Here is a 67,118-nt window from a genome sequence, read left to right on the forward strand (position 1 = left end):
CACAGCCATTGATCTCAAACTGACATTTGTAAAGTCTGCATTTCGTATTTTATTTTTAACTGTGGACTCAAATGAGAGACAGCTGGCTCGCAAAACAGTGTTTGAAAGGATAACTGAACTTTTACAAACCCTTGGCAAGCTTATAAACAACTGTTTAAACAAGTTGTATTTGAAGATTGTGTGGCAGCTGATTTGGAGCTGGTGGCAGGAGTGTACAAATGCATCTTTTGGCGGCAACACAAAGTTGCTTCGTCTATGGACCACAGATGAGTTGTCATATGACTGAGACCTTGTTGCCTGCAACAACTGTATGATTGTTTCTCCGGTAAGTGAACGACTTGGAGCTGGGAACAAGTTAAAGAAAGAGAGTGTGAGAAGTGTTCAGTTCTTCCCCAGCTTAGGAGGCGGTCTCTGTTCTCTGCAGTCAAAACTCAATGTAAACCTGAAGAAACTGGTTTGTGTTTCCTAAAACAATTGTTGTCGCCTGTGATTTTGAACTGTAATTCAAAGATCTTTTACAAGGGAACTGGCCACCTTATATCTCACAAACCAGTGGTAGAAACCAGAGAAAGAAGATCAAAGCAACACCCTGGCCCCCAGAAGAATCACCAAGATCAAATCAACAACATACCTGGGAACAAAGGCGATGGAACTGTCTTTTCCCTCTGTTCATAACCTATTTTTCCCTGTCTGTTTATCTGCTTGTGCATGTATGTGTGTTTGTAAAGGGGTACTTATAGGGATATTAGAGTTTTAATTAGTAATATTATATGCTGACAGTTTATAACTGATTGTGTATAACCAAAGTAAGGTCAACCTAGCTCCAGAGGGCAACATTGGAAAGAAACAATCGGTAGTGATTTTAACCTGGGGGTCACTATGCCTCATGCAAGGAGCAAGGTTTACAAAGTTGGACTTTCATGGTAATATCAGCCTATGCAGAAATCGAACACACACAGTTGACATCACTCTGCATGGCAAACCAGTCATTCAGCCAACTCAGCGAACCAACCCCTGCAGCTACAGACGAGTTATTTATAATAATGACAACGATTCTTGTTCAGTACAGAAACTGTGTCAATGTTTTCTGTCAGTGTGGATCTGAAAGTGAAGTAAAATGGGAAACTTTGTGTACTTAATAAAATATTCAACATTTGTGATGACTTCATGAGGTGCGAGCTCAATTTGTGACATGCGACCCGAGTAAGTCACAACACATATTCCATTAATTAAAGTAGAACCAGGTAAGTTATGGATAGATAACTGTCAGAGAACAGATGGGAAAATATTGTACAAATGCAATGCCAAAAATATGAAAATGCACACTTTTATCCAAATTTAATGGTGGCACCAATGTAATTGGCAAAGTAACAATTGCAGATTGGCACATACTTGCACATGGATTGTCAAAAATTAATTGAATTAATAGCACAATGCCAAATAGAGCTCATTGAGCAGGTGTGTGAAGTGATACACTTTGCAACTAAGTTTGATTGATCAAAGTATTTATTAAATGGAAGGCTGAGTAAGTGATCCAAAAATCATTAAAAATCAATGAGCAGTTGGAAAAAATGCTGAGAGTGATATAGACGTGTAGCTGCAGGGTTCTCTTATAGTCTATTGCTTGTAGCATGTGAAATTGAAATGACCATGCACTGCACTATATGCAGCAAGATTTGGTTTCTTCACAGAAATTTATATCTTTGGACAGGTAAAGTCCTTTTAAGAGGTTCAGCATTTCATTGTAAAAGGAAATTGACCAGCAAAATTACATGGTCATGATTTTTTTAATAAAATGCATGCTTTTTAAATATAAGTATATTTATTCCTCCAAAACTGAGACACATATTAGCATTGTCCACCTGCAATTATATGTCATCATTAAGATATGTTTTATATTCACAATTGACAGCAGTTTCATCATTGGACTCAATTCCAAATTTTATTGAATGCAATTTCAACTGAATTCCATAAGTTACTGTGGTTGGATTTAAACCCGGGTCCCCAGAACTCTACCTGAGTTGCTGACTTCATAGCCTAGCATCAGTTGAATGTGAACAGCCTCTGACAGAACCAGGACTTTTAGTTTTAGCTTTGTGCAGTTGCTGGAGTCTTGAAGTTGGCTGTGGAAACTCTTTTTCATCTCTCTGTGACAGCTAAATGTTGGGATTCTCTTCCAGCTGCTAGATTTACATGTGTAATATTCTATTTTACTGAATTTACCTTTGCCAAGTACATGATTATGGGATATTTCCATATTGGAACAGTTAATTGGGAATAGTTAGTTTGTATATTATTTTGTTATCACGAAAGTTAAAGATGTGATCAGACTAGCTTTCTGGACTGAAAAATAACTGATTTTTTATTGCAAATAAATAGATTCTCACTGCAGAAAAACAATTATGAACTGTCAACATGCAACTCTACTCATGAAACTCAGACCTCTTGAAGAAACCCCTGCTGCACACAGCCAGACAAATACAATAAAGAAATGTCTGTTATTATCAGTTTGCTGAGATGACTCTGTTGTCTTGCCAGGACTTACTGCCCCTCGTCTACTTTCTCTAAGTACTTTCGCTGGCTTGCAGGAAGCTCAAGTGACTGGCTCACAACTTATGAAGTTTCTGACATTAGGCATGACCTTATAGAAATTGGAGAGGGGAAATAAGTTGGCTTTCTTCAGATTTTAGATGTTTTTCACTGCAAGAGAAAAGGACACCACTTTCCCTTTTGTTCATTTTTTGTGGGATGTGAATCTCTGGCAAGGCTTGTATTTATTCTGTATCTCTAAATTGACTGATGTCCATCAAGTTATGAGGATCCTTGTGCTTGTGAGTAGGAGGATCTCCTTCCTATGGCAGGTATGTCAATAACTAATGTGATGAAGCATTTCTAATGTGTATTATACAAAATTAATTTTACAGCATGGAATTTGAACTAATAATATATTTTGGTCTGTGTGTAATGATGTGTTCAATTATAAAACTGTCAGATTTTTTCTGGAGCCATGGTTGTTTTAAAACAGCAAGTGGGTGAGTGAGTGATAGAGCAAGAGAGAGAGAGAGACAGAGAGCGTGTGTGTCCTGATAGTGAGAGTGGGAATTTGTTTGCATTGTGAGAGGTTTATGACAGTACTTGATAAGGCTTAATCATTCATTTAGTCCAGACGTATCCACCAACCAGCTCAGTTCAAAGCAGATTATTTGTGATCTGCTCATATCAGAGCAATAATGATACAAATTAAGATGCCCTTGATTGATCGGAAAATGTCTTGGGGAATCCTGCAATTGTGAAGTTTCTTTAAGGATGTAATTTTATTTTTCCTCTTGCTGAAGCACTGACTGAAACAATTGGACAATATGGCTCAACCAAAACATCTACCAGATCCTTATAGATTATTTTCACCACAGTGATGCTTTGATTATCAGATGACAATAGTATTTCATTACAGTTTTATTTTTTCATGCATAAACATTTACAACAATATTATCAGTTCATCAGATAATGATATTATCCTTAACATAAATTGGACTACACAACTGATTCTGTTCTTATGTTCAATGCTTGTGATGAGTTGATGTTTCAAATTAAAATTGAGTTCTTTATTTTCCATTCAAACCCTGTACCAAGATAAAGCAGAATGGACTAATGCCAAGTGCCTTCTTTTGCTGTTTTGGAGATTCTCCTACATTAAACTAACATTGCTTTTGGTAATGTTTGACATCTGACAGTTGTGGTCCTCAATTATTACGAATTATTAGAAAATATTCAGTTATAATTTGCTTACAAATCTATCTCTGAGCCAGACAGTCTAAATTCAAGTCCCACATGGTGTATTATGACATATCTAAATCTGTAGATTGAAAGGTATGGACAAATTAACGTGCGTTCCAAATTTTGAACAAATATTTATTTAATTTCCATGCAATACATAACATAAGAACATAAGAACTAGGAGCAGGAGTAGGCCATCTGGCCCCTCGAGCCTGCTCCGGCATTTAATAAGATCATGGCTGATCTTTTTGAGACTCAGCTCCACTTACCCACCCACTCACCATAACCCTTAATTCCTTTACTATTCAAAAATTTACCTGGCCTTGCCTTAAAAACATTCAGTGAGGTAGCTTCAACCGCTTCACTGGGCAGGGAATTCCACAGATTCACAACCCTTTGGGTGAAGAAGTTCCTCCTGACCTCAGTCCTACATCTGCTTCCCTTTATTTTGAGGTGATGCCCTCTAGTCCTAGTTTCACCTGCTAGTGGAAACAACCTCCCTGCCTCCACGTTATCTGTTCCCTTCATAATCTTATATGTTTCTATAAGATCTCCCCTCATTCTTCTGAATTCCAATGAGTCTACTCAGTCTCTCCTCATAGTCCAACCCTCTCAACATGTGGCAACATCACAACGCAAACCCAAAAAAGTACTTACAACTGAATTAGTACTGCTGGACTGTTTGAGCAATAGAAATATATATATTTGTATTTCTACATTGGATCTTTATAAATGCAAATGCTAACTACAAAAGGCAGATTTATACCTTTCACTTACTGTTGAATCTCCCCATGCAAACCATTTCCATTGATATAACTATAACAATGATAAATCATAGCTTCATGTGTAATAATTTTATTGATTATTAAAATCAGTAACCTTGGTTCATTTACTGAACAAACTCCATTTGCCACATATTTCATTTGTGATCTCATGCTTGTTTGATGGAACTGCATTTCTACAACTAACATTTTAATTACGTTTGTCATCCGTTCAAGTTCATTCCAAAGTATCATTATATTGCATTTTCACAATTGGCAGTTGTAAATGTGTTGTCAAAATTGAGACTGATATTTTACTCACTAAAAGTTGCTTTGCCGGAAAATGCTGTAAAATGAATTCAGCTATCAAATGTTTTAGATACGTATTTCTTTCAGAAATGAGTAAGTATTAAGAATAGATTCTTTAACAAGTAGAGTTCAAGTTTGTTGACAATTTTAAAAGCCAACAATTCACATATTTGCAAGAAAAGCTTGAAACACTACTCTACAGTATAGGACTGAATGATATTTATTATGCTCAGTATGAAAGATCACATTTCATACACGATTTCATTCATTTAGCTTTTTACAACAGGCTGCATGAGTCATTACAATATCATTGCACATTTACTTCAATAATGAAACATAACTGACCAATGTGAGATATATTGTCACAAGTTTTTTTCCTCTGGAACACAAGTGGTGAATGCCATCACAGCTCGTCAAATTATTGTACGTCCTCATATTCTGTTCCAAATTCAGCATCGAATGAAGTAAATGAGTCTGAAAAAGGAGAAATGGGCTGGTGAAATGAACTTATACTATTCAAGTTAAGCCCCAAAATAATCAGCATAGTTTGCTTACATTTTATGAATCCAGTGCATTGCCAGTTGGTTTATTATCAATTAATATTACTCCATTTATTCATTCAGCCATCACCAACTCAACAAAGGTTATAACTGTTTTAATCATGAACCTAACTGCTATGTATTTTTGATTCCTCTGAAACCTATTTAACACTTCAAAATAAAAATGTTTTACATTTAAAAATGGAAATAGCTTAATGGAAAATGCATGGCATAAGGACTTGTCAGTTGATTTGAAAATAATGCTTAATTTCGATTTCTAATTGCTGAGGACATGTTAGCAATTTGTGTCTTTTCTATTCGCGATACTTCGAACGGCTTTAATATGTATCATGTAAATGTACAGAATTTGTTTATGGAGCCAATCTTTATATTTCTTCTGTCTCTTCTGAACACTGAACAGAAGGATACTTGGAACATTTATACTTAAATGAACGATATGGCAGATCTTTGTATTTCTTTGGATGTCCAGAAGGTGTTTCTGAATTCTTTTATTCAAAGAAAATACGCAATTTCAAGTATTTTGTCCAAAAGTTACCAAATGAATTATCAAACAGTGAAGTTGACTGATGTTCATCGACAATGCATACAGACATCTGAGTAAAATCATTCTATTAACTGCTGAGGGTGACGAATAACGAGGCAAGTTTACTTCAGTTAGAAGCTGCAATTTGAGTTAACATTCATACGTTACATAGTATCCACATTAACGAATGACTCCAAACTTAAAAGAAAGTCATCTATTGTTAATATGGTAACTTGACTATGAGGCGATTATTTTATCTTGTCTTGCTCTCTGCAGCAGGGTCGAGATAGAATGTTGTGAGAGAGCCGCAAACTGGCTTACTTTGCATACGTGTATGATCACCTTCATGTAACTCGAGGTCAGTAAAACATTCCAGCTGGTTCAGTGAGCTGTCAGAGTGCAAATCTACAAATGAAAAACATTGGAATCTTAAAATTCACATTTGATTGAAATATAAAGGTATTGTGTGCATATTTCTTAAAGATAATTACCTGGGCTCACACCAAGGTTGTGAATCTCAATCTCTTCGTAAGCAGGGTCAGAAAAGCGGCTAGTAGAATATTGTGTCCGTCTGTTGTCTGTGGAAACAAAACATGCCAGATTTTACAGGAACAAATGTCAAAGGTTATATTAATCTCTAATACCCGCTTTCCACCTTCCATCCTTCTTTATTGCTTCTTGGAAACTATCTGTTTTTGTGCTCTTGTGCAACCTTTTAAATTACATTCACTGAACCCGGAAGGATGCTAGGCCGGCAAGAAACTTATGCGCCCGTATGTCAATATGCATTTGTTTTGGCAATCAAGCATAATTGTTCATGAAATCCATGGTCATATTGAGGACAGCAACGTAGCTAAACCTGATTAGAACCACAACTGTAGCGATTGTAGGCCCTGGCTCCGTTACGAATGGTCTTAAAATTACAATGCAAGGCTCTGAATTTTGAATATGATATTAAATGACTTCAAACCTTTTCAATACGAATCATTAAACAACAACTTTTTTTTTGCTCTATGCATAAAAATATAGATCCTTTCAGATTGCAGATAATCTGGCTTCAATCTAACATCGAGTCAGGAGTGAAACAGAATAATCCCGATTTGCTTGAAAGGACACATCCAAAAACACTCAAGAAGAATGTTGTTGGTAATAGACAGGAAAGAGTATCTCAACTTCACATTGAGGACACACACCGTTGCATTATTTGGCTCGAGCATCGTGGTAAATGGGACTGGCAACTGAGGACAAGACATCCATGACGCACTCCAGGCCATTAGCAACAACGGACTGCACTTCAGTAAAATCTGCAATCTCATTGCCCAGTATATCCAACATTACGCTAAAGGCAAATGATAAAGCCTGGTTTAATGATGACATGCCAGGAGCAAGACCATGAATTGTCAACCTGCTGAAGCTACAAAACAAGATAACAGTTGTCAAAAAGCAAAGGCAGGTAGGGATAAACAGGCCCATGCTATTCTAAGCTGTCAGCACTGATTCAAGCTTATCTATGTACTGCCATGTTCAGTGGTGATTAATGGTCGAAAATTTTAAAAAATGCACTGGAGTTTAAGGCTCCATAAATATTCCCATGTTCAATCGTGGGAGACTCTGGAACATCTGTACACAGGTTGAAGCATTTGCAACAATTTTCAGCCAGAAGCACTGAATGAATGATCCAGCTTGACATCCTGCAGCGCTCAACACAGTTACAAATGCCAGTCTTCAGCCAATTTGATTCACTTCATGTGATATTAAAAAAATAAACTAGAGGGACTGGACACTCTGAAGCCTAAGGGCCTTGAGAAAATGCCAGAAATAGTATTGAAATTACATGCTCCAGAACTTGCCACACCCCTAGTCAAGATAAGACCATAAGACCATAAGACATAGGAGCAGAAATTAGGCCATTCGGCCCATCAAGTCTGCTCCACCATTCAATCGTGGCTGATAAGTTCCTCAATCCCATTCTCCTGCTTTCTCCCCATAACCCTTGATCCCCTTGATAATCAAGAACCTATCTATCTCAGTCTTAAGTGTACTCAATGACCTGGCCTCCACAGCCTTCTGTGGCAGTAAATTCCATAGATTCACCACTCTCTGGCTGAAGAAGTTTCTCCTTATCTCCATTCTGAAAGGTCTGCCCTTTACTCTAAGGCTGTTCCCTTGGGTCCTAGACTCTCCTACCAATGGAAGCATCTTCCCAACATCTACTTTGTCCAGGCCAGTATTCTGAAAGTTTCAATTAGATTCCCGCTCATCCTTCTGAACTCCAATGAGTATAGTCCCAGAGTCCTCAAACGTTCCTCATATGTTAAGCTTTTCATTCCTGGGACCATTCTTGTGAACCTCCTCTGAACCCGCTCCAGGGCCAATGCATCCTTCCTGAGATATGGGGCCCAAGACTGCACGCAATACTCCAAATGTGGCCTGACCAGAGCCTTATAAAGCCTCAGTAGTACATCCCTGCTTTTATATTCAAGTCCTCTCAAAATAAATGCCAACATTACATTTGCCTTTCTGACTACTGACTCAAACTGCAAGTTTACCTTGAGACAATCCTGAACTCGAACTCTCAAGTTTCTTTGCACTTCAGACTTTTGAATTTTCTCCCCATTTAGAACATAGTGCATGCTTTTAGTCTTCTTACCAAAGCGCATGACCTCACACTTCCCCATGTTGTACTCCATCTGACATTTCTTTGCCCACTCTCCTAACCTGTCCAAGTCCTTCTGCAGCCTCCCCACCTCCTCAATACTACCTGTCCCTCCACCTATCTTTGTACTATCTGCAAACTTAGCCGGAATGCCCACAGTTCCTTCATCTAGATCATTAATGTACAAAGTGAAAAGTTGCGGTCCCAGCACTGACCCTTGCGGAACACCACTTGTCACCAGCTGCCATCCTGAGAAAGACCCTTTTATCCCTATTTTCTTCTTTCTGCCAGACAGCCAATCTTCTATCCATGCTAGCACCTTGCCTCCAACACTGTGGGCCCTTATCTTACTCAGCAGCCTCCTTTGTGGCACCTTATCAAAGGCCTTCTTGAAGTCCAGGTAGATAACATCCATTGGCTATCCTTGGTCTACCCTGCTCTTTACTTCCTCAAAGAATTCTAGCAGATTTGTCAGGCATGACCTCTCCTTGATGAAACCATGCTGACTTTGCCCTATTTTACTATACACTTCCAAATATTCAGAAATCTCATCCTTTAAAATGGACTCCAAAATCTTACCCATGACCAAAGCGAGGCTAAGCGGCCTGTAATTTTCCATCTTTTGCCTTACTCCCTTTTTAAACAGGGGTGTCACATCAGCAGCTTTCTTGTCCTCTGGGACCCTCCCTGACTCTAGTGATTCCGGAAAGATCACCACTAATGCTTCCACTGTCTCCTCAGCTATCTCCTTCAGAACTCTGGGGTGTAGTACATCTGGCCCAGGTGATTTGTCCACATTCAGGCCAATCAGTTTTACTAGCACCTTTTCATTGGTGATGGCCACCATACTCTGGCTCTGCCCCCTGAATCTCTTGAATTTTTGGGTGATTAATCATGTCTTTCACTGTGAAGACTGATGCAAAGAAATTATTCAGTTCCTCAGCCATTTCCTTGTTCCCCACCACTATCTCTCCACCATCATTTTCCAGTGGACCATTGTCCACGTTTGCCTCTCTTTGCCCTTTATATACCTAAAGAAACTCTTACAGTCTTCATTTATATTACTCGCTAGCTTACCCTCATATTTAATCTTCTCCCTCCTTATTTCTTCTTTTGTTGCCCTCTGTTAGTCTGTGTAATCTTCCCAGTCCTCTGGTTTCCCACTGCCCTTCGCCACATTATATGCTTTCTCTTTTGCTTTCATGCTATCCCTGACTTCTTTAGTCAGCCATGATTGCCTCATCCTCTCTGTACCATGCTTCTTTTTCTGAGGGATGAATTTTTGCTGCGTCTCCTGAATTACTCCCAGAAACTCCTCCCATTTCTGTTCCACTATCTTTCCTGCTAAGCTCTTCTTCCAGTCAATTCTGCCCAGCTCGTCCCTCATACCTCTGTAGTCATCTTTATTCAGCTGTAATATCGTTACCTCTGATTCTATCTTCTCCCTCTCAAATTACAGAGTAAATTCTATCATCTTATGATCACTGCCTCCTAAGGGTTCCTTTACCTTAAGCTCCCCTATCAAGTCTGCCTCATTGTACAACACTAAATCCAGCATTGCCTGTTCCCTTGTGGGCTCCACTATGAGCTGCTCCAAAGAGCCATCTCATAGGCATTCCGCAAACTCCTTTTCTTGCAATCCACTACCAACACAATTTTCCCAGTCCACCTGCACATTGAAATCCCTCATGATCACTGTGACTTTGCCTTTCTTACACACCTTTTCAATCTCCTGGCGTATTTTGTGCCCCCGCTCTTGACTACTGTTTGGGGGCCGGTACACAACCCCACCTATGTTTGTTTTTCACCTTAGCAGTTTATCAATTCTACCCACACAGATTCTACACCTTCTGACCCTACTTTGTTTCTTCCTGTTGATTTAATTTCATTTCTCACTAATAAGGCAACCCCACCTTCTCGGCCCATCTGCCTATCTTTTCAATAGGATGTATACCCTTGGATATTCAGTTCCCAATCCTGATCCCCTTGCAGCCACGTCTCTGTGATGCCTACCATGTCATACCTGTCAGTTTTGATCTGTGCCACAAGCTCATTCACCTTATTCCTTTTACTGCATGCATTAAGATATAACACCTTCAGTCCTGTATTAACCCTCCCTCTTCTCATTTTCATTCATGTTTCCAGTGTTTGATTGCTAGCCTTTTCCAAACACTCTGTCCTATTTGTGTCTGTGCTGGAGACTTTAAGGGCCTCTCCTGAATTTTCCTTCCCTGTCATTTCTTTCATATTTTTCCACTCAGTTGAATCACCACTACAGATTTTAACCTGCTGCTTTGTTTCCTGTCAGGGCAAGTTTCACCATTCCTTCCCCCCCCGACTTTCTCGTTTAAAATTCTGTTGACCAGTCTATTTACCCTATTCATGAGAACATTGGTCCCAGCTCGATTCAGGCGGAGATCGTCCCAATGGTACAAATCCTTCCTGTTCCAATACTGATGCCAGTGCCCCATGAAAAGGAACCCCACCTTCCCACATCACTCTTTTAGCCACATATTTACTTCCCTTATTCTCATGTCCCTATGCCAATTAGTACGTGGCTGAGGCAATAATATGGAGATTATAATCCTTGAGGACCTGTTCTTTAATTTGGCTCCTAGCTCCTGATAATCTCTGAACAGGTCCTCTTTCCTAGTCTTGCCTATGTTGTTTGTTCCTGCGTGGACCACAACAACTGGATCCTCCCGCTCCCACTCCAATATCCTTTCAAGCCGGTCAGAGATATCCCTTACCCTGGCACTGGGCAGGCAACACACCATGTGGGACTCTCAATCCTGTTTACAAAGGATATTATCTATCCTCCTAATTATAGAATCCCCAACAACTACCATCTGTCTTTTTGCTCCCCCCTCTTGAATGGCCTCCCGTACCACAGTGCAGTGGTCAGTTGGCTCATCATCCCTGCAGCCCTTTTCGTCATCCACACAGGGAGCAAATAACTCGTACCTTTTGGACAAGGTCAAGAGCTGAGGCTCCTGACTGCAGGATCCCTCTACCTGCCTCGCTTACAGTCACACCTTGCTGTCCCTGGCCACTGACCAAATTTGAATTACTTAATCTACCAGGTGTGACTGAAACAAATCGTCCAGGTACTTCTCCCCCTCCCGGATGTGCCACAGTGTTTGAAGCTCTGATTCCAGCTCAACAACTCAGAGTTGAATTTCCTTGAGCAACCAACACTTGCTGCAGATGTGATCACTGCAGCTCGCAATGGGATCAGCCAGCTCCTACTTATTCCAGATATTCCAGAACAGTTACAACGCTGGCAAGTGGCAAATTGCCCAAGGTTGTCATGTGCAAAAAAAAAGCAGGCCAAGTCCAACCTGACCAATTACCACTACATCAGTCTTCTCTTGATCATCAGAAAAATGATGGAGGGTGTCATCAACAGTGCAATCAAGCAGCACTTTTTTTAGCAATAACCCGCTCACTGACACAGAGCTTGGGTCCCACCAGATTTAGATCCTGACCTCATTACGATCTTTGTTCAAACATCAAACACATATTTGACTGAATGTGGTATGAAGGAGCCTGAACAAAACAAGATTCAATCGGAATCAGGAAGGAAACTGTCCATTGGTTATATTCATATCTTGTTCAGTCATAGGAAGATAGTTGTTGTTGCTTGAAGTCAGTTATCTCAGCAGGAATTCTCCAGGGTGATGTCCTTGGACCAATAATTTTCATCTGCTTCATCAATGACTTACCCTCTGAAAATCATCACACGCAGACCCATCAGCCACCCCACCCCATCCCAGTAACCCCACATTAACCATGTCTAATCCACCGAGCCTCTACATCTCTGGAAACTACAGGGCAATTTAGCAAGGTCAATTTACCTAACCTAAACATCTTTGGACAGTGGGAGGAAAGCAGAGCACCCGGATGAAACCCACGCAGACACAGAGAGAATATGGAAACCCCACACAGACAGTCACCCCAGGCTAGAATCAAATCTGGGTTCCTGGTGCTGTGAGTCAGCAGTACTAACCACGGTCCCCCTGTGATGCCATGGGGCCTAGCTACATCACATGGATGACAGCAGTTCAAGAAAGCAACTCAGCACCACCATCTTAAAGCTAACTAAGGATTTGCAATGGATTTTGGTCCAGGTAGTAACACCCAGACCCTATTTTAAAAAAGAGAATCAACATCATCCAAGACCAGGAAGTCATTTTGTTTAGCATACCATTTACCATTTTCAACATCTGCTCTCCTCACCACCAACGAAGAATTTCAACAGTGTGTATCCCATCAACACCATTGCTCCTTCAACAGCACCTTGTAAACATTTGACCTCAATCACCTGGAATGACATGGGCAGCAGATACATGGGAGCACCATCACCTGCAAGCTGCTCTTCAATTCATATATCATCGACACACCTCTGAACCAATATCAGCTCTCTACTGTCTCTGTCTCAAAATGTTAGAACTCCATTCCTAGTGACACTGTGGTTCCTTTGGCAGCCGATAAACTACAACAGTTCAAATTGGCAGTTCACCATCACCATCCCCTGGGCTTCCAGTGATGGGCAATACATGATGTCCTAGCCATTGATGTGCACATGCTATGAATGATTTTTTTTTCATTTTTTTGAAAAAGCCGAATATATATTTGGAAATGAGTCTTTGATTAATTTGACTGATTAGCCCTTAGACTGGTTTTTGCATCACTATTTACTCACAATTTTATTTCTCTGGAAATTCCACGGATTCTCAGCCCATTCAAAGACATCAGACACTGATCAAAATTCATAAAATCATAGTCGTCATATAAGAAAAGCAAGAGGCTGTTTGCACCATCAAGTCTATATAGACCTAAAATCAGGTCATTGTTTAAATGGGGTCAGTTACCACAGTTTATGTATGTATTCATTTATATGATTTTGCACATATATACTCTTACTAAATGTCCCTATCTCATTGTCAAACTCCGTTGAATTTCCAAATGAAAGCAGTTCTCATTAAATTCCTGATAATCCTTCTACTAACTATTTCAGTTCTATGTCATCTAGCTACTGAATTCTCAGTCGAGTGAGATCGATTCCCTCATCCCTCCCTTCCCATCCCTCTCATTGCCATATATATATACATTTATACATATTAATTTAATCTGACTTAAGCCTCCTCTGTTGATTGAAATAATTCCCTACGTAATCAAGCATTATTTTTTAGAATACTGTGTGCAATTCTGGTCTCCATGCTATAGGAAAAATGTTATGAACCCTGACAGGTTTCATAAAACATTTACAAGGATGTTGCCAATGTTGGAGGGTTTGAGTAATTGGGAGAGGCTGAATAGGCTGAAGCTGTTTTCCCTGGAGCGTCAGAGGCTGAGTGGTAACCTACAGAGGTTTACAAAATCATGAGGTGAATAGCCAAGGTCTTTTCCCTGGGTGGGAGAGTCCAAAACTAGAGGGCATAGGTTTGAGGTGAGAGTAGAAAGATTTAAAACGGACCTAAGGGGGAACTTTTTCATGTCGAGGATGATGCATATATGCAATGAGCTGCGAGAGGAATTGATGGATGCTGGTAGAATAACAGCATTTAAAATGCATCTGGATAAGTAGCTGAATAGAAAGGTTTTAGAGGAGTATGGGAAAAATGCTGGCAAATGGGACCAGATTATTTTAGGATATCTGGTCAGCATGGACAAGTTGGGCCAAAGAGTTTGTTTCCAAGCTGTAAAACTCTATAACTCTTTGACTCTGCCCAATCTTTCGTCAGACCTCAAAATTCTTGTGGTACAGATTTTAAATTTTCCATCAGGAAACTAGAAATTGATGCTGATAACACGCTGTGGAGCTAAAGGAACACAACAGGCCAGGCAGCATCAGAGGAGAAGAAAAGTTGACGTTTCAGGTCGGGACCCTTCTTAAGAAATTACTCTTACTACCTCTAGAAATTGATGCTGTTTGTCTCACACTCGTCTGAACTAGGATGCAAGAAACATGACAATTGCAAAACAAAGGTTTCATGGAGACAACTAATATCTGCTGTATCCTGAAAGCAATGCACTGATCAATCAGAATCTATCTGACTGGTCTGAGAATTAAGGTGGACAGTTAATTGTCCCACTTGCCTCATCTCTATCCCAATAATGCTCCAACCAATCAGTACCCTTGTGTCATGCTGTACAAAATGCTGCCTCTTTATTTCAAGTCTGTTTCTTGTGCCTTTGTCTGATGAGAACTACATAAAACGTTTCAACCTCTGGTCTCCTTTCAGCAATGTTTAACGATAATTTTCCAATTGTGTAAAATCCTGGCACATTGTCTCTGTAACTAACATACAATCACATCCTTTCTGCAAACTGTAAGAATTATAGAATGATAACATTAGCAAGAATCAACAAAAATATTTATGGGGCATAACTTTTAATATGCAATAAACCAACCTTTCCGGAAGCTTCTCTGTAATTCTGCAGCCAAAGCAAGTGACACAGCAATCAAAAGGGTAACAAAAATACAAGGGATGATGAAAAAAGGGGGTCTCTGCTGGTTGAAGGACGCTGTGAATTTTTGATGGCCTGTAATCAAAAACATTTAATAATACAAACAAAATTGGCCTGATGCATTTCATTTACTTGGGGATACAACCAACATCTTGAATTGAAATAACAAGGTGTAGAGCTGGATGAACACAGCAGGCCAAGCAGCATCAGAGGAGCATGAAAGCTGACATTTCGGGTCTGGACCCTTCTTCAGAGCCTTCTTCTGAAGAAAGGTCCAGACCTGAAACGTCAGCTTTCCTGCTCCTCTGATGTTGCTTGGCCTGCTGTGTTCATCCAGCTCTACACCTTGTTATCTCAGATTCTCCAGCATCGGCAGTTCCTCCTATCTCTAAGCTTGAACTGAAATATTTGCCAAAGTGGACAACAAGCACATTATCTGGTCGGAAATCTGTTATTGCATTCATTATTACAATAACTTAGCATTTAGTTTGGATTCAGGAGGTTTCACAATCTGAATCTTGCACTTTCCAATGTTTTGTACAGCAATTGATCATAACCTGGTGTTAGCCACCAATTGCACTAACTATGTAGAAATGTTTGGAAATACCATGAATTGTAGCATGAATGGGGAAATAACGTAAAAATAAAACTTCAGTAATATGAAGAAAGTGACATATATTGAAGTTTAATGGTGACCTCTCAAGAGTTGGCAAAGTAAATGTTGCAGAAAACAGTGAAATATGCAAATGGTAAACTAAATGAATGGTGGTAAATAGTGCTCAGTATGGGTATGTGTTCAGTGATACACTTTGGACCTAAGATTGATAGGTTAGAGTATCTTCTAAATGAAGCCAAATGTCAGGTGCTGCATCTTGGAAAGGCAAATCAGGGCAGAACCTATACATTTATTGGTGAGGTCTTGGGGAGTGAATCAACAACGAGACCTTGGAGTGCAGGTTCATAGTTCCTTAAAATTGGAGTCCCAGGTAGAGGGACTAGTGGTTAGTGAAGAAGGTATTTGTTCTGCTTGCCTTTATCGGTCAGTACATTGATTATAGGAACTGGGAGGTTATGTTGCAGCTGTAAAGGACATTGGTTAACCACTCTTGGAATGCTGCGTACAATTTTGGTCTCCCTGCTATAGGAAGGAGGTTGTGAAACTTGACAGTGTTCAGATAAGGTTTACAAGGATATTGCCACAGTTGGAGGGTTTGAGCTATAGGGAGAGGCTGAATAGGCTTGAGGTATTTGCCCAGAAGTGTCAGATGCTGAGGGGGGATCTTATAGAAGTTTATAAAATCATCAGGGGCATAGATAGGTTAAGTACACAAGGTTTTTCTCCAGTATGCGGGAGTCCAAAACTAGGGGGCATAGGTTTAAGATGAGTGGGGAAAGATTTAGAATGGACCTAAGGGTCAACTTTTTCATATGAAATTAGCTGCCAGAAGAAGTTGTGGAAGTTGGTATGATTACAACATTTAAAAGGCATCTGGATGGGTATATGAATAGGAAGGGTTTAGATGGATATGGGACAAATGCTGGAAAATGGGACGAGATTTACTTAGGACATCTGATTGGCATGGATGAGTTAGACCAAAGAGTCTGTTTCCGTGCTGTACATCTGTATGACCCAATGACTTGAAGCAATGATGGTAATTATGAAATGATTATAATTGGTATTACACACAATGTCAGAATGGAGAATTCTTGGGGTTCTAATACAACTTTAGGTCACAGAGGTAGGGCAAATGACAGCATAGAGTGTTTTGAATGCAAGGTTGAGTGCATTAAAATCAAGATTCAATTTAAACTGGCATACCAGAACATATTAAATTGACATCTTCTTTATGTTCACAGTCATGATTGCCCATTACTGATAATTGGCAATCCCACAGGAATAATTCGCTCCCCTTGCATTTAACTTCATCAATCCAAATTGTGCCATTTCCTCCTTCAAATAGCACCTCTTGCAGAACTGTCACTGGGTGGCCACAATTTAATTGCCTACAGACAACAGCAGCATCCTGCTTATCCCAGGAATCATCACAAATTGTTCCCCATGTACCATTGAAGAATATTTCAACTCTTCCAGAGCAATTATTAAATCCTGCAGCCAGCCGCAATTCTGCAGAAACAAAATTATACATAAGAATTTGACGTGTTTTAACTTGTAATTGAATACAATTACTTTATTTTGTTTGCCTTGTTCAGAATACAAAAAAGAATGACACAGTGTGAACCATCTACAAAATGTAGTACAGTAACTGAGCAAACCTCCTTCAACGGCTCTTTCTTTACGCATAATCTTTGACTCAAAGATAGACAAGGTCACTACATGCATGGGAGTACAAGCAGCTGCAATGCCACTCGAAGCTACACCTCATCTAGAAATTCACCGTTATAATCTTGCCTTCATTGCCGCTCAATCAAAATCACCTACCTCCCCTATATAGCCACACTGTGAGTGTTCCTACATCCAAAAGACTGTTGCAGTTCATGAAGGCAGATTACCACCCTGTTTTCATGAGGAATTAGGGACAGATAATTAATGCCAGATTAGCCAGTGAAAGCCAGGTTTTGTGAGCGAATAACAAAAAGACCTCACAGGTCTGGGATAATTTGCTGCAATCCAAAAATTAAATTAATTGGCCAATTTACACAGCAGAAGATAACTGTTAACTCTCATTTTCATGAATTTTTAAAGAGAGAGAAATTTTAAAACATGGAAATGGAGACACTTTCATTAAAATTAAGCCTGCTGAGCGTAATTGAAAACCTAACTCACAGTTATGCAGAAATTTGCCAAATTCCAAATGCCAGGTCCCCTAACAGGGACAATTCTTTTCATTCCAGTGTGGAAAAACTGAGTAGGTCAGTCGGACAGCTGATGCTGTGTTGCTTTGTTCAGACTCGCTTCACCAATAATTTGTCCCAGGATTAATCTTTCAACCCTTCCCTTTAATTCGTAATACCAAATTATCAAGTGTTTAATGGCTACTGCCAATATAACCTATCCTGGTGGGGGTGAAACCAGCTGGCAGAAAGACAGGTGTGCAGTGTACTTCACTCTGGCAAGTGCACTCATTATTGTACATTAAAGAATTGGTATTAGTGATGCAAAATAATTGGTATTAGTGGTGTAAAAGTTAAGATGGTGGATAGGTCATAACGATTCAATTTGGTATTGATTTATGAAATTCCACAAAGAAACAAAAAAGGAATCCTACTGCATGACATTTCTTCGTATCCATATCAATAATTACCAAAATTTTCTGAAACTGGTTCAGTTTTCCTGTTCTTCGTGTCCCCCTCATGGCGTAGTTTCCTTGGGCTTAGTTCTAAAAAAGAAACATTTCATTACTTCAGCAACAACTCGTGTTTATGCTGTGCAATAAATATCCCAGGCCACTTCATGGGACTGTTTAAACACAAAATATAACATGGAGGCACAAAGGACATATTGGGTCAGAAGAGAAAAGTCACGTTCAATCATGTTCATATTTTAAGGAGGATTTGAAGACAGGGAATGTGATGTATGGAAGCAGAGAAGTGTAGTGAAGTAATTATGAAGCTGAAGACCAAAGGAATTGAAGTTAGCTCCATGAATTGTGCAGCAAGTACAATTGGAAATGCCCAAGATACCAGGCTTAGAAGATGGCAGGTATTTTGGAGAGTTATGGGGCTGCAGGAGTTTAAAGTAATAGGGAGTTGTTAAGCCATGAAGGACCTATTAACTGGGATGAAAATTTCAAAACAAATTGCTGCTTGACCAGGAAACCATGCAGGAGTGAGTGCAAAGGCATTATCTGGACACTAACAATAAACATGTGAATAGCCTCAAATTTATGAGTGAAAGAAATATTAAAACATTAGTGAAATATTTCAAGAGAAATAGATTCTATTTGCAGTTCTTACCTGAACAGATCACTCCAACATCGTCCTTGTGGTCACAGTCATGTTGGCCCCATGGTGAAGATGGACATTGCCACAGGAGTGTATCATGCAAACGACAGTTCACATCATCAAGCCAGATCTGTCCAGCACCACTTCCAAATGTATTAGCACTTTCCACAGATTGGGCAGATCCACAGCTGAGCTGTTGACAAACAACTTCTGCTTCTGTCTTTCCAAAGGAATCAGCACAAACCGTCCCCCAGATCCTATTATACAAAACTTCGACTCTGCCCTGACAGGGGTTCGCTCCATCCTGCAGCCTAACAGCTCTGTGGTCTATAGAACAAAGAATGAACTTTCATCTGGAGCAAAAACAGAAATTACTGGTGAAACGCAGCAGGTCTGGCAGCATTTGTGGCAAGAAACCAGAGTTAATGCTGCAGTCCAGTGACTTCATCAGAACTTGACAGTTCGGAAAAAAACTGATATTTATGCTGAAGAAGAGTTGGTAGGGGAATGGGGGAAGGGAGAGATGATCAGATAGATAGAGATGGAGCCCAGAAAGAGAGGTATGAAAGAGATAGGTAAACATGGGAATTACAGATGGCAGGCCAGGACAGAAGATAAACTGAACAAGTGGTAATGAGAGCTGAGGGTAGCAGGGAATGATAATGAAGTCTTGATGAAGAGTCCTGACCTGAAACACTGAAACTCCCAATCCTCTGATGATGCCTGATCTGTTGTGTTCCAGATCTATACCATATTAACTCTGACTCCAGCATCTACAGTTTTAGCTGTCTCCTTGTAGCAGAGAATAGATAGTATGTGCTGAAGGCAAGTGATGCAATTTGATAATAGGCCTGAGAGTGGGAGAAAATGGATTGGCTGAGCTAAAAGCAATCCATGTCATAACAGAATTGGATATGAGAATGAGTAAAAAGGATAGAAGGGTGGAATCAAGTTGTAAAGTTATTGACAACAAAAACAGAAATTGCTGGAAAAGATCAGCAATTCTGGCAGGATCTGTGGAGAGAAATCAGAATTAATATTTTGAGTCCAGTGACCCTTCCTCAGAAGGGTCCGAAAACCCAAAACAGACCGGAAATACCAACTCTGATTTCACTTCACAGATGCTGCCAGACCTGCCGAGCTTTTCCAGCAATTTCTGTTTTTTGTTTCTGATTTACAGCATCTGCTATTCTTTTGGTTTTGTAAAGTTATTGAACTTGATATTGAGTCTCAGAGGCTCATTGGAACACTGCTGCATGCTTCTGACAGAAATGTTGGCATGGAAATATGGTGGTGTTTGAAGTGGCAAACATTTATATGGACAGAACACAAGTGTTCTGTGAAGTGGTAATCCAATTTGTGTTTCATTCCCTCCAGTGTAGTGGAGACCATGCTGTGAACTGTGACTGCAGTAGACTAGATTGAATGAAGCACAAGTAAATCACTGCTTAACCTGGAATGTATGTGCGAGGCCTTGGATGGTGAGGAGGCGGAGGTAAACAGGTGTTACACCATCTGTGATTGCATAGGAAGGTGCCACGAGAACGTGAGGGGATGCTGAGAATTAAGGAGGAGGGAGCATTCCATACAGATTGCTGACCAAGAGGTGGGGGGGAATATGTGTCTGTCTATGGCATTGTTTTGGAGGTCATGGAAATGGCTGTTTACAATCCTTTGGAAGCAAAGGTTGGTGGTGTTGTAAGTGAACACCAGGGGGATCTTAATCGTATTTGTGGGTGGTAAGAGAAAGGGTGAGTGCTGAAGTTCAGGAGATGGAACAGACATAGTTAAGGACTCTGTTGGCCACAGTAGCACAGAATATTTGACGGAAAAAGAAAAGTGGGCATTTCTGGGCTTCCCCCGCCACTCCGTGGAAGTTGGCATGACCACAACACATTTGATGGAGATGGAGGAACTGGAAGAATGAGATGGAGTCCTTACAGGAAGCTGGATTTGAGGACACATATTCCAGGCAACTCTGGAAACTGGTTGGTTTGTAATGGATATTGGTAGCCAGCCTACACCCAGAAATGGAAACAGGGTCGTCAAGAAAGGGAAGGGAGATGTCAGAGCTGAACCAGGTGAAGTAGACAGTAGAGTGAAAATTGGAAACAAAATTGATCATTTCTTTTCCAGTTCAGAATGAGTGAGAGAAGCAGCATCAATGATGTCATTGATTTTTCAGAGAAACAGTCGTGAGGGGCCCAAGTAAGACTTGAAAAAGGAATGTTGCAATTACCCCATTGAGAGACAGGCATTACTGGCGCCTACACTCGTACCCATAAACACACCTTTGTCTTGAAGAAAGTAAGAAGAGTTAAAGGAGAAGTTGTTCAATGTGAGGACGAGCTCAACGATGTAGCCGAGGGTAATGATGTGGGCATGGAGGGATAAAACTAAATCTTTTAGTGAGGACAGAATGTTCCACATGAAACTTTAAACTCCTGTTCAGTTTGGTGGCTGTTCAACTCAATTGTGCAAGTGAAATATCAGGCTTTCTGTTCAAAACTAATGACATTTTTTTGAAAGAGATCAATGAAACACTCCTACAGGTTAATTTCTTTAAAAGACATATGAATACGAATCCATGCAAAGATTTGTTAAGAGCACTTTGTTTGAAGTTGCCTGCCACTTCAACACACCACTGCATTCCCACGCCAACAATTCTGTCAGAAGCAGTATTCCAGTAAGACTCAGATTCAATATCAAGTTCAATAATCTTACAAACAAATTTTATCAAACAGAATGCTCTTAACAAACCTCTGCATGGATTGTTATTCATATGTATTTTTAAAGTAATAATATTTAGGAGTGGTTCGTTGAGCTCTTTTTAAAAAAAAGTCATTAGTTTTGAACAGAAAGGACTGGAAAGGGTGAATATTTGAAAGGACATGTTACCTGAGCAAATAACTCCAGCATCTTCTTTATGATTGCAGTCGCTCTTGCTCCACTGCCCCGGCAGGCATTCCCACAAGACAGAATCATTCATGCTGCAGTAAATATTATCTAACCAAATAGGCCCTACCCCTGGACCAAACCAACTGGAAACTGTTGCGTTTAAAGCCTGTCCACACTTCAGCTGATTACAGACAACTTGAGCATCTGCTAAATCCCAGGAATCATCACATACAGTTCCCCAGCTTCCATTGTAGTAAAGCTCCACTCTTCCAGCACAGCGACTTTCACCATCCACCAATCGTATCTGAATATGATCTGAAAGACCAGAAATAATTACATCAAACATTTTCTTGTCCAGGTGACGGTTCCTGCACTGTATGTAACAAATTTGTTGCAAATTTACATCCCATTGCTCACTGTTTACATGCAATGATCAGTTTGTTCCATTTTTCTGAATGTTTTGTGCCTTTTTGTTTCCATTATCAATTCAGATTTTTAATCAGTAAAGGATTCAAGGTTTGTTGTAAAAATCAAGAAAGTGGAGTCAACCATGATCTTATTCAATAGTGCAATCTGCTCCTTTGTCTCACTATCCTAGGTCCAATCCACGTTCAAAATGAAAATGAACTGCTGAGAATTATCAACCACAGCCCCTCCTAACACAGATACTACAGTCCTACAAATAATCATGGGTACGAAAGGAAAATTTAAAATGATAACTCTATGATTTTAACATGCAGAGCTCAGCTACATCTGAATCTGCTTGAAAAATGATGTCTCCAAGTTTTATATTCCAGTCTCTTTACAAGGATGTCATAGTTAGGGTCAGCATTTTTTGTCTATCTCTATCTTCAAGGTAGTGCTACAGCTGATTGCTGGTTAGATTTTGCCAAAGGCATTGTCATTAATCCAATGGGTGTTTGAGAGTCGTTTTGGTCAGGCTGGACAGCACTGTGGGTTTACTTCTCTAAACTACAGCAGTGAAATAGTTGTGCACACTTTTAGTGAAAATAGTATTTCAATTGAGCTCTTATAATATCTAAAATTGACCATTGCCATGTCCTGTGCTATCAACATTCTAAGTGATAACCATGAACCATAAACTGAGTTCGAGACATATTAATATAGTAGCTACAAGCGCAGATCAGATAAAAAGGAATTACTTGATTAGCATCTCATTTTCTATCTCCCGACTGCCAGCCCAACATCTATAAGGCACAACGCAGGAACGCGATTGAATACTCTCAACTTACCTCGATGGGTGCAGTTCAAATAACACTCAACCCCATCCAACAGAAATCATTCCACTTTTCTGAACATAGTATTAGTTTTATTTATGACTCCAGGGGACTTTAACACATTGCTGGCAGCAGGGCAATGATTATATATGAGTAAAGAAAGAAGGCCATACCAGAGCAAACCACTCCCACGTCATCTGCAAGAGATGACTGCTCCGTTTCTGTAAAACGGCAACTCCGCAGGAAGGGTTCACTTCCATTGCACCTGACATTACTGATCCACATCGGTCCAGTGCCTTTTCCAAACTTCGAGTGGTTGTAAATGTTTATTGCAGAGCCACATTTCAGCTGTCTGCACACCACTTCTGCTTCATTCAAATTCCACTCAGTGTCAATCACTCTCCTCCAAACACCGTCATAATAAACTTCCACACGGCCTTCGCAAATACTCTCTCCGTTAGCCAGTCGTAACTGCCAATCTTCACCTGTAAGAATGCAATTGGATAGTCAATATTCATGCAATGTTTTAAAAAGAATCGTCTGAATGTAAATTATAACCATTCATCTCATTAACTGGGAGAAGATTTATCTCTTCCCCCAGTTACTGAATAGTGAATAGAAAACCGGAAGGGAAAGCAGCCCGCATTTGAAAGGCAGAGATAATCAGGAAGATTAACATTTCAAAAAATTCGGTTCGAGCTGCTATGCTCCAAAGGACAAGATCTTTACAAGCAGGAAAGATAAAATGAGGAGGTACGTTCTCAATTGCACTATTGTATACTTTGAAGATGTGCAGCTGTCGCTGGAAAGGCCAGTGACGGTTCGGGAATTCAAATAATTCGGCAGGTAAAGTCACAATTCTTTAAGGGAGTGAGTTCCCGGAACTGAAGGAGTATGACGGTGCAGGAAAGTTGGTATTTTGCCAAAGAACAGTGGTGTGCAAGTTGAAAGGAAAATCGCCGGTGCTGGTGTTCCCCAGAGGTTGTTGCCTTTAATCACACAAATAATCGACATCTCGGCTTGCAAGTTGTTGGCGATGGAGCTTTGATGAATTGTTGCAGTGAATCTTTGGATTAACAAATCTGCGCTAAATCTATCTGATGTAGCGCATTGTTCTTTAAATATCATGACTGAGGGTGCCCTCTGAATATGGGGGTTCATGTCCACAAGACCACACGATATCGGAGCAGAATTTGGCCATTTGGCCCAGCAAATCTGCGCCGTCATTGGATCGTGGCTGATATGTTTATCAACTACATTCTCCTGCCTTCTCCACATAACTCTTGATTCCCCCTTACTAATCAAGAACTGAACTATCCTGTCTTAAATACACTCAATGACTTGGCCTCCGCAGCCCTCTGCAGCAATGAGTTTCACAGAGTCACCAACCTCTGGCTGAGGAAATTCCTTCTGGTCTAAGTTGTAAAGGGAGGTCCCTTCACTCTGAAGCTGTGCCATCAGGTCCTCCTCTCTCCCACTATTGGAAACATCTTCTCCATGTCCACTGTATCTTGGCCTTTCAGTATACAGTAGGTTTAACTGGGATCTTTCCTCATCCTTCCAATCTGTTTCGAGTTCATGGCTAGAGTCCTCAATCGCTCCTGGTTTGACAACCTCTTCATCCCTGGATCATTCTTGTCAACATTCACTGAATGCCCTCAACGGCCTGCATATTTTTCCTCAGAAATGGGGCCTAAAACTGCTCACTATATTAAAAATGCAGTTTGGCTGTAGCCTCATTACAGACTTAGGAGTACATATCTGCTTTTGTATTCTCGCCCTCTTGAAATGAATGGTAACATTGCATTTGTCTTCTTAACTGCCAAGTGAAACTGTATGTTAACCTTAAGAGAATCCTGGACTAGGACTACCAAATTCCTTTGTGCTTCAGAATTCCAAAGCCTTTCCCTGTTTAAAAAATACTCTATGCCTCTATTCTTCCCATCAAAGTCCATAACATCACACTTTTCCATATTATATTGAATTTTCCACTTATTTTCCCACTCTCCGAGCCTGTGCAATCTTTTCGCAGCCTTCCCTGCTTCCTCACCATGACTAGTCCCTCCAGCTATCTTTGCATCATCTGAAAACTTAGCAACAATACCCACAGTTCCTTCCCCAGATCATTAATGTATAATGTGAACTGTTGTCCCAAGACGGACCGCTGCAAAACTCCACCAATTATCAGCTTCCATCCCGAAAAAGACTCCTTTATCTCTACTCTCTGCCTTCTGCCAGTCAGACAATCCTCTGTCCATGCCAGTACCTTACCTCTCACACCATGAGCACTTATGTTATTGAGCAGCTTCCTGTGTGGCACCTTGTCAAATGCCTTTTGGAAATATGAGTATATCTCATTCACTGGCTCTCCATTGTTTAACTTGCTTGTTACCTCCTCAATTCTAACAGATTTGTCAGGCATGATCTCTCATTGACAAAGCTGTGCCTACCAATACCTATTTTATCATCCACTTCCAAGTACTGTAAATGTCATTTTTATTAATGGACTCTAATTTTTTTTTAACCAATGACCAAGATCAGGCTAACCAGCCTACAGTTTCCTGCCTTCTGCCTTGCTCCTTTCTTAAACAGGAGTGTTAAATTGGCCCTTTTCTATTCTTTAGGACACTCCCAGACTCCAGTGATTTCTAAAACATCACCACCAATGCCTCAACAACCTCCTCAGCTATGTCCTTCAGAATTTGGCAGTGTAGTTCAATTGTTCTGCATCATTTATCCACCTTTAGACTTTTCAGCTTCCCCACCACCTTTTCCTTAGTGATGGCCTCTACACACACCTCATCCCCCGACTGATTTGAAGTTCTGGTATGCTGCTGGTATCTTCCACTGTGAAATATGATGCAAAGTACTTACTCAGTTGCTCCACCATTTCTTGATTCCTCATTGCTACTTCTCCAGCCTCATTTTTCTCCGGGTTCAATGTCTACTCTTGCCTCTTTATTACCTTTTATAAATCTAAAATAAAACTTCTGCAATTTTTTTTTACACTGTAAATTTTACCTAATTTACTCTCATATTTCATCTTCTCCACCCATATTGCTTTTTTAGCTATCCTCTGTTGGAATTTAAAAGCTTCCCAATCCTCGAGCTTCCCATTAGTCTTCACCACATTCTATGCTTTCTCTTTTGCATTTATGCTGTCCCAGACTTCCCTTGTCAGCCATGGTTGTTTCATCCTCCCCTTAGCATGGTTCTTCGTTCTTGGGATGAGTTTCTGCTATGCCTCCCGAATTACCTGCAGAAATTCCTGACTTCCCTGCTAGGCTCTTCTTTCAATTAGCTCTGGCCACCTTCTCCCTCATGTCTTTGTGGTTTCCTTTACCCAATTGGAATACTGCTACATCTGATTCAATCCTCTCCCTCTCAAACTGCAGGGTGAATTCTATTATATTATAGTCACTTCCTCAAGGGGTTCCTTCACCTTAAGCTCTCTTGTCAAGACTACCATGTTGCACATCACCGAATCTGGAGCTGCCTGTTTCTTAGTGGGTTCTACCACAAGCTGCTCCAAAAAAAGCCATCTCATAGACATTCCCCAAATTCCTTTTCTTGAAATTCACTGCCAACCTGATTTTCCAAGTGCATCTGCATGTTGAATTCCCCCACAATTATTGTAATAATTTTTTTTTACATGTCTTTTCTATCTTCTGCTTAATTTTCTGCTCCACGTCTTGAAGACTGCGAGGAGGCCTGTGCCTAATTCCCATAAGAGTCTTCTTTTCCTTTGCAGTTCCTCAACTCTACACACACATATTCTATGTATTTCACTGCTTTATCACTTATTGCTGTCGGTATAATTTCATTTCTCAGTAACAAGGCAACTCCACCCCCTCTGCCCATCTTCTTGGCCTTTCAATACAATGTGTATCCTTGGATATTGAGTTCCTAGCCCAGGTCTCACTCGGTCACATCTCTGTGATAGCCACAACATCATACCTGCCAAATTCAATCTGTTCTGCAAGGTCCTTTACCTTGTTTTGTATACCAAGTGCATTAAAGTACAACATCCTCTGTTGACTGGCCCCTTCTCATAGTTGTCCCTTTATCTGCTGTGCTTGATGTTAGATTCCTGACCCTTTACATACTCTCTGACTTATTTTGGAACCTTTAATAACGTCTGCTGATACCCCCCACCATGTTTAACGGTCTCCATAATTATCAATGCAACTGATTGCCCACACTATTTAGTTGAAACGTCTATCACCAGACTTAGGCAATTTGCCATGACCCCTGACTCAGCATGATGCAGGTAGAGACCAACTGATCAGAACAGTCCCTCCTTCTCCAGTTCTGGTGCCATTTTCCAATAAATTTGAATATATTTCACAAAAAAGTCACAACAAAAATATGTAGACATTGACATTGCTATCGCAGTCCACATATGATAGAGGCAACAGTTGACTAAAGTTGTGCACTGGGTACCAAATTCAGCAAGTTTTTTTTTGTTGTTTTCAATGTAACAACCAAGATTTTTTGGAACATCCAGCCTTTATTGTAACAGTCGCACTCATTTGTTTTATTTTCTAAATATTCAGCGGACCAAAGTGAATTGGCTGACATTTGACCACTGTGACTCCGGGAAGATGCTATATAAAGGGTAATCTCCTGGGCACTTCTAGTGGTACATGCTTGCACATGTGTCAGCCCTGTCCTTTACAGTGTTGTACTGAGCACATCCATCCATTGTGAACAGGAATGCTTTTGTAATATCTTCAAATAGCTTTTTAGTTAGTTTTCCAGAATTCATGACACAATTTGACAAGGCTACAGGGGCTAATCTGATCAATTTGTTCACTTAACTTTGTGTTTGCAATTCTATGGTTTAGTATGGCATTTCACCTTAGTTGAAGCTTCTCAACATTTTACCCCTCAGTCTTAGGTGTGTCTTTTGCTGGCATAGTCTTTTGCACTCCTCACTGGGGGAGTGTTGGTCATCAACCTCAAAGATAATGGTACAGTGAAAGGTATGACACTCCAGGTGCTTAAAGTTTGTGGTGAAACAAAACATTACTGCTGATTATAGCCAATAGCACCTTCTGGATACCCAGTCTTGAGCAATTAGGCTTGCACTGGAACTATCCAATTTAGCGCTGTGCTCATGGCAAACCATTGTTGTGGGCTTCCTCTATGCAAAGATTGCATTTCACCAGAATAAGAAGTCCATTGTAGTTACAGTGACCAATATTGCCATCAATGGATGCATCTCAGATGAGGAGACATAATTAGGCAGTGTGCTTTCCTTACACAGGTTCCCTCACTACCTGCTGCACGATTAGATCTTCGCAACTGGCCAAGCACCATCAGTCATGATGCTGGCAACACAAAGCTGGTTATAGACATTGAAGAATTTGATACAGAATGTTGTAAAGCTCTCAGATTAGTCTGGAAGCAAGTAGACTTTTAATTCAGTCAAAAATAATTCATAATTCAGTTGAAGATTCACTTTCTCAGAGCATCTATGAAGAGTGAATTCAAGTCATGTGTGCTTCCCGTAACATATTAAAAGAAACTGGCATGAACCACAATCCCTATAGTGTAGAAGCAGGCCATTCATCCCATCGACCCTCTGAAGACCCACCCCTCTACCCTATAACACTGCATTTCCTTTGGCTAACCTACCTAGCTTACACATCCCAGGAAACTATGGGCAACTGAGCATGGCCAATCAACCTAACCTGCACAACTTTGGTCTGTGGGAGGAAACCACAGCATCAGGTCGAAACCCATGCAGACATGGGGAGAACATGAAAACTCCACAAACACAGTCACTCAAGTGTGGAATCGAGCCTATGTCCCTAGTGCTATAAGGCAGTGGTGCTAACCAGTGCGCCACCATGCTGTGGTATTGAAGTGTTGACCAATGAAGCAAACAAATTGTGAGTAAGAGCAATCTCAGAAAAAGTAGTGTTGCATTCAGCCTCTAAAGACCTTTCTACCATTCAATTTGTGTTTGACTTAAATCTACAAATCTTGGTTCCGTGTGCCCTCGTATCCCTGGATAATGAAAAATTATTGTTCTCACTTTTAAAATTATTAAGTTAGCTGGCATCCATTATTCTTTTGATCATGGACAGAGGAGTGGGGAACAACAAGACATCTTCAATGTTTTGAAGAAAAAAATGTTTTTAAATTTTGTCCTGAATGGACTGATGTAATAAAAACAAAGTTTTTATTTGTTTTTGTTCCCGATTTACAGCATCCGCAGTTCTTTTGGTTTTTATTTGGACTGATGTAATGTTTCTTTAATGTCCCTTCATCTTGAATTCTGGCACCAGCATCAAAATAAAAACTTTATCAATGTTATCAGTTCTTGCACAATATTAAAATTCACAATCAAACAACTTTTTAATTGCAAGGGAAGAAAAGTCTTTTGTTAATGCACGCTCTCTTTGTAATTTAACCCTTAGAATTGTGCGAGTGGATGTGCCAACATATGCTTTCAATGGTACTCCATTCTACAGGTGTGCTGTGAGTCTGAACTCTGCATATCAAATTCAAAAACAAACACTTGATATCAAAGTATATGTGTTAATCTGGGCAGGAGTTATACACACCCACTTGTGACTGAGCCATGAACACCTGCTTCATTGTCGTGAACTCACATCAACATGGCATGAATCATATTGCTTTGAGAATTAGTTGTAACTCTAATTAGTGTCATATCTAGCACAACTGACATGTGCAGATTTATAGTTGGGCCCCTCACATGAAGTGCTCAACAGATTCATTTCAATTTCCTCTGATAATGAGGATAAATTGAAAAGAAATGAGTAGCTCTGACATCTTTTTCACAGATAAGTCACAATTCAAGCAGAACATACTCTTGCAAATAAATTCACAAATAAGTAACATTATCAGATTATTTGGTATTTGACAATGAATCAATCCCTACCTGAACAGATGACACTAGCATCATTTCTGTGTGTGCACTGATGGTTTCCCCAGGATGCAATCGGGCAGTCAGTCAAATGGAGTTCATTGCCAATGCAAACGTGGATATAATTCCATATAGGCCCATTTCCCTCTCCAAAGTATGCACCTCCTGGAGTTGAGATCGCAGTCCCACAACCAAGTTGATTGCAGATCACAGCTGCATCTTGTAAATCCCAATACGTATCACATACTGTTTTCCAGGTGTCGTCAAACATTATCTCCACTCTTCCTGAGCAGGTATCACTGCCCCCAACTAACCGTGGTCTCCTTTGTCCTTTGTCCAAGAAGAATGAACATTTTTCAGTGGATTTACATTTATTTGGATAAACTTCTTCATGTACACAAAAGGAATCATCCAAACAAGAAAACAAAAAGAGTGTAAATCTTGAGAAAGACCAATTCATGGTGACCAAAATATTCTCATTTATCACAGCAGTGAAACATTGCAGTGCCACAGTGAAAGAACAGGGGTTACTTTAGAAAAGCTGTTGTAACTCTTGTTGAAGTAAGTGTAGCTTGTACTGTGTGAGAAGCTCAGAATCTGCTAAATGAATGAATTATAAGGGCTTATCTCTTACAACAAACTGAGTCCTGCATGTACCAGTTGAATGAAATTTACTGTTCAAGTAAAATTGGAATTTCTGCCATCACTACATATAGAAAAACAACTTCTCCACAGGAGAGTAGTCGTGATCAATTAGTTAATTAACTAGTTTTATCTGGTTACGGTAGCTTTACTGGAGCTGGCTTTTTCTGCCTCTGTTGTAGTCTAAATATGTGGGTCTAAGTGCAACTTCCATGGAATACCATGAGTATAACATGTGAAGCTGAGAGTTTGGTGAGTGAACAATTTTAGTGAAGGGGAAGGGGGTGCTCTTTATGTTCTACCTTTCTTTTCCTTGATATTTGTTTCAATTTTTATTTGCAGGGAATGAAGCTGTTTGTCAAATTATTCTAATTCCAAAGAATGGTTTTCAAAATTAAGGTAGCTTGGTCAAATTGAATATGCATCCCACATTTTTTTTTTTGCAAGGTATGAATGCATCATATGTCCTCAACAAGTACATGTGCAAGAAATATCAGCAGCTACAGAAGACGCCTGGTAGTAGTTGCAGACATTGGGGTGCAACTGTTAAGCAGAGATGGGAGATAGTTACACTGCCAATTTGGAATATGTATGCAACAAATTAGTGGGTTACCAATACAAGACAACAAGGTGCAGGGCTGGATGAACACAGCAGGCCAAGCAGCATCATAGGAGCAGAGAGGCTGACGTTTCGGGCCTAGACCCTTCATCAGAAAAGTCTATGAGAATTGCAGAAGTATTACATGGTTATTCTACTGAACAAATGTCGCTTACTAGTATTTTGCATTTGGATACTGATCAGAATGAAAATTATTCTGTAGAATATAGCATGAGCCAAGACCCTGACATCACAGTAGCTCAACTGCAAAGGTGAGGAGAAGGAAGAGTAGAAAAGCCATGATGACAGTGTATTCATAAATAATGGGAAAACAGACATTTCTTAAGCCACAAATTTGACACCACAATGATATATTGTCTCAATGGTGTTTGGGGCAAAGGTGGCACAGAGTGTCTGTGGGGTATTATTCTAGTGATAAGTGAACAGACAGGGGTTATCTTCCATTTTGGTACCAACAGCATTAGATAGGAACAGAGATGAAGTCTGGAAAACAGGTTTTTTGGAGACCTAGGAAAGAGAATTAAATGATAGACTTCAAAAGCATTAATCTCAACAGTAGTTTAGGTACCTCTGGCTATTAAACATGCTTATGGACAATTAAAGGCTTCAGATTCCTGTGGCATTGGGACAATACTTCATGGGCAGATGTAGTTTGTATAACATTGGTGATTTCATCTTATAATGATGAGATTAAATTATTATAATCCTGGCAGTGACATTTTTTTTTGCTGCTGTTGGCCAGTGTTTATATAAACTTGCCTTTTGGATGGAATCCGGAGAAGAAGCTCAGAATGAAGGGAAGAGAAACTGATTGTTGGAAAAAGAAAACAGTCATCAATATTATTTGATAGACAATGTTAAAGAGAACATTTATTCGAATCAGTTTGTGGAATAATGTGAAAAAGGGCAATTAAAGGCATTCTATCTGAATACACGTGGCATTCTTGATGAGGTTAATGATTTGAAGCTGTTAAAAAAGAGAACTGTATGATATAATGACTTTTGATTGCAGGGTGACTAAGTCTGGGAACTGAATGCTCAAGAATGTTCACCAATTAAGATGGATAAAAAAAAAATAAAGGAAGTGAAGTAGTACTTTTTATTAATACTAATTTCTTCGACTTTCCATTTTCAAAGCCCCCTACCATTTTTCTGAGAAATATTTCTGCATCATCCTCCATGAAGACAAGGACAAAGGAATTGTTTTTCATCTGCAGCAACTTCCTATTTGCTGTTCTTCTGTCTACACAATAAAGGAATACTTATTTGATAAGAAAGGCAGAAACCAATGTTCGGATTTTGCGCAGTATTGATAGCTAAATGATCTTTGTTCATAAGTCACATAAAAGGTAGCATGATAGTCAGACGGCAAATGGTATTTTGGATTTCATTGCAAGGGGATTCAGTACACAACAAAATATGTTTTGCTGCAACTGTATAGAAATCTATACTTAGCATACTGCATTAAGTTTTGACCTGCTTACCAAAGGAATAATACACAAGCCATAGAAGTGGTGTGATAGGGTATAATAGACTAATCATAAAGTCATGGAGTCAAAGAATTATACAGCATGGAAACAGAACCTTCGGTCCAATTCATTCACACTGAACAGATGTCCTAAATTGATCAAGCCCCATTTTCCAGTATTTGCTCCATACCCCTCTGAACCCTTCCTATTCATGTACCAATCCAGATGGCTTTTAAATGTTGTAATTGTACCCATTTCCATCACCTCCTCTGGCAACTCATTCCATACATGCCACCACCCTCAGCATGAAAAGTTGCCCCTCAGATCCCTTGTAAATCTTTCCTCGCTCACTGTAAACCCATGTCCTCTACTTCTGGACACCTCTACCCTGAGAAAAAGACTTTGGCTATTCATTCTATCCATCAAGGATTCTCGGGAATCCAAGATGGAGGATGGGAAAGAATTGTGGCTGTTTTTGTTCCTTGTTACCACATAGCCTACCATTACACACCCCCTGTTGTTAGTCATTAACAGTCCACATTAACAACTATTCACCCTCCCAGCCTGATCGTTAGCAACTCCTTTGTCTGTGCAACTGTCTTTCTCTCTCTTTGGGCTCTAACCTGTCGTTTACTCCCTACCCCACCCACCTCCCTATTTTCTGCATATAAACTGACCTTTTCCTAGCCACCATCAGTTCTGAGGAAGGGCCACCGGACCCGAAACATTAACTCTGTTTTTTCCTTCACAGATGCTGCCAGACCTGCTGAGCTTTTACAGCAAATTTGTTTTTGAAACAGAAGATACAGTCAGGTAGATGGGTGACCTCCAGGAAAGTTAGGAGAGGGAGGTAGTTTGTGCAGGAGTCTCCTGTGGCTATCACAATCTCAAACAAGTATGCTGTTTTGGAAAATGTAGGGGGTGATGGGCTCTTGGGGGAATGTAGCACTGACAGCCAGGTTTTGGTACCAAGACTAATGTAATGAGGGGCGTGTCAGGTTCCAAATGATTAATTATTGCAGGGGACTCTCTAGTTAGAGGCACAGTTGGACAATTCTGTAAGTGACAGCGAGACATCAGAATGGTGTTTTGCCTTCCAGGAGCCAGGATCAAAGATATCTCAGAGAGGGTGCAGAAAATTCTCAAAGGGGAGAACCTCTCTAACCTCTATAAACTTCTATAAGGTCACCCCTCAGCTTCTGACAATACAGGGAAGATAGCCCCAACCTATTCAGCCTCTCCCTATAGCCCAAACCCTTCAGTCGCAGCGACATCCCAGTAAATTGTTTCTGAACTCTTTCAAGTACAATAACATCCCTCCTATAGCTGGATTGCCTTATAAGGCAGATTTTGGGAAACTGTCCTTGTATTCTTTAGACTTTCAAAGAATGAGAGACGATCTCTGATACCTTGATACTGTGACAGCATAATAAAGGCCCAATGTAGATGATGTTTCCCTGGCTGCTAAGTATAAAACTAGGCAACCACTCAGAGGTTCATGAGTCATTCAAATTTTCTAACCCAGCAGACTCTTGAAACTCAATAATGAGGAGAGGAATGTGATACCACAATGTTATATCCAGTCACTGATAATGAAAAAGCAACTGCAATCTGGGTCTGATACTAAGTATCAACAATGTTTTCCATATACATGATTAATATATTGAAAAATAATGCTGTGAATCTATGACTGAAAATGGTCAGATTTTAAACTATGTTCCACTTGAAAGCAGGGATAAGAAGGAATGAAACACTTACCAGAACAAATAATACTGATGTCATGTCTATGCGTGCAGTTCTTTTGATTTGTTTGTGCAGTTGGGCAGTACCAGAGACTGGTCTCATTTCCCTGGCATTCATAGACATCCTGCCAAATAGGACCACTGCCCTCTCCAAATTGAGCTCCTTTGAGTACCGATATTACTTCTCCACATTTCAGTGATGCGCACACAACACGGGCATCCAGTGAATCCCAGTGTGAATCACACACAGTCCCCCAAGTCTCTCCTTTCTGGATCTCCAACCTTCCAGAGCATCTATCTGCTCCACCAACAAGTCTTGGGTGTTTGTGATCTGTTGTTTTAAAGCAATAAGGATTTTTCACTAAACAGAGTGAGTCAAGATCTAGTCATCTTGTGCTGAAATTGTAATAGCATTGTTACTTTCTATTGGAACTGTCTTATTGTGAAGCTATTGCAGTTTTTTTTTCATTAGATTACCTATCTGGTAATATTCATCTTGGCGTTAATATTGATGAATTACAGAACAAAATTGCTGTTGGGCAAGATTTTTTTTTTCCAGGTCCATTAGAATCCTTAACTTTAACATTTGACTGACTTCCAAATCCTACATCATAATTTCTGCAAATTTTCTAATAAATTGCATTACAGCAAGTTGATAGAACCATATATTTTTCTGGAATGAAAAATGGAAAATTGAACTTTTGGACATTCCTTGGGGAATAGGTTGTTTAACATGGACTTTTGGAATTTAACCAGAGTCTCATCTGGTCTAAGTGGATAACAAAGCATAAAATCCCCCTTTCAATAGAAAAATAAAAGAGACACAAGGTACTCCAAGCAATGAGTCATCAGATGTAGTTCTAATTGAGTTACAGTTAAAACAGCATAAGCATGAAAAAGAAATGAGGTTACTAGAGATGATGAAGGAAGGAAAAATGGAACTGAAAATAATGGAAAATGGGATGAAAATATTTCATCTTAAGGGAATAAAAAGAGAAAAAAGTATTTAAGAAACTGGAATAGAGATTCAGGAAAGAACAAAAGACTAAGGACAGAGAACTGAAAACAGAAAACCAGCTTAAAAAGTTGCACTTAAATCTGAGGCTACCAACGCATTGAAAGGTTATGTTGAGGTAGTCAAGCTGGCCTTGTATTCACTGGAGTTTAGAAGAGTTAGAGGCAATTAGTTGAATCTGTAAGATCACAGAAGTCTTCAGATGGTGGATTTGGAAAGGATATTTCCTCTTTACAATGTTTAACTGTGACTCATTATTTTAAAATATTTTATGATAAAGACAAGAAGAATTTGTATTCTTGCAGAGAATTTTGAGGCCTTGGAAATAAAGTGTGAAAGCAGACCCCTTAAGTATCAAATCAGAGGTAAATAGTGAGATGATGCTATGGCTTTCAGAGGTGTATTTTGCCCTGGTTTCTTTAAAGAGAGGTTTTAAGGCAGGGACACTGAGCTGGCCAGTGCAGGCCCATAAAGTAAACAGCTTGAGAGGCATTGAGTTTTTTTTAAGTTGGAACAATAGAAGCAGCCTGAATGACTGTGGCCAGCACTCACAGACCAGGATTTCTAGTTTTTCATTTTTTAGCTTTGAGATTCAGCACCAGTTGCTGTTGGAGTCTCAGAAGGGTTGGAAGCTGCAGGAAATGTCTCCTGGCTGTGACCCTCTCTGAGTTTTTGCTTGATATTTTTCTCTCTCTGCTGCCACTGGATTGCATGTGAGACAATCTGTTTCTGACTTTGCCTTTTTGCCAACAGGTGTGCTTGTGGGATGTTACTATTTTGGAACAGTTAATTAATAATACTTACCGTATCTATTGTTCTGTTAAATTTTCCGATAAAGTTAAGTTATTCTATGTTCTTCTTGCTTTTGTTGTATCTTAACTATAGTGTTTGAATAAATTGTGCTTTGCTTAACGCTGAGTAGTTTGAGCAGTTGAATTGCATCTGGAACACAGCACTTTATATTTGCCTTTAAAATAAGAAAAAAATAGGGTCTAGGCTACCTTCTTAAATATTCTGAGGGGCCTGATCTAATCCATAACAATTGACATTTGATACGCAGAGGATTGGAAGAATAATCAGGTCAATCAATGGTCTTATTGAATGCAGGAGCAGGTTTGAGGAACAAAGTGATGTTCTCCAACTGCAAATTTGCATATTCATATGCTTGTATGTACTGTATATGTATAGAAGATCATAACTACAATGGCATTTTCCATATTCCTCAGTTAGATAAACATCATGCCCTCTGCAAATGTTAGGACACAATTTTTAGATATTCATTTTCCAAACACTTAACTGCATACAATAACAATAGGGGAAAAGAATACGATATCTCAGTTGGCTTCAAAACTCATAAGCCATTTAGTATGAGTCCAACAGCATGAATAGGGTTCTTGTTCCAAGTGGGTAGACTTTAGAACTGTCTTCTGCTTCTCAGACTGTAAGGCAATTACAAACCACCAATGACAAAATAAAATATGGTAATGAATGCAGATTCAGTATTCCATGAGCAATGGATCTGCCTGGGACAGATTAAACATGGCATATTTTGAACAGCACAATATCATGACCAAGTTGGAGATGATTATGTTAGTCCGTGGTTAATCATTTGTGGGCACTGTAAAACTGTAAATAATTGTGTTGGACTTTATATGCATAATTTCCAGTTGATGTTCTATACTTACTGTTTTTTGATGGAAGAATAATTTGCTCTGTTTGTTCACTCTCTACATGTTTCTGCAGAAATATTCTGACTGAAATTTCTTGTGGCTTGTAAGTATTTAAAAACTATTTGTTCTGCTGGCTTCTACTGTCAAGGTAGTGGTCATATCCACTCTCTTTTAGTTCTAATTAGTGTCCCACTTAGTCATGTTCCTATTGAAGGACAGCAGGTTCAAGTTCTATGCGAAAGGCAACATGCACACTTTGCTCATCTGTAAAATGTTAGCAATAGTTATATTTCATTCCCAAATCAGGACCCTTCAGTCTGACTTAGGTGACTTTTATTATTTTACAATGTTGTGTTTTCATGTAAGTTGTGTCAATAAATGATATCACCTCCCATATGTTTTCAAATGTTTCAGACAGGAGAGTTACCTGAACAAATGACACCAGCTGCTTCCACTTCTCTGGAACAGTTACTGTGAGCCAGTTGCTTCAATTCACACTTCCAGGGATCTTCCTCACTGCCATTGCAGCCAACTTCAACGTTAATTGTAGACCAAATGCCAACTCCAAACTGAGAGTTCCCCGATGCTGACACAGCGTCACCACACCCCAGGTATTTACACACAACACGAGCATCATTCATATCCCACATTCGACCACAGATGGTAAACCAGACACCAAAGTTGCTTGCTTGAACTCTCCCAGCACACGGGCTACCTCCATCCTCGAGAATCACATTTTGCTCCACTGCCAGAGGAAAAAAATGCATTTTCAGCTTACCATATTAAATATGATGTGCCAAAATTGGACATGTTGGCAGAAACAAAAAGATCCCTAATATTTCTTTTTTTCTGGGACGTTCTCAATCAATTGAAGTTTGACAGTAGCAACATTTATTGCTCTCCAATATTTTATTCACATTTATCTATCGTAGGCCTGCTCTTATTATCCCACAGATTTTTTTCTTACTCTGGACTGTCCCTTGTACTTTTCTTAAACCAATATAAAAGTTAAGACAGAAAAATCATTGAACCCTGTATATCCCAGTGCTTTATTATTTTGGCACATCACATTTTCAAGATCCAAGTCCAGGAATGCTTCCCTTCTAATTGAACTGGAGGCATAATGCTGTGGAAAATTCAACTGAATACACTCTCTGAACACTTTCACTTCTTTGGCCTTGAGACTATAACCATCACAATTAATTGGTTAACTAAAATCATGTTATATCCCTCTAACATTCTTGCCCTTCTAATCATTTCCTTTCTAATCTTTTTCTTCACATGTTTACAAGTTGGTGATCTGGAGACTGCAGCAAACATTTTTTTCCTTAGCTCTGGACAGTTTGATCTAGCTCTTGACCATGGTACCGCCACCACACCCGCATCCTGTTACCAACACTAGGAATATTATCTTTTTTCCAGTACTGCAATGTCCCATAATCATTACTGCAAGCTTTCATATTTTCTCAATTACTTTCTTTCCAGGAAACTGAGAAGAACATAAAGACTGTCAGATTGTTTTCATTTTTCTGTATTTTTGTGGTCTCAATGGGAAATGGATGTTTTTAAAAACAGGGATTGTGAAACGATTTTCTGAACTTTCAAAACACCACATTACTGAGGCTGATTGTGTAATATTTACTGCTCTTTGTTCAGCAGTACGTGAGGCTGTTTGGAGAAGGACCAACACCAGAGGTTGTGTAAAAATCTTCCATTTATACTCTTCTGTCCCTGACCGCAGGAAAATAAAAACATGATGTAACTCATCAAATGGGTGTGCCTTCAGGTTGAACAAGACAAATTCCAGCTCCCTGAGGCATCATAATATCTGAAGATGGGACTCCAGGTTGTCAGCTGTCGTTAAGATACATTCAATGAAGGTGATTGCCTGCATGAGATCATTAGAAATTATGTGGCACTTATTTTGATATTTGGATCCAGTGTCTGGCAGATGACATAAAGCAGTTAAAGTAAGGTCAAAAGTCATATGACCCAGGTTATGGTCCAACAGTCTTATTTGAAATCACAAGCTTTCAGAGTGCTGCCCCTTCACCTGATGATAGGGCAGCACTCTGAAAGCTTGCGATTTCAAATAAGCCATTTGGACTATAACCTGGTGTCATGTGACTTTTGACCTTGTCCACCCCAGTCCAACACCAGCACCTCCATATCACAGTTAAAATAGGCCGCTAATTGATAAATTCCTGAGGGCAATTAGAAACGGGCAATAAATGGTGGGGAGGTTATGTGGCTCTTGGGATACCGTCTCTCCATCTGAACCAAAGGATCTGGGTTCAATTCCAATTCTAGGACTTTAGTATTCCCTATTAATGATATGGCAACATCATTGGCTAAACCAGAATTTATTGTTCATTCCAGTTGTCCTTGAGAAGTTGCTATTGACCATTTTTTGAGTTATAGCCACAGTCTATCAACTCTGTGCTTGTCAAAAAGGAATGCACCTAACTATTCTAATCTCATTTTCTAGCACTTGTCCAATAGCCTAATATGCCATTAGTACCCTCTAAATACTTCCTAAATGTTATGAGGGTTGCTGTCTCTACCACTCTTACAAGCAGTGAGTTTCAGATTTCCACATGCTGTCAGTGAAAAAAAAAGTTTTCCTCATATCTCATCCTGCCCTTTGCATTAAACTTATGCCCCCTTGTCACTGATTCCTTTCCGAAGGGATTATGTTCCTTCCTGTCTACCCCATCTGTGCTCATCATAATTTGATAAATGTCCCTTATGAAAGTTTTAAATTGTTTGTGATTATTGAGAATTTCCATGTGGTGATGATGTAGGTTAGCAACACGTTTTCCCTTTTATTGGTTCTTTCAGCACTTGCCTTGGACTCAGACGAGCAGATGTTTTCTTTGTAGAATATGTACGGTGTGTATGTAACAGCCAAATTGGTAGAGTATCAATTGCAAATCCTTCCAACGTATGCCAATGGCAGCCAGTAAGAGTTGGAAAGGTTCTTGTTTAGCTGTACGATGGAATGTAATTAGAGCCTCCAACATCACTATCCATCACTCCAGGCTACAGTGTGTCTGTAAAAGTGGGCGTTGCCATTCCAACTCCGCCTCCTTGGAAGGTTGGAAGGTTGGATGGTTCATTTGGCTGGATTGCTGCCTGAATCGGACTGATGGGAATGCTACGGGGTTCAATTGGGTTTTGCCCTTGTGGAGATTGAAACGCTGTGGGCTGGGGCTGAGCAGAGAAGGAACTAAATAAAAATGTGGCCCTCGTCAACGACTCTTGTCTCTTGAAAGAACAAAAATATTTCTTTAAAAAATCGTCATTGGATACCTCTCCCCGCTGGCTCAATAACCAGTTATTGGTGACCTGGAATCCCCGACTCCCCAGCGTCCCGTTAGCAAATAGAGCTTGTTCACTCCAATTCCATTATCAGTTGAATAGTTTCTCTTGGCGTTTAATTTGCTATCATTTAAAATTGAGCATTGTTCTTCTTTGTCATTTCCCTTTAAGAGCGCCAGCCGGATTTTGTGTATCGTTGAACCACCTAGATTCCTTGCTGAATGTAGAGGTGGCTGACAGCTTTGAGAAAAATTTGCGGCAACCTGGGTGCCGCTTCGGATGCGGTAAACACATCTACTTTCCATATAGCAAAGTCGATTTAGCCGGCATCGGCAAATTTTGATTCGGGACACTGCAAACAGTAAACATGGTACGTAAATTCAAGCCTCTTAAAGCGGCTCTTTTTCAATCTTTATAGGGTATAATTTGCAACGTCCTCGATGTGTGTGTGTTGCATTCCCAGTTATTCAGTTATTGCATCGCTATAGTTGTAAAAGTTTAAAAAGGAACAGAATGAGACGTATAAGCAAAGAGACACATCCGCCACTTTTGTACGAACCCAACATTCTGTCACCAAAGCGGCATTCCTGGCAGTGCTATCTTCAAGAGTTCAGCACGAATTGGACGATTAGAAGACAATTAAAGTTTGATGAAAGGACAGAACATTGGACAGAGGAAGCCTCACCCTAATCCTATCGCTGCCCCCAAACTCCTCATGTTCCACCCTCTCTTCCCGCAACTACTGCCGCAACACTGCTGGTGTCCCCTCTGACTTCACCTGCGAGAAGTCCACCCGACTCTAGCTCCTCCAAAACAGCGTTAGGGAACTGGAGCTGGAGCTGGATGAACTCCGGATCATTCAGGAGGCTGAGGGGGTAATAGAGAGGAGTTATAAGGAGGTGGCCACACCCAAGGTACAGGAAAAAGGCAGCTGGGTGACTGTCAGGAAGGGGAAAGAGAATAGGCAGACAGTGCAGGGATCCCCTGTGGCCGTTCCCCTCAATAATCAGTATACTGTTTTGGATACTGTTGGGGGGGACAAAATACCACGGGAAGGCCATAGTGGACAGGTCTCTGGCACTGAGCCTGGCCATGTGGCACAGAAGGGAAGTGGGGAGAATAGGAGAGCAATTGAAGTGGGGGATTCAATAGTAAGAGGCACAGACAGGTGGTTCTGTGGACACGAACGAGATGAACAGATGGTATGTTGCCTCCAGGGTGCCAGGGTCCGTGATGTCTCAGATCGTGTCTTCAGGATCCTTAACGGGGAGGGTGAGCAACCAGCAGTCATGGTACACATCGGTACCAATGACAGAGGTAGAAAAAGGACAGAGAATGTGAAAAATGAGTACAGGGAGTTAGGTTGGAAGCTGAAGTCCAGGACAAACAGCATAGTTACCTCTGGATGACTACCAGTGCCACGTGATAACGAGGTAAGAAATAAGGAGAGAGTGCAGCTAAACACGTGGCTACAGGGCTGATGTAGGAGGGAGGGCCTCCATTATGTGGATAATTGGAGCACATTCTGGGGAAGGCGGGACCTGTACAGGAAGGATGGGTTGCACCTGAATCTGAGGGGCACAAATATCCTGGGAGGGAGGTTTGCTCGAGCTATTCAGAATGGTTTAAATTAGATTGGCAGGGGGTGGGGAACTGGATTTGTAATTCAGAGGATGAAGTATTCAGCCTTCTAACAGACACAACAGGGAGTGAGGTTGTTCATAAAGAAATGCGTAATTGTGGTCGCAGAGATGGTTTGAGGTGTGTATACTTAAATGCTAGAAGTATCAGAAATAAGGCTGATGAACTTAGAGCATGGGTCAGTACTTGGAACTACGATATTGTGGCCATTACAGAAACTTGGGTAACTCAGGGACAGGAATGGTTGTTGGAAGTTCCGGGATTTAGATGCTTTAAAAGAAATAGGGAGGGTGGAGAAAGAGGCGGGGGAGTGGCATTGCTAGTCAGGTCTAGTATAGCAGCTACTGAAAGGCAGTTTAAGAATGATATGTCTACAGATTCAGTTTGGATTGAGGTCCAGAACAAGAAAGGAGCAGTCACTTTGTTGGGGGTTTTTTACAGACCCCCTAATAGTTGCAGAGAAGTGGAGGAGTGGATTGGGAGACAGATACTGGAAAGGTACAGAAGTCACAGGGTTGTAGTCATGGGTACTTCAACTTTCCAAATATTGATTGGAAACATTTTAGTTGTAATAGTTTAGATGGAGTGGATTTTGTCCAGTGCATTCAGGAAGGATTCCTGACACAGTATGCGGTCGAGTGAGGGAGCCTTGGTTCTCAAGAGAGGTCGAACGACTGGTTAAGAGGAAGAAAGATGCTTATATAAGATTTAGGAAGCAAGGAACAGACAAGTGTCTAGAGGGATACAAGTTATCCAGGAAGGAGCTGAAGAAGGGGCTTAGGAGAGCTGTAAGGGGGCATGAGAAAATCTTGGCAGATAGGATCAAGGAAAACTCCAAGGCTTTTTACACATATTTGAGGAACAAGAGAATGACCAGAGGATGGGTATTGCCAATCAAGGATTCTAAAGGGAATTTGTGCACAGAGCCTAAAGAGATAGGAGAGGTCCTTGATGAATACTTTTCTTCAGTATTCACAACTGAGAGGGACCTAGTTGTAGAGGAGGACAGTGTGAAACAGGCTGGTAGGCTAGAGAAGGTGGGTGTTAGTAAGGAAGATGTACTAAGAATTTTGAGGAACATGAAGATAGATAGGTCCCCCGGGCCTGATGGGATTTATCCAAGGATTCTATGGGGAGAAAAGAGATCACAGGGCCTTTGACGATGATCTTTTCATCCTCACTGTCCACGGACACAGTGCCGGAAGATTGGAGAGAGGCAAAAGTCATTCCCTTGTTCAAAAAAGGGAATAGGGATAATCCTAGAAATTACAGGCCAGTTAGTCTTACATCAGTAGTGGGCAAATTATTGGAAAGGGCTCTGAGAGATAGGATTTAAAATCACTTGGAAGGGCACAGTTTGATTTGTGATAGTCAGCACGGATTTGTGAGGGGTAGATCATGCCTCACAAACCTTATTGAATTCTTTGAAGAGATGACCAAATACGTGGATGAAGGTAGAGCAGTGGATGTGTTATAGTTGGATTTAAGTAAGGCGTTTGATAAGGTTCCCCATGGTAGGCTCATGCATAAAGTAAGGAGGCATGGGATAAGTGGAAATGTGGCAGAATGGATTCAGAATTGGCTGACCCGTAGAAGACAAAGGGTGGTAGTGGACGGAAAATATTCAACATGGTGCTCAGTTACGAGTGGTGTACCACAAGGATTTGTTCTGGGTCCTCTTCTATTTGTGATTTTTGTAAATGATTTGGATGAAGGAGTGGAAGGGTGGATTAGTAAGTTCATGGATGATACAAAGGTGGGTCGCGTTGTGGACAGTATGGAGGGCTGCTCTAGTTTACAAAGGGACATTGATAGGATGCAGAGCTGGCCTCAGAAGTGGCAGATGGAGTTTAACCCTGAAAAGTATGAGGTGATTCATTTTGGAAGGCCAAATTTGAAAGCAGAATACAGGGTTAATGGAAAGATTCTTGGCAGTGTGGAGGAGCAGAGGGATCTTGCGATTCATGTCCACAGTTCGCTAAAAGCTGCCACGCAGGTGGATAGAGTTGTTAAGAAGGCGTATGGTGTGTTAGCTTTCATTAATAGAGGGATTGAGTTCGAGAGCCATGAAGTTATGCTCCAACTATACAAAAGCCTGGTTCGGCCACATCTGGAGTATTGTGTCCAGTTCTGGTCGCCTCATTACAGGAAAGATGTGGAAGCATTGGAAAAGGTGCAGAGAAGATTTACCAGGATGTTGCCTGGAATGGAGGGAAGGTCTTACGAGGAAAGTTTTCTCTTTAGAATGACAAAGGATGAGAGTTGACTTGATAGAGGTGTACAAAATGATCAGAGGTATAGATTGAGTGGACAGCCAGGGACTTTTTCCTAGGGTAGAGGTAGCTATTATGAGGGGGCATAATTTTAAAGTGAGTGGAGGTAGATATAGGGGAGACGTCAGAGGTAGGCTCTTTACTCAGAGAGTGGTCAGGGCGTGGAATGCACTGCCAGAGATGGTAGTGGAGTCAGCCTCATTACTGGCATTTAAGCGGCTATTAGATAGGCATATGGATGATAGTATAAGGTAGGGGTGGATGTTAGATAGACCTTAGGATTAGGGTAAAAGTTCAGCATGACATCATGGGCCAAAGGATCTGTACTGTGCTGTACTGTTCTATGTTCTATGTTCTGTGTTCTATGTTCTACTACTATATAGCAATTGTAGAGGGGGCTTCAATAGTAAAAAGGCACAGACAGGCAGCTCTGTGGACGCGAACAAGATGAACGGATGTTGCATTGCCTCCCGTGTACTAGGGTCCGTGATGTCTCAGATTGAGCCTTCAAGATCCTTAAGGGGTAGGGTGAGCAACCAGCAGTCATGATACACATCGGTACCAATGACATAGGTAGAAAAAGGACTGAGAATGTGAAAAAAGAGTACAGGGAATTAGGTTGGAAGCTTAGTCCAGGACAAACAGGGTAGCTACCTCTGGATTACTACCAGTGCCACGTGATAACGAGGTAAGAAATAAGGAGAGAGTGCAGCTAAACACGTGGCTACAGGGCTGGTGTCAGAGGGAGGGCTTCCATTATGTGGGTAATTGGAACACATTCTGGGGAAGGTGGGACCTGTACAGTAAGGATGGGTTGCACCTGAACCGGAGGGGCACAAATATCCTGGGAGGGAGGTTTGCTCGAGCTATTCGGGATGGTTTAAACTAGATTGGCAGGGGGTGGGGAACTGTATTTGTAATTCAGAGGATGTGGTATTCAGCCTTCCAACAGACAAAACAGGGAGTGAGATTGTTAATAAAGAAATGCAGTCGATGGAGCGTAATTGTGGACACAGGGATGGTTTGAGGTGTGTATACTTAAATGCTAGAAGTATCATAAATAAGGCTGATGAACTTTGAGCCTGAGTCAGTACTTGGAACTCCGATATTGTGGCCATTACAGAAACTTGGGTAACTCAGGGACAGGAATGGTTGTTGGAAGTTCCGGGATTTAGATTCTTGAAAAGAAATAGGGAGGGTGGTAAAGGAGGTGGGGAGTGGCATTGCTAGTCAGGTCTAGTATAGCAGCTACTGAAAGGCAGTTCGAGAGAGTCAGTTTGGGTTGAGGTCAGGAACAAGAAAGGAGCAGTCACTTTGTTGGGGTTTTTTTGCAGAGAAGTGGAGGCGCAGATTGGGAGGCAGATACTGGAAAGGTGCAGAAGTCACAGGATTGTTTTCATGGGTGACTTCAACTTTCCAAATATTGATTGGAAACTTTTTAGTTGTAATAGTTCAGATGGAGCGGATTTTGTCCAGTGCGTTCTGGAAGGATTCCTGACACAGCATGTAGATAGACCGACATGAGGAGAGGCCACTTTGGATCTGGTGCTTGGCAATGAAATGGGCCAAGTGTTAGGCCTGTTGGTAGGAGACCATTTTGGCGGTAGCAATCATAACTCTGTTACCTTTACAATAGTCATGGAAAAGGATAGGTACATACAGCAGGGTAAGTATTATAATTGGGGGAAGGGAAATTACAATTTTGTTAGGCAAGAACTGGGTAACATAAAATGGGAACGGATGCTGTCAGGAAGAGCTCTATAGAAATGTGGAGATTATTAAAGAAATGCATACTGTGTGTGCTCGATATGTTTGTCCCTAGCAGGCAGGGAAGATGCGGTTGAATGAGGGAGCCTTGGTTCTCAAGAGAGTTCGAACAACTGGTTAAGAGGAAGAAGGATGCTTATGTAAGGTTTAGGAAACAAGGAACAGAAAGGCTCTGGTGGGATACAAGTTATCCACAAAGGAGCTGAAGAAAGGGCTTAGGAGAGCTGTAAGGGGACATGAGAAAACCTTGGCAGATAGGATCAAGGAAAACTTCAAGGCTTTTTACACGTACGTGAGGAATAAGAGAATGACCAGAGAAGGTTTAGGGCCAATCAAGGATTGTCAATGGAATTTGTGCACGGAGCCTAAAGAGATAGGAGAGGTCCTTGACGAATACTTTTCTTCAGTATTCACAACTGAGAGGGACCTAGTTGTAGAGGAGGACAGTGTGAAACAGGCTGGTAGGCTAGAGGAGGTGGATGTTTGTAAGGAAGATGTACTAGGAATTTTGAGGAACTTGAAGACAGATAAGTTCCCCGGGCCTGATGGGATTTATCCAAGGATTCTATGGAAAGGGAGGGAAGAGATCGCAGGGCCTTTGACAATGATCTTTTCATCCTCACTGTCCATGGATACAGTGCCGGAAGATTGGAGAGAGGCAAAAGTCATTCCCTTGTTCAAAAAAGGGAATAGGGATAACCCCGGAAATTACAGGCCAGTTAGTCTTACGTCAGTGGTGGGCAAATTGTTGGAAAGGGCTCTGAGAGATAGGATTTATGATCACTTGGAAAGGCACAGTTTGATTCATGATAGTCAGCAAGGATTTGTGAGGGGTAGATAATGCCTCACAAAACTTATTGAATTCTTTGAAGAGATGACCAAACACATGGATGAAGGTAGAGCAGTGGATGTGTTATACATGGATTTAAGTAAGGCGTTTGAGAAGGTTCCCCATGGTAGGCTCATGCATAAAGTAAGGAGGCATGGGATAAGGGGAAATGTGGCAGATTGGATTCAGAATTGGCTGACCCTTACAAGACAAAGGGTGGTCGTGGACAGAAAATATTCAACATGGTGCTCAGTTACAATTGTTGCACCACAAGGATCTGTTCTGGGTCCTCTTCTATTTGTGATTTTTGTAAACAGTTTGGATGTAGGAGTGGAAGGGTGGATTAGTAAGTTCATGGATGATACGAAGGTGGGTCGCGTTGTGGACAGTGCGGAGGGCTGTTCTAGGATACAAAGGGACATTGATAGGATGCAGAACTGGCCTGAGAAGTGGCAGATGGAGTTTAACCCTGAAGAGTGTGAAGTGATTCATTTTGAAAGGACAAACTTGAAAGCAGAATACAGAGTTAATGGAAAGATTCTTGGCAGTGTGGAGGAGCAGAGGGATCTTGGGATTCATGTCCACAGTTTCCTGAAAGCTGCCACGCAGGTGGATAGAGTTGTAATGAAGGTGTATGGTGTGTTAGCTTTCATTAGTAGAGGGATTGAGTTTATGAACCGTGAAGTTATGCTCCAGCTATACAAAAGCCTGGTTTGGCCACACCTGGAGTATTGAGTCCAGTTCTGGTCGCCTCATTACATGAAAGATGTGGAAGCATTGGAAATGATGCAGAGGAGATTTACCAGGATGTTGTCTGGAACGGAGGGAGGGTCTTACGAGGAAAGGTTGAAAGAGCTAGGGCTTTTCTCTTTGGAACGATGAAGGATGAGAGGTGACTTGATAGAGCTTTACAAAATGATCAGAGGTATAGATAAAGTGGACAGCCAGAGACATTTTCCTCGGGTGGAGGTAGCTATTACAAGGGGGCATAGTTTTAAAGTGAGTGGAGGTAGATATAGGGGTGATATCAGAGGTAGGTTCTTTACTCAGAGAGTGATCGAGGCATGGAATGCATTGCTGGAGAGGGTAGTGGAGTCGGCCTCATTTGGGACATTTAAGCGGCTATTAGACAGGCATGTGGATGATTGTATAAGGTAGGGGTGTAGGTTAGATAGACCTTACATTTAGAGTAAAAGTTCGACATAACATCGTGGGCCGAAGGGCCTGTACTGTGCTGTACGGTTCTATGTTCTATGTTCTAGAAAAGATGAAAGGTCACAGATACATGGAAGCATCACCAACGACAAGTTCACCTCCGATGAAAGTATTGTCGTGAACTAGAACTATATCGTCCTATCTTCACTGTCATGGGTTAAAATTCTGAAACTTCCTTCTTTCCAACTTGTTTGGGTCACATAACAACTTTTCCCCCAACACATGCACTGGAGCTGTTCAAAAGTGTAACTTACCATGCCTCACTCAACGGCAACTGGGGATGGGCAATAAGTGCTGGCTTTGCTGAACGAACTTTCTTAGAGAAGATTCATAAATTCCTTGTGGCTTCCTGCTAAAACTGCCTGTTGTACCCCCGCCGAAACTGAAAGAGGCAGCACTGATCTCTCGTTTCGCCAGTCGGCTGCTGAGACACCAGTTGCATCCACAAGATTCCTCTCAAAGTTAAAGATTTCCCCACATCTTCCTGACTAATTCCCATATAAGTTAATAAAGTAGGCGGACAGAAATATTCAACATCAATGAGCAATTCATAAATACCTTTGCAGAAGATAACTACACTCATCCCAGTTTCACACTTCTGCTGGCCGGAAGGACTGTGTGCACACTCCGACAATGAAGATTCTGTTCCTTTACACTGAATCTTATCCAGAAACACAGGTCCTGTTTCTTGTGGAATGGAATTTGCAGATGTTGTGTGATAGGAATCGCAGCCAATTTGCTTGCAGACAACCTGTCCAGCAGCTGAATCCCATCGACTACTACAAACGGAGTTCCACTGACCCCGGTGATAAACCTCCAAATTTCCAACACATGGTGCATACGGGCCCACCAACCTGGGGGTTCTGAGCTCTGTTAAAAGCCAAAAGGAAGATGCATTAATTTTGCAAAAATGCTCCCAAATTGAACTGAAAGTAAGGGCCCTGGAATAATTATAAACCACGTTATAAGTTGACACAATGGTTGTACTGATTCATCGGAGTCGATTAGAAACATAGAAATGTAGAAGATAGGAGCAGGAGGAGGCCGATCTTCACAATCATGGCAGATTGTCCAACTCAATAGCCTAATCCTGCTTTCTCCCGATAACTTTTAATCTCATTCGCCCAGTGCTATATCTGGTCGTCTCTTGAATACAGTCAATGTTTTGGCATCAACCACTTCCTACAGTAATAAATTCCACAGGCTCAACACTCTTTGGGTGAAGATATGTCTCCTCATCTCCGTCATAAATCATCTACCCGAATCCCCATACTGTGACCCCTGGTTCTAGACACACCCACCATCGGAACATCCTCCCCGCCTCTACCCTGTCTAGTCCTGTTAGAATTTTATAAGTCTCAATGAGCTCTCCCCATATGTCTCAACTCCAGTGAAAACAATTCTAATCTAAACAATCTCCCCTCAAACGTCAGTCCTGCCATCCCCAGAATCAGCTTGGTAAACCTTTGCTGCGCTCCCTTGAGAGCAAGAGCATTCTTCCCCAGAAAAGGAGATCAAAACTGCACAGAATATTCCAGGTGTGGTCTCACCAATGCCCTGTGTAACTGTAACAACATATTCCTACTTCTGTACTCAAAACCTCTCACAATGAAGGCCAACAAACCATTTACCTTCTTTACTGCCTGCTTCACTTGTACGCTTACTTTCAGCAACTGGTGCACAAGGACCCCCAGGTCCTGGTGCACACCCCTCTCTCCCAACTTCTCGCCATTCAGGTAGTAATCTGCCTTCTTGTTTTTGCTTCCGAAGTGAATAACCTCACATTTAACAATAATACTGCAATTTCCATTGATTTGCCCACTCACCTAATTTGTTGAGATCATGCAAAAGAATGTCTACATCCTCGTCACAGTTCACTCTCCCACCCAACTTGAAATCATCTGCAAACTTGGAGATGTTACAGTTTGTTCCCTCATCCAAATCATTAATATATATTGTGAATAGCTGGGGTCCCACAACTAATCCCTGTGGCACCCCCCAGTTACTGCCTGCCAATTTGAGAAGGATTCATTAATTCCTACTTTTTGCTTCCTCTCTGCCAACCAGTTTCCTATGCTTCTCAATATACTTCCCCTCAGTTGGGTTGCGATGCAGAGTGATGATGCAGTTTGATCCCTGCATTGGCTAATGTTACTATGATGGATTCTCCTTCTCAACTTCACCCCTCACAGGTTAAAACTCTACCAGCCATCTCTCTCCACTGAGAGAGCAGTTCTATGGTCCATGACAACTTGACCTTTATTCTGATTCACCAGATTATTAAAGTTTTTTGTGCATTAATGTTATTTGTTTCAATGTTCTGCTGTGTTCATAGATTTTGGTTTAACCACTCTCACTTGATCTTTGACAAATCCTACTGCATGGATGAAGGATTGTAAACAATCCTTAATATGGTTCTTAGTATAATTGGCATTATTTCATGATTATTCAAATCCAGGGTGTTGCCTGAACTGGAGTGTTTTAGCTATGAAAAGAGACTAGGTAGACTGGTGTTATTTTCTTTACAGCAGTAAAGGTGTGGTGGTCATCCCAATGATGCCTACAAAGTTACAAAGGACACATTAGGGCAGATGCAAATAATTTCATCCCTTATTCGCGAACATAGATCTAGGGTGGATTTGTGGAAAATATTTTTCACTCAAAGGATGGTGAGTATCTAGAGTTCACTATTGAAAAGGGTGTTGGACTGGGAATCATTACATTATTTGAAATATACCTTCATGAACACTTCAAATGCCATACAATGTATACAAGTCTATGGGCCAAGTGCTGAGAAAAAGGATTAGAGTAGAATGGTGCTGGATGACTAAATGGCGACAATGGGCTGATGGGCCTCTTTCTGTGCTGTAATACTATAAGACACTAAGACTATCATATTGCTTTGAAATCAATTTTGTGACAAAAAAAGTTGACCGATTTGAGGCCACTCTTAATGATTGCAATGTAGATAAAATTTTATGCCAGATTACTATCAAGATCCCGGAGAGATCATGAATATATTGACAGGGCATATTTTCCTCGAGGGTTGTGAATGATTTTTTGAGCCTCCTATAAGAGGCCATACTGATAAACTGCAAGAGAGACTTAGGCAGTGATTGTCGTTGCACCCCACTTTATCTGCATAACAAAGCTATTGGTACATTGCTTAGGAAAGTCAAAAAGTACATCAAGTTATATTGGAACTTAGAGAGTCACAGTAATGAGTTATGTTGATGTCTATCCAGTGAGTTTAAAAGCCCAAGGAGTTCTAGCTGTTGGTTATATTGGGCTTCACACACCAAACAAAACATGATCCAGCTTCATAAAACTTTAAAGTGTATTTGCTACCACTATGCAGTTGATGTGTGACTATCTGCACATAGCATAAAGAGTAGTTGTTGTCTTTGGAGGCTATAATGCATTTAATTTCTTCAAACTTCCACTCCACCATTTTCATGTTCAAGAGACCAAAGGCTGGCTCAGCAATAAATCATGTCCTACATTACATTATTTCATGATATTTCAATAATATTATCATATCAAATCTGTACATTGTCATGAAGGATTGATCTTAATCATGGCTCATAATTGATGGGCAACATGCCTATCCCAACTAATACTTGGTGAAGTGTAATGCACAGTGCTATAAAATAATGTTGTATGTTATAAAATATCCAAGATCATTGTAAATATAAGCTGCTACCTAAAAGCTTCTCCAAAGAGCTGACCCACAGAAGTGTTCATCTAAGCATGTGTTTCAGGAGACAAAAAACATTTAATAGAAGGATATCATTCAGAAACAGAGGAATCACTCTGGTTCTATATTATTTGGTGAGTAATTTCCATTTATTTAAAATGTTTAAATGTGTATAAGAGCATATATAAATGTCCATAGTGGATGGCTATGTGTTTGTTTACGTGTTTTGTTTATGTGGTCATATCTTTTAAGCAATATTCGTTATTTCAATGCAAATTGTCAGATGTAACACCTTTAAATGTAATACTGTTGGGTTTAGCTCTAAGCGTGGAAAATCTTTACCTTTTTCATTCACAATTTCAACTGATGCATTTTCACTTGAAGGTTGAATTGTTAAGGCTGAAATGCAAAAGGGTGATAGATTGTTAATATCTGCAATTATGGTTTAGTAGCATTAAATGTTTGAACATGAACACTTGAAAGTCAAAGAAATGCTTCTGAAAGTTCGTAGAACTATAGAATAATACAACACGAGAGAATATTCGGTACTGTAAGATCTTTCAAAGAACAGTTCAGGCAGTCTTTTCCCAATTACTCCGAACGTCTGCATCTCTTCTCATAATCGCCGACCATAATATAAGCGGAACTAAGGAATAAAAGTATAAATGACTGAAAATATACTTTTGGGTTCTTTGGGACCTCGCTAATTAACTGTATTGCCTCCAGAGGACCAGGAAACCCAAAATTCCAATGGCTTAGTAAATGATGAAGAACCTAACACATTCCTTGCGAAACATTACTTCCCTCATTGGACCAGATAGGAAAGTAGCCACATATTTACTTTCAATACTGTAACTGATGTTTTATTCTAGCACCTAAATTAATTCTAAATTTTAATAAATTTGCGCCATATACCCAAATCACCGTGATAACTTGTCACCAGTCATTGCATTTTATAAACACTGATAAAACAAATACAACTTCTAAGTCCTGGGGCCATTTAGACAGTGGAGGAGTTGCTTCAAAAAGAAAATAAGAGAACAAAGAACGCTGGCTGCAAAACATAAAAACAAACACAAAAATTGCTGGAGAAGCTCGTCATTTGGGGAGAGAGAAATAAAATTACCATTCCAAGGATTAAGGAAGAACTTTCTCTGCGACAGGGCGGTAGGCGTCTGGAACTCATTACCTGAAGGGATGGCAGAAGCAGGAACCATCACACTATGTAAGAACTCTTTCGATGAACACCTGAAACGTTATGGCATACAAGGCTACGGTTCAAGTGCTGGAAAAATGGGACGAGTGTAGTTAGGTGCGCGATAACTGATGCTTCTCAAGGCCTCTTTCCATGCAGCAAAACTGTATGTCTATTTCTTAAAAAAACTGACAATTTTTCAAAGATGATGTGATAAGATTCTGACGGTATATCTATCCTGAATTTTGTGCGCTAGTGCAGCGAGTTGGCTGCCTGTTTTACAATCTCTCAGTTTTATTATCCATCGACTTCTAAAATTTTCTGCATAATTATTCCACTAAATTTCTAGTGAAATATTTTGTTGCTCGCTAGCTTTTTGCTGTCTACTCTGCACCCACATGAAGGACAGTAGCAGCTCCCTGCAATAGCATCACCATCCTCAAAATATTCCGAGCCGAACATTATGGGAATTAAGAACCGAAAGACCTGCGGATGCTGCGAATCAGAAATAAAAACAGAAATTGTTGGAAAAGCTCAGCAGGTCTGACAGCAACCGTAAAGAGAAATCAGAGTTAAAGTTTCGGGTCCGATGATCCTTCCTCAGAACTCCCAGTCTCTTTATTGGAGGACTTTCAGACATAGTATTTTAGTTTCTAGCATAGACTCGAAATATCATTTAATGCTAAAGCGCAGGAGAAAGCCATTGATGCGTTAAATCTGCGGCGGCTCCTTTGAAAAGCATTTCGTTCATCAGTGTATCTGTCTCTATTGCCACTTCTCACAGTATTCGCCTTCAAGTACTCACCTGAAGTACATCTAAAACTGCCATTCAGCTCGTGTTCTGAGGAAGTGTCACCGGACCCGAAACGTTAACTCCGATTTCTCTGCTCAGATGCTGGCAGACTTGCTGAGCTTTTCCGGCAATTTAAGATTTTGTTTGGGAGAATTAAGCCTTTTTATATTTGCAGTCGACGGGACAATGTTCAAACACTGCCATAGACTTTCTGGCTGAGCAGAGGAAATTTCAACTTATGTGATAGGGTGAAAAGACGCGTGATCATGAATCGGGAGCGGCTTTAAAAGCCTTTTCCTTTATCTACCCAAATCAACTGGACGGAAAAATGAACGGAGATCCAGTCTGATTGGTTCCAATCACTCCGATTGCGCGCAGCGACAAATTTTATAGCGACCCTAATTCTGATTCACTAACAACTGTGCAGTTAAACATTTTGCTAACAGTCATAATACTTATTTCTTTTCTAATTCATCTCTTCAAATATATTATTACACGCCACCAGGTCTGTGGGACAACAACCCTGAGCTGGTAATTACCAAAGGCCACTAGACACCGAAATTCTATGTTTTAGTCCCCCAGCCGCACTTAGTAAAGCGTTGCATCAATTCTATATTCTCTCGTTCTCCATACATTATGTTCCACCTCATTACTGGTTGCTTCACATAGCTCGCCTCTTTAAGTCTTTCATTCTCGCACCCAATGTGGGTATTAGTACCGGAGCGCGATCGCTCTGGTCAAAAGAATGGGCTACGTGAACATTAAGTTTGTAAGGATTTGATCACTGTGCGTATTTACTTCACTGCTGGAAATTGTGATAATTAGTGTTAAACTGAAATACGCCTGATTATTGAAATCTCCAATCTGATCTGTCATTTAGTATTGGTTTTTAACTCTGAACACTGATAATCAGCGTACATTTTTTGTTGTTGAAAACTTCCTTCATTTGCTACGAATTGGGAATGATCTTCCAACATTTCAATACCACACAGTCGTACAGGGCTCCCTCTCTCTTTATTGGAGAGTTTCAGACGTGATAATTTAGTTTCTACTCTAGATTCCAAGCATCCTTTAAAGTTAAAGCGCAGGAAAAAGCCATTGAAACGTTAAATCTGCGGTGGTTTATTTGAAGAGCATTCAGTTCATCTCAGTGTCTCCATTGGCCACATCTCACATATTCTCCTTCAAGTACTCACCTCAAGCTCATCTAAAACTGCCATTCAGCTTGTATTTGTCACGCTATCAAGTGGCGCTTTCAAAGTGGAAACAGAATTGGGAAGAATTTGTAAAATTTCCGTTTCCTTGTGCGAGAATCAATCAGGAATTCTTCGTCTAAGAGGTTCAAGTTGCGATTTGATTTATGTTCAATTCGAAACTTGAATAATTTGTGACGAGTAAATTTTCAGCCCAACTTGCAATTGCAACATTTCAATATATCACGTTAAATTCCATCAAAGACATATTTTAAAATATCTTTGAGGAAACGTATGCCATTGAAATGGTATAGGGCGCAGTGCGAATCCTAAGAAATCGTATTTTTAGGTTCAGTGAGGGCATGTTAGCTGGAGGCCGTTACAAACCCGCCTTAACTCGAGATATTTCTCAGTCTCTTGCGAAACAGTCTTAAACGGAGTGCTTCCTTCAGTGCTCCCTGTGAACAGAGAGTAGCAAGATTCCTTATCACTTGTTCAGAAGTAGCCTTTAACTAACTTGCGATAGAGAATGAGATTTGTATGAAAATCGGTTGCCCAATTAACACATCAGCGAACTATCACAATTTTCGGAGCTCTCAGTTGAACAGCACGATGATCGTGCTGAGCTGCTTGAGTGGAAGAGCTCCTTCGGTGAGATCGGAGTGAAGAGGCCGCTGTCACACCGAAGGAAGGACAAATTTTAACAAGAAGATGAATGTCTAGAGACCCGATTCAGGGATTGCTGTTTCCTCCAATTCGGCCAGCCACGGTTATACTAACATAGAGATTTTACTTTCCAGCAATAAGAACACTGATGTGATTCTTGTCAGTTTGGGTAAATAAAACTGATTTTCTGGAACTAAAAATCTCTGGACAACAACTGCTTCATTATTTTGTCGCAGTGAAGTTTCGAAAGGTATTTCACTCCATAAGACCATATGACTATAAGATATAGGAGCAGATATTCAGCCCATTGAGTCTGCTGCGCCAATAGATCAAGGCTGATATGTTCTCAACCCCATTCACCTGACTTCTCCTTGTTAGTCTTGATCCCCTTACTAATCGTGAAACAACACTCTCTTAGAGACACTCAATGACTTGGCCTCCACAGCTCTCTGCTGCAATGAGTTCCACAGATTCGCTACCCTTTGGCTGAAGATATTCCTTCTCATCTCGATTTTAAAGGATTGTTCCTTCACTCTGAGGCTGTGTCCTTGGGTCTCAGTATTCCCTACTAGTTGAAACATCTTCTCCACATCCACTCTGTCCAGGCCTCTCAGTATTCAGTTAGTTTTAATCAGACATTTCCCTTCATCCTTCAAAACTCCACGAAGTACAGATCTAGAGTCCTCAGTTCTCATATGACAAGCCCTTCATCAGTGGGAGCATTCTCTGGACACTATTCAATGGCAGCAGGTCCTTTCTTAGGTATGGACACAAGAATGCTCATAATATTCTAAACGCAGTCTACCCAGAGCCTTTTACATCATCAGCGGTATATCCCTGCTCTTGTATTCCAGCCCTCTTGAAATGAATGGTAGCATTGTATTTGTCTTCCTCACCGCCAAAGGAACTTGAATGTTAACCGTAACAGAATCCTGAACTAGAACTTCCAAATGACTTTGTGCTTCAGACTTCCAAAGCTTTTCCCTGTTTAAATTATTACACCTTTCGTCTACCTACCAAAGTATCTAATATTACACTTTCCCACATTATGCCCCACCTGCCCTTCTTTTCCCACTGTTCTACCCCGTCCAAGCCTCCTGCTTCCTCAATCCAATCAGTCCCACTACCTCTTGTCCAGATCGTTCATTTACGACGTGGTTATTGTGGTCCCAACACGAACTCCTGCTGAACTCCACTCGTCACAGCTGCCACCTGAAAACAGACCCTTTCATTCTTACTCTCTGACATCTGCCAATCAGCCAATCCTTTGTCCATGCCAGTACCTTGCCCCTAACACCGACCAAAATTCAATTTCATTGGATTATCAGCCTTGGCTTCCAATAATGTATCAGGTCACTTTAAAAAGATAGGCTGCTGAATTCGAGAAAGAGTGAAATTATTCTTGAGCAATATATCACCAGTCTGAAAATATTGAATTTGCAGCCCAGGTTGGATTCCTTTGGTATCTGATGGGTCACAATTTGATATCATCTGATAGGGATTTTCAACGGTTGGAAATACTCCCGTTTTACTCTCTTGCTGGAAAACTGGCGCCTGTGGGATCCTGTCTTCCACCTCATTTCTGCGCCGGCTGCCAAAAAGCCACCTTGATATGTTTTAGTATCATTTCCATAAATTTCAGTCACACTTGGACAAACGGAATATCGGGTGTGTGTGGGGGGAATGCGGGGGGCGGTGGAGTGTTACAACTGGAAAAAATGCAAAAGGCCATCGATCAAAATAAAAGACATCACTAGAATGTTATTTAATCATCCCACGTGAGTGTTGATTACTGGAAGGTCGACTATTGTTCTGGTATTTTATTTCACAGAAAATAACTAACCACAAATTAACTAACCATCACTAACCCCAGATCCATTGGACGATTGTAGGTCTTGAACGTTTAAACAGAATCGGTTTAAGGCGGGTGAAGGCATACCCTCGCTAATCCAAGAAAACAGAGGAAAAATAAGCACAGTTAGATAATGCAAATCTGGAGCAAAGTGAGAGAAGATCCTATGGATGTTATGGTAAAATTATGTGTGAAATTAGATTTTTGTTGTTACAGAGTCTTGTTCCAAAATACTGTAAAGCATTGCTGATCTTATTCTGTCAGAACTGTTGCAAAATTTCGGATAATATTACTGTCATGGGTTCACAATTTTCAGATATATTATGGACATCATTGAAACGCTGTCGATGTCAGCAGGTCTCAAAGTGAACATCACGCACTAGTCCCGGAGTAGTAAAAGACAGTGAGAAACATTTGATAGAAACTCGCAGGAGACAATACTAAATAAAGTTCCCAACGGTAACTGCCAAAGCGTTGACTCAAATTTCTAAACTTTATAGTCCTTTTTAAAGCCCCGTTTTCTGGAAGAAACCGAAAAGAGAAAATTAACGCTTCGCTGAGTCTAAAATCCCATTGAGTTCTAACTTATCTGACTGCAAACTTTCTTGTCTGTTATTGGCAAAACAGACTAATATAATTAAATGATATTTCCAAATTGAAATTTCGTGGATCTCGCTATTCGAGCATTTTTCTAAAATAAATATTTTCGATCATGTCCGTCAGTTATCCTCGCTAACCTTTATTAATAATTGTAAGCTCCAAATCGAAAGTATAAAGTTACAGTCACAATAGCATAAAAGTACAATATTTTAAATTGTTGTTTTGAATGTAGTTCATCCTGTTCATTGATGAATAATCACTGAAATCAATGGCTACAATATTAGCTTTATTCAAGCCACTGGATAATATTTCAATTTATAATGAATTATTAATAAATATGGTTAGTTAACCGATCATCAGCTGAGATGGCAGAATTCTGTTCTGCAGAAATTAGTGTTTGATTAAGACAATGGTTGTTGTCTAATTCCGTATCAGCTATAGAATTTCTAGAATCCTTTCGCACGATCAGCGCTCAGAACACGAAACCAGCCAAAGCCTCTTAGTGCGGCAAGATATATTTTTAGGCGAGAATTGACATCTCCCTGTACCTCACTTTGAAGTGATCACCATTAACACTGTAACATTTGAAAAAAAAAATGAAATTTTTGAAAGAAAATGAGCACTATTTGAATAAATGGCGATGGATTGGAACATAGCGAAAACGATCATTTTCAGCGTTCGGTTAAGCGTTGTAGTGATCTACTAACCCACTGAAACGTGCAGAATCAGAACAAACACCCCAAAGCGATGCATTTCACGGCGACTCTATTCAAGTGACGTGAAGGAGAACCTGATCAATGATCTACGATGAAATTGTGCATCAGAAATTCGAGTGGTTCCAGTTATTCAGCGGAAAGTGACTATGAAATCCAGCTCTGCCAATAATATCTCGCCTTCTTTTTCTGGTTTCCATAGGATTAGAATTGATGGACCAATAACCGATGTAATTGCCAATTTAGGCAAGACCGCAGTGCTGTAGTTGGGGGAGGTAGTTCCGTGACCTCGAAATAGCACATCAGCTTTTTGATTAGGGTTCAAATTCAGAAAATATCAGAGAATTGGATTTAATTACGTTCGAATTCATTCACACTTTCTGCAAATTTCTTGGACTTGTATTGTGTTATAAAAATTGTATAACGTATGTAGTTATATTCTAAACAGAAATGCCCAGCTGCTGCACAGTATGATATATAATGCGTTCCAATCTACTTTACCATAAAATGCAAGTTGTTATGAGATCATAGATAGATAGATAGACAGATAGATAGAAATTTCGCTGTTAGTTTTTTTTAAATTCTGTTATTCATCCGTGGGCTGTGGGCGTCACCGGCTGGCCAGCATTTGTTGCCTGTCCCTGCTTGCAAGTGACAAATAGCGGTGAGCTGTATTCTTGAACCGTTTCAGTCCATGTGCTGTAGGTTGACCCACAATGCCTTTAGGGAGCGAATTCCAGGATTTTGAACCGATGACACTGAAGAAACAGCGATATATTTCCAAGTCAGGATGGTGAGTGGCTTGGAGAAGACCTTGCAGGTGGTGGTGCTCCATTGTATCTGCTGCCCTTGTCTTTTCAAATGGAAGTGGTCATGGGTTTGGAAGGTGCTACCTAAGATCTTTGGTGAATTTCTGCAGTGAACCTTGTAGGTAGTACACACTGCTGCTACTGAAATTAGATGTTGCAGCGAGTAGATGCTTGTGAATGTGGTGCCAATCTGGTGAGCTGCTATGGTACCGAAAGATGTGAGGCTTCTTGAGTGTTGCTGAAACTTCCCCCATTCAGGCAATTGGGGAGTATTCCATCACACTCCTGACCTCTGTCTTGTAGATGATGGAAAGGCTTTGGGGAGTCAGGAGGTGGGTTACTTGCCATAGTATTCAAAGCCTGTGGCCTGCTTTTGTAGCCATTGTGTTTATGTGGTGTGTCCAGCTGACTTTCTGGTCCATGGTAACCCAAAAGATGTTAACAGTGGGGGATTCATCAGATGGCAAACACCATTGATTGTCAAGGAGTGATGGTTAGAATGTCTTTTATAAAGATGGTCATTGTCATGTATTTGTGTGATGTGAATAATACTTGCCATTTGTCAGCCCAAGCCCAGATATTGTACAGATCATGTTGCATTTGAACACGGACTGCTTGAATACTTGAGGAGTCACAAATGGTGCTCAACTTTGTACAATCATTAGCTAGCATCTGACCTTCTGATGCACAGAAGGTCATTGATGAAGCAGCTGAACATAATTGTGTCGAGAACACTACCCTGAGTAACTCATGTTTAGATATCCTGGAGCTAAAATGATTGATTTCTAACAACCATGACCATCTTCCCAAGTGCCAGCTATGATTCCATCTAGTGAAGAGTTTCCCCACTGATATCCATTGATTCCAGTTTTTCCAGAACTCCTTTTTGGCAGACTTGGTCAAATGCTGACTCGGTGTCAAGGGCTGTGACTCTCATTTCACACACGGAATTCACCTGTTTGTTAGTGATTGAAGCAAGGCTGTAACAATGTCATGAGCTGAGTTGCTGTGATGGGACCCAAACTGGGCATCACTCAGCAGGTTATTGCTGAGCAGGTGCTGCTTTATAGCACTGTTGATGACACCTTGCATCACTTCACAGATAATTGAGAATACACTGATGGGGCAATAATTGGTCCAGTTGTATTTGCCTAGCTTTATGTCCAGGACATACCTGGGCAATTTCCCAAAGAGTCAAGTAGATGCCAACAAGAGCTTGGCTAGGTGAGCAGTGAGTTCTGGAACAAAAGTCTTCAGTACTAATGTTGGAATGTTGTCAGGATCCATGGCTTTTGCAGCATTCAGTATCTCAAACCATTTCTTGATATCATGTGGAGTGAATAGAATTGGAAAAAGACTGGAAACCACTGGAGGAGGCAGAGATAGATAATCCATTCAACATTTCTGGCTGAAGATTGCTACAAATGCTTGAGCCTTGTCTTTTGCACTGATGCATTGGGTTCGGCCACCATTGAGAATATAGATATTTGTGGAGCTTCCTCCTCCAGTGACTTGCTTAATTGTCCACCACCATTCACAACTGGATGTGATAGGACTGCAGAACTTCAATCTGATCTGTTGGTTGTGGGATCACTTACCTCGGTCTAGTGCTTGCTGGTTATGCTGTTTGGCATTCATGTTGTCCTGTTTGGTTACTTCATCAGGATGACAATTGATTCTTAGTTATGCATGGTGCTGCTCCTGGCATTCCCTCCTGCACACTCCATTAAACCAGGTTGTTCCCATGACTGAATAGTAATTGTTTCCAGAAAATGAAAGGAAGGGACAGAGTGTGTGACCATCAGGCTATACCAAGGAGTCATGCTATTGTAGCTTTTTTTATCAACGGGGAGATCAGTCCTGCAGATGGGAAATGATGTTGACACTGGTGGTCAAGACTCAGAATGAGTGTGAGGAGAAATAGGAAATGGCAAGTGCAGTGACAGATACCAAAAATGCCATCTCTAAACCAGATCATTCAGCCTTAATTAGACAAAGCAATAAGCAATTGCTGGAGAGTGTAAAAGTACATGAGAACAGGCTGTTTTTCAAAAGGTGCCCAGGCAGGACAATAGTCTGTTCTGCAGTGACACCCAGACTTGCTTTTGAGCAAACTCAGAGGAATGATTGGGAGAAGTACTCATAAGTAGGAAATTCACCATGTAACATCAAATCAGCATACTGTTGATACTGGGGACTATGCACAGTTCATTGGACTTCAACAATGGACTGGGTTCACCACTGTTGCTGTGGAAATTGAGATTGAGCTCCCACTGCCAAATTTCATTGAGGGGTCTCCAACAGGTGAAAGGATGTGAGACGCACTTGTTTGAATTCATCAAAATAATTTAAGCTGGTAATTAGTTCCAATATATTCACATTGCATAAACTAAAAATTAATTCCAATCAAAATACATTTAGTAATTTATTGCTAATATACCTGCATGACATTGAACCACATATGTCCTCTTGCATTCGTTTCGATTAGATCTGAAAGAACCAGTTCAGCCATTTCAGCCTAATGCTACAGAAAGTGGTCCCTGCTGCGGGCAATCCTCTTATTGAACTTCAACAGTAGGATGCAGTATAAACCAGGACATACAAGGGGCTTGTAAGAAAGGAAGAGAAAAATCATGGGTAATTTTAATATGTATACGGTTTGGATTAATCAAATTTGCAAAGACAGCCTTGAGGGAGAATTCATTGATTGTACTTGATTGATCTAATTGAACCATACAAAATTCTTAATGGGTTTTACAAGGTAAATGCTGTGAGGATCTTTTCCCTCATGGGAGAGTCTAGGACCAGATGGCATAGTCTCTGAATTAAGGGGTGTCACTTTAAGACTGCGATGAGGAGGAATTTCATCTCCCAAAGGATTGTGAGTCTTTGGAATTCATTGCCACAGAGAGGTGTGGAGTTGTACCCCTTGTGTATATTTAACGCTAAGATAGGCAAATTGTTCATCAGTAGGGGATTCAAGGGTTATAGAAAAAGGGTAGGAAAGTGGACATGAGGAGTGTCAGATCAGCCATGATACCATGGAATGTCAGAACAGGCTTAAGGGACTGAATAGCCTATTCTTGTTCCTATTTCTTATGGTTCTATTAGAGATTAATTCTTGGAACATATGTTGTTGAACCGAGCAGGCAGCAGGGTATTTTGGATTTGTATTGTGTTTTGAGATGCTACTAATTAATGATCTCATTGTTAAGGATCCTCTATGGATCATAGCATGCTACAATTTCAAATTCAGTTTGAGGACGAGAACCTGAGTTCCACATGTGCAGTCTGGCATTAAACAAACTAATGAAATAAGCAAGTGGACAGGCCTAGACCTAATGGCTGAAGAGAAAGACTAAAATTTAGGACTGTTAATTAACAGTGGCAAACATTTAAGGTGATATTCAATTCCTCCCAAATGAAATATATTCCAGAAGAAGAAAGATTGTAAGGAGACAAAAAAGCATCCATGGCTAAGCAAGAAATGCAAAGATAATATTGGGAAAAAATTCTAAAGCATACGATATTGCAACAGTCAGTGGCAGGCTGGATAATTGGGAAATTTTTAAAGGCCAAAAAACGTTACTGAAAAAGTAACATAAGGATTTAATTATGAATGAATTATAGAGCAAACTACAAAGATGGACAGCAAAAGCTTCTCCAAATATATAAAAAAGGAAGCGAGTACCTGAAGCGAGTGTTGGTCCCTGAGAGGATGAAATGGAGGAGTTGATAGTCGAGAATACATAATAGCAGAGACATCCAATCAATATTTTGCAACAGTTTTCATGGTGGAAAACAGTGAAACAATTAACATAGTAACAGGAAACGCAGAGATTATTAAAAAAGAGGAACGTAAAACAATTATCATCACTGGGGAAAAATACTGAGAAATTATTTGAAGAAAGACAAGCCCCCAAATCCGGCTGACCTACATTCTAGGGTCTCAGAAGAAGGGCAGCAAATTCAGAGAATGCATTGGCTATAATATTCAAAAATTTAATGGATTCTGGAAAGGATCCAGTGGTGTCCCAAGGGAGCAGTGACCATAATATGATTGATTTTACCCTGCAGTTTGACAAGGAGAAGCTGGCCTTAGATGTAGCAGTGTTTCAGCTGAGTAAAATTAACTTCAAAGACATGAGAGAAAACTTGGCCAGAGTTGATTGGAAAGGAAGCCGGGCAGGGAGGACAGTAGAGCAGCCATGGCAGACATTTCTACGGGTAACTTGGAAGGAACAGCAGAAATTCATCCCAAAAAAGAAGAAACACGTTAAGAGGAGAACACAGCATCCATGGCTGAAAAAGAAACTCAGGACAGCATAAAAGCAAAAGAAGAAACATAAAATGTGGTGAATATTAGTGGGAAACCAAAGGATTGGAAAGTCTTTAAGAACCAGCAGAGGATAACTAAAAAAGTAAAAAGGAGGAAGAAGATGAAATATGAGGGTAAGCCAGCTAGCAAAATAAATGAAGATTGCAAGAGTTCAGTTTAGGTATCAAAAAGGTAAGAGAAAGACAAGAGTGGACATTGAAACATTGGAAAATGAAATGGGTGAAGTAGTAATGGTGAACAAAGAAATAGCACAGGAGCGGTTTTCACAGTGGGAGATATTAGTAGCATTCCTATACTTCAATTGAATAGGAGGCAGAGGTGAGCTTGGTGGTCACCATGAAGTTGAATGTGCTGGGGACTTTGAAGGGTCTGAAGGTCATTAAATTACCTGATCAGATGCATGTCAATTCAGAGTTTTGAAGGAGATAGCTGAGGAAAATGTAAAGGCATTGGTGGTGATCTTCCATGAATCACAGGAGTCAGGAAGGGTCCCCGAAGACTGAAAAATGGTTAATTTAACAAACCTATTTAAGAAGGGGGGGAGACAGAAGATAGGAAACTGTAGGGCCATTGGCCTTGGACTTAGTAAGATTTTAAATAGATTACTAAGAATGAGACTGCAGAGAACATGCAAGTGCATGGCCAGTATGTTTGAGGCAGGATAGCTTCATCAAGTGGAAGTCACTCTTGAGAAATCTGTTAGAATTCTTTGGGGAGATAATGAGCAAATTTGACAAAGGAGAGCCAGTGGACTTCATCTCATCAGATTTCCAGAACATATTTAAACAAGGTGCTGCAGAGGAGGCTCCTCAATAAGATAAGACTAAATAAGATAGGTTCTTCATTTTGAAGGAGATCAAGAGTAATAGGGAGAAGGCAGGGGAATGGGATTGAGAAACATATCAACCACAATCAAACAGTGTAGCAGACTCAATGGACTGAATGGCCTAATTCTGCTTCTGTGTCTTATGCTATTATGATCTTATGAGAATAGTTAATGTCGCACAATAGTAGTTCCACCATTTTTGACTTCCATAGACCTGGGCAGGACTCCTCCCCATCTCACTGAAGTAAACCTTCCTATTAGTACGTATTTCTGTCCTCAATACATCGAAGGGTTTTAGGACTTCCAGACTGCTCTGAACAATCTGCAGAAACACCCGACTAAATCCTCTCTGGAGCTAATGGAATTGCCCCTCTTGGAATGTACAATCTCTCAGTTTCAATGTTAACCTAAGAGAACCAGTACTGTGCCTTAAACTCAAAAATAGCTGACCTTTAGTTTGAGAAAGTAGAGATACTTTCTGCACTTTCTTTTCAGGCCATCAGAATGTCCCAGGATGCATCATAGGGGACTTAAACACAAAGATCTTGACTGACAATTTTGATAAAATTACCTCTTGCTCTAACTGGTTACTTGGATTGCATATTTATTAAAACATTTGTGGTTCACTGTCTTCGTTCTTCTTCATAACTATGGTTTGAAACCCAGCTGGGAGCATAGAAAATCTTATTTGTTTTTGAGTTGTGTTAACAATATTTATCTAATGATCCGAACTGCTGGTGACAACAGTTTTGCAAGCTGTTGCCACCAGCAATTGCTTATCTGAGCATCTATGGTTGCCATCTGGTGCACAATCAAAACCTGCAATCTTTCTGCAGTGAGGCTTGCAGCAGCAGTACAAGGTTCAGTGAGCAGGAGCAAGCTGCAGAACATGGGGTTGACATACAGTGCAAAGTATTATCTCATTTTTGCTCGGACTTTCAATAACAGTATTACGTAACTCATAAGAACGGAAACTCTCCTCAGCAAACCAAAAAGTGTCTTTTTTTTCAAGAATAAGGGATTGAAAACCATCATCATGATTTAATTCCAGTTCATATCTGTGTCAAATATTAATTCTGTTGATTAAAAATACCTTCCATTTATATAACACCTTTAACATAGTGAAATGTTCCAAGGTGTTTCAAACCACATTTGCAGAAGTTTGTTAACCGCTGAAAGGAGACTGTTTGCACTGGCAGAAGAACATGGTGCAACCAAGAGCTATCAGATACTTTTAAAAAAAAGCAAAGTAGGGATAATAGAAATCTGAAAATAAAAAAAATCAGAAAATATTGTCCAGTTTCTCACTATCTGTACTGCCCAGACTACTCTACACTAAGCCAATTTTGAACATCTCTCTTATATTTCCTCTCAATGTTCTCTTCTCCAAGGAAAGCAGTCCCACTTTTCCTATCTATTCAACTAAATTAAACTCCTTGTCCTTGCACTGATTCTCCTAAAACCTTTTTTCACTCTCCAATGCTTTTGACATTGCTTCTAAAGTGGAGTGCTGAACTGGATGCAATGTTCCATATGAGACCAGACCAGTTTTCTGTTCAAATGTAACATAGCTTCCTTGCATTTGTTTTTTAAACCACTAATAATTAAGTCCAATATGTTCTGCTTAGTAACCATACTTTCAACCTGATATGCTATCTTCTGTGACATTTGCATCATGCACCCAGCTCCCCTTCTTACCTCATACCTTTTAGAATTGAACCCTATATTTATATTGTCACTGTTTTTATCTCCTGGCAAAATATATCATTGTTCATTTTAATTAAACTACATTACTTTTTAGACCCTTAATGATGCTCAAACATTAATCAGAAAAGGTTAATTGCTATTAGTAAACCTCATAAATAGTCAAAAATCTTGCAATTACTAAAACAACTCTAATATTTAAAAGCAAATAAGAAAAATATTCACGACCAAACTATTACCTGCTATCTTGTCATTTTACACTTGTGTTGCTCAGAATCAGACTGGTCCTCATTGCAGCCAGGTATGGCACTAAAACTTTCTGACTTCTCCTCTACTTGTCACTCTCACACTCTTTCATTATGTCACTGTATAATTTAACGAATTATATACACTCACTCCTTCATTAGATTAAATTGCCTTATTCACCAAATTCCCAAGCTCATACTTTGTGTCTGGCTGAAATCATGACAAGCCTGGCAGGATCATGAGATAACAAGGTGTAAGCTGGATGAACACAGCAGGCCAAGCAGCATC

General features: G+C 40.4%; 1 protein-coding gene across 1 annotated transcript; it reads right to left on the reverse strand.

Moving 5' to 3' along the window:
* Positions 1-5,135: 5,135 nt before the first annotated feature.
* Positions 5,136-59,012, reverse strand: LOC109910450 (deleted in malignant brain tumors 1 protein-like). The gene is made up of 15 exons (XM_048604381.1): positions 58,901-59,012; positions 52,237-52,293; positions 48,756-49,067; positions 37,579-37,896; positions 34,483-34,797; positions 30,010-30,324; positions 23,270-23,581; positions 21,859-22,173; positions 18,973-19,287; positions 18,321-18,395; positions 16,877-17,182; positions 15,001-15,132; positions 6,419-6,505; positions 6,249-6,332; positions 5,136-5,318 (listed from the first exon to the last, which is right to left on the reverse strand). The coding sequence occupies exons 1-15, from the start codon at positions 58,944-58,946 to the stop codon at positions 5,263-5,265; spliced, it is 3,045 nt and encodes a 1,014-aa protein (XP_048460338.1). The 5' UTR covers positions 58,947-59,012; the 3' UTR covers positions 5,136-5,262.
* Between the last annotated feature and the right edge of the window lie 8,106 nt (positions 59,013-67,118).

Source organism: Rhincodon typus, chromosome 13, assembly GCF_021869965.1.
Source record: "Rhincodon typus isolate 14 chromosome 13, sRhiTyp1.1, whole genome shotgun sequence".
Lineage (NCBI taxonomy): Eukaryota > Metazoa > Chordata > Chondrichthyes > Orectolobiformes > Rhincodontidae > Rhincodon > Rhincodon typus.

Coding starts and splice junctions, on each gene's coding strand:
- LOC109910450 (XM_048604381.1), bottom strand. CDS start 58,946: ATGCATCGCTTTGGGGTGTTTGTTCTGATTCTGCACGTTTCAGTGG. Junction 17,183..18,320: donor ACCAGTTTCAGAAAATTTTG/GTAATTATTGAT, acceptor TTGTTTCTGCAG/AATTGCGGCTGGCTGCAGGA. Junction 6,333..6,418: donor CAACCTTGGTGTGAGCCCAG/GTAATTATCTTT, acceptor TTTCATTTGTAG/ATTTGCACTCTGACAGCTCA.